The sequence below is a fragment of the Ranitomeya variabilis genome, chromosome 2, assembly GCF_051348905.1.
Source record: "Ranitomeya variabilis isolate aRanVar5 chromosome 2, aRanVar5.hap1, whole genome shotgun sequence".
Classification (NCBI taxonomy): domain Eukaryota; kingdom Metazoa; phylum Chordata; class Amphibia; order Anura; family Dendrobatidae; genus Ranitomeya; species Ranitomeya variabilis.
The window spans coordinates 275,403,461-275,464,408 of NC_135233.1; the positions used below are offsets into that span (position 1 = coordinate 275,403,461).

The following is a 60,948-nucleotide window of genomic DNA, read 5'->3' on the forward strand; positions in this document are numbered from 1 at the left end:
GCATCAAGTCTGACGTGAAGCAGTAACCTGAGAGCCCGGGTCATGATAGAGACCCTATAAACAGGCTCACACTGCCTATCGTACAGACATCTGTGTTAGGACAGGAGAGAGCGGACTTTGCAACCAAGCTTCAAGCGGCAGGGACCTCGCCAACTAAAGTAGCGCAGGTAGGAAAGACTTACGGACCTCATCTGCTAGAGGGATCCCCTATTGTCTCCAAGCCGGCTGGACCACGGCTACCCTGCACTTGGTACCCTGGACTGATATCAGTAAACCAGGTAAAGACTGCAAGCCTTTGTCCTCGTTCTTTGCCATACCATCCACCACACCATTGGTGCCCTACACCTGGGAAGCACTGGGGACCCCACTTCACCTGTGGGAAGCATCACCATCTTGCTGCATAGCATCACTCCAGAGGACCCCTTTAAGCAGCGTCGGTCCCCACTGACCGAACACCACAAGTGGCGTCAAACAATAAACTTTATTTATAAAACCCCTAAAAGACATTCCCCTTATATTGGGCGCCAAGGGCCACGGACCAGGTTGCAGCCACCGTGACATCCCCTTTAAGTACCGGACCCGGTACTGAGTACCCCACAGCCCTCGCGGGCAATTCATGAGTTCAAGTGAATATTATAATTTAATTTATGCACCGAGCAGAGAGATGCAGCCTTGACCCCAGGGAAGAGGAGCGGGACTCTCAATCCAGAACAGTTGGGAGCTAGGAGTCAATGTGATCTTATGTTGGCAAAGAAAGCTCAGGGCAGTACCATTATATCTTTTTACTATTGATGCTGCATAGCCAGCATCAATAGTAAAAAAGTTGGTCCGGGATGGGGAGTAGGGAGGGGCCAATACGCGGCCGGACTTCCGTTACAGACAGAAAGACAGACAAACAGACGGAAGTACCCCTTAGATGATTATATAGATAGATGGATAATCTATCTATAGATAACTTTATAGATAGATATATCGATAGATACATAGATATACTAAAGATCGGTCTTGGGATTATCTATCGTATCTATTATCTATCATCTAACTATTATCTATCTATCGATATATCTATCTAGCTATCTATAGATATATCTATCGATAAATATATTTATAGACAGATAATGGATGTATCTATCGCATCTATTATCTATCTATCATCTATCTGTCTGTGTGTGTAAACATTATTCTTCAATGGAGTATGTAAATGAAGAGATTGGACAAGAAATGACATCACCCTTTTTTCTTGTATATCTTTATTGAGCTTACAAAAACACACACAAATCCGCATGAAAAAAAAAACGCGTCAAAAAAAGCATGAAAAACGCAGGTGACCTGCCAGTGACCTCAGGTGCAGATTTGGTGCAGATTTTACCTGCATAAAATCCTGATGCAATCCTCAACGTGGACACATACCCTAAAGGTGTGTGGGTGCCACATGCAGAACCCTTCAAGGTGCTGGAAGAGTAGAAAACCCCCAAAGTGATATTATTTCAGAAATCAGACACCTAAGAGAATTCAACTAGGGTTGTAATGAGCAATCATAACAGAGAGCACTGTTGAGCTTGGGAACTCAAAATGGCCTGGATGTTCACTGAAGACAACATTGGTGGATGGTTGCAGAATCCTTCTCATGGTTAAGAAAACCCCCCTCAAACGTCCACTCAAGTGAAGAAGATTCTACGGAAAGTAGGTGTTTAAGTATCCAAGTCTGCCATAAAGAGAAGACTTCATGAGAACAAATAAAGATGTTTCACAACAAGGTGCAAACCATTAACCCTCTTAACGACCTATGACCTGTGTGTCCGTCTTAGGTTGCCTCCCTCTCTTTGGTGCAGTCTCCAGCGCACCCTTTTTGGCATATGACAGCTCATCTGATCAGCTGTCATGTGCCCCTATAACAGTGATGGGCAACCTTTTGAGCTCGGTGTGTCAAAATTCGCCAAAAAACCGAGCATAACTTGGGTGGTGTGTCACCTTGATAAAAAAACATAATTTTGCGACATGTATAGTTTAAATAACAAATATGTATAATTAGAATTAACTTACCTGCTTAGTGACTTCTTTGTTCATCTGTCAGTTGGTTTCTTTTGTTGGTCTTGCTATTATTTAACTTGTGTGGGGTGCCGTGAACTAAGATAAGTGAGGGGGAGGGGGAATTCTTCCAGTGATGGCGAACCTGTGGCACTCCAGCTGTTGCAAAACTACAATTCCCATCATGTCTTCATAGCCAAAGCCTTTGCTTTGAATGGCCAGCCATGATGGGAATTGTAGTTTTGCAACAGCTGGACTGCCACAGGTTCGCCATCACTGATGCCTCCCTCTCACTTATCTCAGTAATGGCCAATGACACCCCACAGTTCACTGGATGATGGTTGCTGTAGTAGTCACAGGGCCTCCAGACCGCAATCACAGGGTCTGAGTCCAGACAGCAATCACAGGGCCTGAGTCCAGACAGCAATCACAGGGCCTGAGTCCAGACAGCAATCACAGGGCCTGAGTCCAGACAGCAATCACAGGGCCTGAGTCCAGACAGCAATCACAGGGCCTGAGTCCAGACAGCAATCACAGGGCCTGAGTCCAGACAGCAATCACAGGGCCTGAGTCCAGACAGCAATCACAGGGCCTGAGTCCAGACAGCAATCACAGGGCCTGAGTCCAGACAGCAATCACAGGGCCTGAGTCCAGACAGCTATCACAGGGCCTCCAGACAGCTATCTCCTCAGGCCTCAGAAGTGCAGCCTGGGACTTCTGGTCGGTGCAGCCTGGGACTTCTGGTCGGCGCAGCAGGGAGCAGCGCAATGTCGCCCAAACAACACAGATCCGACGCAGAGGCCTGGGACTTCCGGGAGCTGCGCCTGGCCTACCGGAAGTCCCAGGCCTAGACGCTCTGCACCGGAGCTCTGTTGTTTGGACCCACAGACCTCCTGCATGGCATCCGATCCGATAAAAAATCGGATCGGATGCCATTGTTTAGCATTCCGATACCGCGGGTATCGGCCGATATTTGCTGTATCGGAATTCCGATACCGAGATCCGATACTTTTGTGGTATCGGGTATCGGTATCGAAACAACATTAATGTGTGTAAAATAAAGAATTAAAATAAAAAATATTGCTATACTCACCTCTCCGACGCAGCCTGGACGTCCGCGAGGGAACCGGCAGCGGCGTTTGCTTAAAAATCGCGGTTTTCCTTCCTTACTTGAAGTCCCGGCTTGTGATTGGTTGCGTGCCGCCCATGTGACCGAGACGCGACCAATCACAGCAAGCCGTGACGTAATTTTAGGTCCTTCAGGATTTTAAAATTACGTTCCGGCGTTGTGATTGGTTGCGTGCGGTCACATGGGCGACGCAACCAATCACAACGCCGGAACGTAATTTTAAAATCCTGAAGGACCTAAAATTACGTCACGGCTTGCTGTGATTGGTCGCGTCTCGGTCACATGGGCGGCACGCAACCAATCACAAGCCGGGACTTCAAGTAAGGAAGGAAAACCGCGATTTTTAAGCAAACAACGCTGCCGGTTCCCTCGCGGACGTCCAGGCTGCGTCGGAGAGGTGAGTATAGCAATATTTTTTATTTTAATTCTTTATTTTACATATTAATATGGTTCCCAGGGCCTGAAGGAGAGTTTCCTCTCCTTCAGACCCTGGGAAAGAAGCAATTTCTATGGGGCCGCGGCCGGCGTGTCACTGAAAATGACTACGCGTGTCAGCACTGACACGCGTGTCATAGGTTCGCCATCACTGCCCTATAAGCTGCGGGTGTACGTGTAACACAAGTGATCAGACGATCACAGTTTCTAGTCTCCCATTGAGACTTCTGATGCAAGTAAAAAGTAAAAACTTTTTAAAATCGAAACGTTCAAATCATCTCCCGTTTGCCCCATTCAAAATAAAACAATTATAAAAAATACACATGTGACACTCTCCTTGACAAAGCACATCTGCGAAACGCGAGTCGGGGCGTCTGTGGTGTTATGGATGGGCGGCTTACAGCAATATGGGTAAAGATACATTTTGCATCTTTTTTTTTTATTAGGTCAGACTAGTTGGCCTGTGTGAAATTTTCGCACATTGGTTGTCGGGGGCGCAGGCAATTTCAAGAAAATCAAGCTCTGGTATGCATCTCACTGACATTATATATGCTTGGACACATGGTTGGGGCTAAGAAAGGACAGAGCGCTATTTGCCTGTGATAGATTGTGAATGCCATGTTGCATTTGAAGAGCCCCTGACATGTGAAAACAGCAGAAACCCCACATAAGTGACCCCATTTTGGAAACTAGACCCCTCAGGGAATTCATCTAGGGGTGTAGTGAGTATTTTGAACCATAGATGCCTCATAGAATTTTATAACATTGAGATGTGGAAATATGACATTTTAGCGGTAAAAATGTAATTTTTGTATTTGATGCAAGTTTTTCAGGTACACATGGGTTAATACGTGATATTGGACCCTCACAATTTGTTGCGCTGCGCAATTTCTCGCGAATGCGGTGCTGCTCCATATGTTGCCAGAAATTACTGTTAGGCCACACGTCAGGGCTGAGAAGGAAAGAGCGCTATTTGGAGTACAGATTTTGCTGGAACAGTTTGCGGGCGACATTTGTGGAGCCAGTGGGTGCCAGAACAGCAGAAAACCCCCAAAAGTGACCCCATTGTAGAAACTGCAATTCTCAATGAACTCATAAACTGATGCAATGACTATTTTGTAAGATCCACCCCAGGCTTTTTTTTCTGGAGAATTGCAAATATGTCAGTTTCATCTCCATACATTGTGTTTCCATACAGTGTATAGCCCCCTATAATGTAGTGCCCCCATACATTGTGCCCAGCTTGTGCTTCTGGCGTTACGCACCCTGTAAATTAAGTGCTCTCTCCCCGCTACAATAACGTCAAACATGTGGCTGCTTACTGTGGTTCAGGACAGAGAGGCTCAGAAGGACGGGGGCATATGGAGATTTGTGAGCTGCAGAATTCAATGGATTTTATTTGAGGGGGCGGGAGCCATGTCTCTTTTCCAGAAATTTTGTTCTACCAGTAACGTGGAAATCCCCATAAATTAGGGCTTTTATTGGTAACATTTTGAGGTACATAATATTATTCGACCACTTCCAGAAAAAGACTGGATCACATTCTTGTGTTCTACGCTGAGCACTTATGTGGGGGTTTCCGTGTAAATCCTACAAAAATGTGATTCAGATGAAAGCCCCAATGGAACCACCCACCATGAGGTAGATGGAGACACTTTGTACTCCATTTGATGTCTGCTCTGGTGGTATTCACCTTTTTAGGCGTGCACAGATCTGTGATCGTCCACACTTATGCTCTAAAAAGACACCTAAATTGATGAGAAAACTGGTGGAAAAGAGACCAGTCCAAAGTGACTCCATCTGTCACATAAGTGAGAGGTTCCTTCTGGGGTTTTGCCTGAATTGCGGTTTTGGGGAATTTACCGTACACGGAATCACCGATGTAAGCGCTCAGCGGAGAGCGCAGGATAAATGTTAGCCGAGCCTTATTCTGGTTTTTGGGAGGGAGAATGAAGAAATAGATAGCAGTGCAAGAGTAGTGTTCCCCGTGCAATATAAGTGATAAGGTGGATTTATTCTTGGGTCGGTGTGATTACAGCGTTACCAGATTTATATTTTTTTTTAACAGGTTTTGCTAATACACAGTAAAAATGCTTTTTTATAAAGTGTTTTTTTTTTTTTTTGTCGCCATATTCTGAGAGCTGTAATTTTATTTTTTCCGGGACTAGATGCAGATTTTTTTGTTACCAGGTTGGGGCACATAAGATTTTTTTTTATCGCTTTTTATTCAGATTTTTCAGACTCAGAATTAACAACCCAGCAATTCAGTTAGTTTTTAATTTTATTTTTTTTGCACCTGATATATATATATATATATATATATATATATATATATATATATATATATATATATTATATATTATATATTATATATATATATATATATATATATATATATATATATATATATATATATTTGTCTAAGGGGTACTTCCATCTTTCTGTCGGCAACTTCCGTCACGGAAATCCCGCGTCGCTGATTGGTCTCACCAGCTGCCTGTCATGGCTGCTGCGACCAATCAGCGACGGGCACAGTCCGATTAGTCCCTCCCTACTCCCCTGCAGTCAGTGCCCGGCGCCCGCTCCATAATCCAGTCACCGCTCACACACGGTTAATGCCAGTGGTAACAGGCCGCGTTATGCTGCGGTGTAATGCACTCCGTTACCGCTGCTATTAACCCTGTGTGTCCCCAACTTTTTACTATTGATGCTGCCTATGCAGCATCAATAGTAAAAAGATGTAATGTTAAAAATAATAAAAAACCAAAAAACCTGCTATTCTCACCTTCCGTCGTCTGATGATGCACTCGCGCCGGCCGCCATCTGCCGTTCCCAGAGATGCATTGCGAAATTACCCAGAAGACTTAGCGGTCTCGCGAGACTGCTAAGTCATCTGGGTAATTTCGCAATGCATCCAGGGAACGGAAGATGGTGGCAGACGCGTGCGCATCGCCAGAGCTTCGCTGGATCCCGGTGGGTGAGTATATAACTATTTTTTATTTTAATTGTTTTTCTCTGACACCCATGATGGCACCACGGAGAGAGGGGATCCGCCCACCAAGGACAGGAAACCTACAGATAAAAAGGCGGTACCACTCTCCCGCATCAGTTGGTTTCCTGTCCTTTATGGGAGACCTACAGACTTACCAGAAGAAGATCGTCGTGGGATTGCGGGCCCAATCAGTCCGACTCAGGCAGCCGGGGTCCCCCTGCCTCAGCTGGTGTGGTGACCCGAGGCGCCACAGCTGGAGCTAGTGGGCCTCTAGGGTGTGCGGGGGAGGTGACATGGAGTTTGCGGTCACCTCCCCAGGTAAGATGCAGCAGCGGCAACATCCAGGGGGGTCCCTCTGTGGTTGCGGGAGGAGCGGCGCGGCTCTCCCTTTGAAAGCGTCAGCCTGCACACTGCATAGCCGCCCGGCGTGCAGGGACCGCGCGTTAAGAGGGCTGCAGGCTGCAAGAGAACGGGAGCTCCGGTGGGCGGCGTCTCATGCGCGCCATCTTGGGCCAACTGCGCGTGCGCGGGATTTGGGAGACGATAACGTCCCTCTGCGCATGTGCCGGTGTACAGCGCTTCTGCACAGGCGCCGGCGGACGGCGCTTCTGCGCGGGCGTGGGCAGGCGCTTCTGCGTGGGCGCCGGAAGAGGTGCTTCTGCGCAGGCGCAGATTCTAATTAAATTATTAAAAGCATTAAAAGCAAGCTGCTCCAGCCATCCGTGGGCAAAAAAGAGCCACAGCAGGACCCTCAGTGCGAGCCGCAGCACCAGCCGCAGCAATAACCGCAGCACAAGCCGCAGATCCAGCCGCAGCACAAGCCGCAGCGCCAGCCGCGGCACTAGCTGGCCGCAGTACAAGCTACAGCCTAACAGCAGCCTACGTAAGGCACAGCCTACAGTCAACCATGAGCGACCTGGCATCACCCTTACCAGAATCACCACCACCACCAGCATCGCCGCAGCAGCAGCTAAAACGGCGACAACAAAAGGGACACCAGGATACCACCGGTAAAGAGCGCCAAAGGCCCCAGCATAGCAAGGAGTCCAGTACGGCGTCGGGAAAAAAGACAGATGCAGAGCATCCCCAACCGGTATTTATGGGTCGTTGAGGTGGTAAGTGATCTTAGTGAAAGTTAGAGACAGTAAGTGTATTATTTTGTCTCTTTTTACTCTAGGGGAAGAAAATCTTAGGGAAAACTAAGCATAGGATTTGTGCCCTTTGTAGAGAAGACCTTCCAATTACCTGGGAGAAGACACTTTGTGATATATGTATACAGCAAACAGTTTCCGAGGGGCTTCCCGGGTTTGCAGCAGAACTTAAAACCCTGATTAAAAATCAGGTAGAAGACACCTTTAGATCTCTTAAGAGTGGAAAAAAACGGAGGAAGACTAGACACAGGTCCCCATCTCCGGTGTCTAATACAGACAGTGATGATGCGGACTCAGATTCGTCTGATTCCTCCTCTTCTTCTTCATCATCTTCTTCTTCCTCTGGGGGTCACAGCTGTTTCCCCTTGGAAGACACCGATGGCCTCACAAAAGCAGTCAGGAGCACTATGGGGTTAGTAGACTCTCACCCCAAAAGGTCGGTCCAGGACATTATGTTCGGGGGTCTTGAGCAAAAAAATAAGAGGACTTTTCCGCTTAATGAGACAATTTCCGCACTAATCAAAAAAGAGTGGAAAAAACCCGTAAGAAAGGCGTTAACACCAAAGAGAAAGTACCCTTTTGAGGATAAATCCTGCTCCTTTTGGGAAAAAGCCCCCAAACTAGATGTAGCTATATCTAAGGCATCTAAGAAATTTGCCCTCCCTTTTGAGGACATGGGGGTATTGAAGGACCCTATGGACAAAAAGGCGGATGCCTTTCTCAAAAGTTCCTGGGAATCAGCTGGGGGAGGTCTAAAACTGGCAGTCGCCGCCGCATGCACGTCCCGTTCGCTAATGATTTGGATAGACCAACTGGAGAGCAAGCTAAAGGGGAAAACATCCCGTGACTCCATACTGAGTACCTTGCCTGTATTAAGAGGGGCGGCCGCATTTTTAGCAGATGCTTCTGCTGATTCTATTAGATTAGCTGCTAGATCAGCAGTCTTCTCTAACGCAGCTAGGCGCGCCCTCTGGCTTAAGTGCTGGCCGGGGGACTTACAGACAAAATCTAAGTTATGTACCATTCCTTGTTAAGGGGAGTTTTTGTTTGGTCCCACCCTGGATGACATCCTGGAGAAGGCAGGAGATAAAAAGAAATCTTTTCCCTCCCTGGGCTTCCCCGCTTATAGACGGCCCTTTCGGAGCAAGAGGTTTTTCCGTAAAACAAGGGAGAAACCAGGGAAAATGGGAAGATAAGAAAAGCAGAAATAAAGGATACTTGTTTAACAAAAACCCCAGCGACAACAAGAAACCTTCCCAATGAAGGTTGGCCCCAGGTGGGGGGAAGATTGTCACTCTTTCTCCCGGCCTGGGAAAAGATTACCCGCAGCCAATGGATCCTGGGCATAATAAAATCAGGGCTGAAACTAACATTTCTAAAAAACCCTCGCCCCTCTTTTTCGATAACATCTTCAAGGTCTTCAGTGGAAGAGCAATTGGCATTGGAAAATGAGGTCATGGGACTAGTGGACAAGGGAGTTCTTCTGGAAGTTCCCCCACAAGAAAGAGGGCAAGGTTACTATTCCCCTCTATTTCTGAGAAAAAAACCAGATGGGTCATACAGGACTATCATAAACTTGAAAAGCCTAAACAAATACCTAGAGGTTCAACCGTTCAAAATGGAGACAATAAAGTAATCTATAAAAATGCTGTTTCCTCGGTGTTTCGTGGTAGTCCTGGACCTGAAGGATGCCTACTATCACGTCCCTATCCACATAGATCACCAGAGGTTTCTCAGGATAGCAGTTCATATCAGGGGGATATTATGTCACTTTCAATTTTCAGCCCTACCTTTCGGACTAGCAATAGCCCCGAGAATATTCACAAAACTAATTGCGGAGGTGATGGCTCACCTCAGAGAGCAAGACACCTTGATTGTACCATATCTGGACGACTTTTTGGTGATAGGCTCCTCTCCCCAACACTGCAGCAATCAGCTGGAAACAGTAACGAGGTCTCTAGAGGAACTGGGCTGGCTAATAAACTTAAAAAAGTCCAGATTGGTGCCTTCCCAGGTCCAGGAATACCTAGGTCTCACTCTAGACTCTATAAAGGAAGAATGCCGGCTTCCCGGGGAAAAAATACAGAGAATAATAAGGCTAGTGTCCAAAATACAAGTTCTCCCTTCTATAACTCTACGTCAGACTATGTCCCTCTTGGGATCCATGACTTCATGCATACCTGCGGTCCAATGGGCTCAGCTCCATTCGAGACACCTTCAATGGCAGATTTTGTCAGAGGAGATGTCTCTGGGAGGGCATTTAGAAAGTCGGTTGACACAACTCTGTCACTAATCTGGTGGGCATCGCAAAAGAATCTTTCCCAGGGAGTCCCGTGGGTAATCCCAATCTCAAAAATCCTGACAACAGATGCAAGCCCCAGCGGGTGGGGGGCTCATTTGGGCAACCTAGTAGCTCAAGGCACCTGGTCGCCATCTCTGGAAAAAGAATCTTCCAATATGAAAGAACTTCTAGTGGTCAAGTTCTCCCTGCTGGAATTCTTGGGGGCCCTTCACTCTCACCACGTCAGACTCATGTCAGACAACAGGGTTGTAGTGGCATACCTAAATCACCAAGGGAGTACTCGCTCCAAAAATCTGATGGAAGTAACCGAGGCAATCTTTCAAATAGCCGAAGGCAACCTTCTATCCCTGACAAGTCTGCATATAAGGGGAGTGGACAATTACAAAGCGGACTTTCTAAGCCGCTCCAGTCTAAAACAAGGAGAATGGGAGCTAAATCAGGCAGTATTTACCCGAATCACGGAAAAATGGGGGGTTCCCGACATAGACCTCTTTGCCAACAACACAAACAAAAAAGTAACCTCATTCTGCTCCATAACTCCTCGGAGGAATCCAGTAGCTCTGGATGCGTTCTTGATTCCACGGCTACATCAGCTGGCTTACGCATTTCCCCCCATTTGCTCTGATTCCGTCAGTGCTGAGGAAGATTCGGGAGGACGGGGCTCATGTGATCTTAATAGCCCTGTTCTGGCCGAAGAGACCTTGGTTCTCTTGGATGAGGAGCATGTCAATATCCGACCCGTGGGTACTCCCAGACCTTCCAGACTTACTCTCCCAAGGCCCGGTCAACCATCCACAAGTTACGAGCTTACACTTGACAGCCTGGCATTTGAGAGGATGCTACTAGAAGATAGAGGGTTTTCGCCAGGGCTGGTATCCACTCTTTTACAAAGTAGGAAACCGGTCACAACAAAGCAATATGGGAAGATATGGAAAAATTCCTGTCATCATCGGGCACCAAAATAGGGGAAGAGGTCCCCCTTAAAACCATATTAGAATTTTTACAAAACGGGTTGGAGATCGGTTTAGCCATGAGTACCCTGAAAGTCCATGTGGCAGCATTGGGAGCCCTGTTTAATTATGATTTGGCAGGTAATCGGTGGGTTTCAAGGTTCATCAGGGCAGCAGGTAGATCGAGACCACTTCCAATGAAAACTGCCCCTCAATGGGATTTAAATTTGGTCCTTAAAGCACTGACTAAACCACCCTTCGAACCCTTGGAGGATGTCCCGTTAAAACTCCTATCCCTCAAAACATCCCTGCTAGTCGCCCTCACATCTGCTCGTAGAATTAGCGACATACAGGCACTATCTGCTAACCCTCCATACACCCAGTTTTTAGAGGATAGAGTTATTCTCAAAATAGACCCAGCATACCTCCCGAAAGTGGCATCCCGGTTCCACAGAACTCAAGAGATATCTCTTCCCTCCTTTTGTCCTAACCCAAAAAATAAGGAGAAGGAATCGTTACATACACTAGATGTCAGGAGATGCCTCATGCAGTACATAGAAGCCACCAGAGAGAGTAGGGAGGATGCCTCTCTTTTTGTGTGCTTTCAGGGTCCCCGAAAGGGGAAAAAAGCCTCCAAAGCCACTCTGGCGAGATGGATCACGGACGCTATCAGCCTGTCATACTCATCAAGTGGAATGTCCGTTCCAGGGGAGGTCAAGGCTCACTCAATGAGGGCAGTGGCAGCTTCTTGGAGGAGAAGGCCGGAGCTTCTATTGACCAGATATGTAGAGCTGCTACTTGGTCATCACCTTCCACATTCTATAGGCACTATAGATTGGACCTTATCTCCTCTTCGGACCTTACCTTTGGTAAAAGGGTTCTTGGAAGCAGTGGTCCCTCCCTGAATGTACGATCTATGAAATCTCTCCGTGGTGCCGTCATGAGCGACAGAGAAAAATATAGTTCTTACCGATAACGGTATTTCTCTGAGCCCATGACGGCACCTGTACATTTCCTTCACTTTTGGGTGTGCACGTTAATATAGTGCCATAGGTTATTTTATGATAAGTCACTCGGTATCTCAATTAAGTTAAGTTAAGTAATCTTGAAACTAATAAGCTGTTTCATAGTCTCCCATCGTTCTCTAGTAAACAACTGATGCGGGAGAGTGGTACCGCCTTTTTATCTGTAGGTTTCCTGTCCTTGGTGGGCGGATCCCCTCTCTCCGTGGTGCCGTCATGGGCTCAGAGAAATACCGTTATCGGTAAGAACTATATTTTTTTTTAACAGGGATATGGTGCTCACACTGCTAAATACTGCATGGGTGTCACGCCGTTAATGGCGATAAAGGGGCAGGACGGCGTACTGGGACCCACACCTGTCCCTGCCACTATAAAGGGGCCCTGGCTTACCCTTATCTCAGGGGTACCTATAATGGTTAGGAGGCCTGAGCCGCCAGCGTATCCCTGTCTCCAGTGCAGGCCCTATCAGTGGCCCCCTCTCCCCCCCAGGGAGGAGGACTGCACCAGTGTATTAATATGACAAGTAAACAAGGTATGCAGACAAGGTAACTAAAATCACAAACTCACCAAATGCTCACAAAGCCACAGAGAAAACAGAGAAGGGAAGAGGGGGCAAAAACTAGGAAGGAAAACAGGTTTAACATGCAACCAAATCAGCAGCAACAATCTCTGTAGATAAACCTCCAAGCTCCTAAAGGTACCTTCACACTCAGCAACTTTACAACGAGAACGACAACGATCCGTGACGTTGCAGCGTCCTGGTTAGCGATCTCGTTGTGTTTGACATGCAGCAGCGATCTGGATCCCGCTGTGATATCGCTGGTCGGAGCTAGAAGTCCAGAACTTTATTTGGTCGTCAGGTCGGCATGTATCGTCGTGTTTGACAGCAAAAGCAACGACGATGCCAGCAATGTTTTACATGGAGCTAACGACCTGTGAGAACGATAAATGAGTCACCGTTACGTCACAGGATCGCTCCTGCATCATTGTGGAGCTGGTGTGTTTGACATCTCTACAGCGACCTAAACAGCGACGCTGCAGCGATCGGCTCGTTGTCTATATCGCTGCAGCGTCGCTGAGTGCGACGGTACCTTAACACCACGCTCCTTCCCACTTCAAGCCAGGCAGCAGAACTGATCACATAACAGTTGTAGTCAAAGCTGAGTCTATATAGGAGAGGAGATTACAAAAACCAATTCAGCCGAGAGGCCAAGCTCTCCGCAACTTCAGCAACAAGGTTTAACTCCTGCCCTGCTGGCACAAGACAGCCAGGTCAGAATTCAGAAGAGCTTCTGCTCACCGTGTGTGAACGAGGCCCAGAGCGCTGCGGTTCTCTGGAACCTCTCTGTCGCGGTAGCCCCGTGACAGTGGGCTGTGTTATATACCACGTGGCTGCTATATACTACATGGGCAGTGTTATATACTGCGTGGCCTGTGTTATATACTGCGTGGGCTGTGCTATATACTACGTGCCCTGTGTTATATACTGCGTGGCCTGTGTTATATACTGCGTGGGCTTTGTTATATAGAACGTGGGCTGTGTAATATACTGTTTGGGCTGTGTTATATACTGCGTGGCCTGTATTAACGCATCGGGTATTCTACAATATGTATGTATGTATATAGCAGCTACATAGTATATAGCACAGGCCACGTAGTATTTGTCTGCTATATACTACATGGCTCCTATATACTACGTGGCCTGTGCTATATACTATGTGGCTGCTATATACACACATACATATTCTAGAATACCCGATGTGTTAGAATCGGGCCACCATCTAGTATATATATATATATATATATATATATATATATATATATATATATACTGCTCAAAAAAGTAGAGGGGACACTTAAACAACAGAATATAACTCCAAGTAAATCAAACGTCTGTGAAATCAAACTGTCCACTTAGGAAGCAACACTGATTGACAATCAATTTCACATGCTGTTGTGCAAATGGAATAGACATCAGATGAAAATTATTAGCAATTATCAAGGTACCCTCAATAAAGGAGTGGTTCTGCAAATGGAGACCACAGGCCACATCTCAGTACCAATGCTTTCTGGCTGATGTTATGGTTACTTTTGAATGTTGGTTGTGCTTTCACACTCGTGGTAGCATGAGACGGACTCTACAACCCACACAAGTGGCTCAGGTAGTGCAGCTCATCCAGGATGGCACATCATTGCGAACTGTGGCAAGAAGGTTTGCTGTGTCTGTCAGCGTAGAGTCCAGAGGCTGGAGGTGCTACCAGGAGACAGGCCAGTACACCAAAAGACGTGGAGGGGGCCGTAGGAGGGCAACAACCCAGCAGCAGGACCACTACCTCAGCCTTTGTTCAAGTAGGAACAGGAGAAGCACTGCCAGAGCCCTGCAAAATGACCTCCAGCATGCCACAAATGTGCATGTGTCTGCACAAACGGTTAGAAACAGACTCCATGAGCATGGTCTGAGTGCCCGATGTCCACAGATGGGGGTTGTGCTCACAGCCCAACACCGTGCAGGACACTTGGCATTTGCTACAGAACACCAGGATTGGCATATACACCACTTGCGCCCTGTGCTCTTCACAGATTTAAGCAGGTTCACACTGAGCACATGTGACAGATATGACAGAGTCTGGAGATGCCGTGGAGAGCGATCTGCTGCCTGCAACATCCTTCAGCATGACCGGTTTGACAGTTGGTCAGTAATGGTGTGGGGTGGTATTTCTTTGGAGAGCTGCACAGCCCTGCATGTGCTCGCCAGAGGTAGCCTGACTGCCAATAGGTACCGAGATGCGATCCTCAGACCCATTGTGAGACCATATGCTGGTGCGGTTGGCCCTGGATTCCTGCTGATGCATGACAATGCCAGACCTCATGTGGCTGGAGTGTGTCAGCAGTTCCTTTATGATGAAGGTATTGATGCCATGGATTGGCCCGCCTGTTCCCCAGACCTGAATCCAATCGAGCACATCTGTGAGACCATATCTCATTCCATCCATCAATGCCACGTTGCACCACAGACTTGCCAAGAGTTCACTGATGTTTTAAACCAAGTCTTGAAGGAGATCCCTCAGGAGACATCTGGAGCATGCCCAGGTGTTGTAGGGAGGTCATACAGGCACGTGGAGGCCACACACTATACTGAGCATCCTTTCCTTGTCATGAGGCATTTCCACTGAAGTTGGATCAGCCTGTAATTTGATTTCTCACTTTGATTTTGAGTATCATTCCAAATCCAGACCTCCATGGGATATTTATTTTGATTTACATTGATCCTTTTTATGTTTTATTATTCTCAACGCATTATACTATGCAATGAATAAAGATTTACAACTGGAATATTTCATTCAGTGACATCTAGGATGTGGTATTTTAGTGTTCCCTTTATTTTTTTGAGCAGTGTGTGTCAGTAGCGTAGCTACCGGGGGGGGGGGGTATCGGCGCTCTGAGGGGGCCCACTAGGAGCTACGCTACTGTAACTGCATCAGCGAGCGCAGCGCGCCGATACAGTTACATTCCGCGGCAGAGCAGGGAGAATCGATCTCCCTGCTCTGCTGCTATTGGACCCCTGAGCAGGCGGGGGGCCCGGTGCCAGCAGTGGGCCCACCGCTCTTTATCGCAAGGTGAGCTATATCGGCATCTAGCCAATACAGCTCACCGCATTGATGAGAGAAGGAGTGCTGCGCTGCGCTTCTTCTCCCATCATCCCCCACACTGACAGCGGGAGTGAAGACGTCACCGCCCGCTGTCAGTAGATGAGCGGGAGAAGGGAGAGCCGCTGGAACAAGGAGGAAGGGAGGTGAGTAATGTTTATTTATAGGATCTGCCTATGGGGGTGCCTTATATACAGGATCTGCCTATTGGGGGGTGCTGCCTTATATAGAGGATCTGCCTATTGGGGGGTGCTGCCTTATATACAGGATCTGCCTATTGGGGGGTGCTGCTTTATATACAGGATCTGCTTATTGGGGGGGTGCTGCCTCATATACAGGATCAGGCTATGGGGGGTGCTGCCTTATACTACAGGATCTGCCTACTGGGGGGGTGCTGCCTTGCATACAGGATCTGCCTATTGGGAGGGTGCTGCCTTATATATAGGATCTGGCTATGGTGGGGTGCTGCCTTATACACAGGATCTGCCTATTGGGGGGGGTGCTGCCTTACATACAGGATCTGCCTATTGGGGGGGTGCTGCCTTATACACAGGATCTGGCTATGAGGGGGTGCTGCCTTATATATAGCATCTGCCTATTGGGGGGGTGCTGCCTTATATACAGGATCTGCCTATTTGGGGGGTGCTGCCTTATATACAGGATCTGCCTTTTTTGGGGGGTGCTGCCTTATATACAGGATCTGCCTATTGGGGGGGGTGCTGCCTTATATACAGGATCTGCCTATTGGGGGCGTGCTGCCTTATATACAGGATCTGCCTATTGGGGGTGTGCTGCCTTATATACAGGATCTGCCTATTGGGGAGGTGTTGCCTTATATACAGGATTAGGCTATGGGGGGTGCTGCCTTATACTACAGGATCTGCCTATTGGGGGGGGGGTGCTGCCTTGCATACACGATCTGCTTATTTCGAGGGTGCTGCCTTATATATAGGATCTGGCTATGGGGGGGTGCTGCCTTATACACAGGATCTGCCTATTGGGGGGGTGCTGCCTTACATACAGGATCTGCCTATTGGGGGGGTGCTGCCTTATACACAGGATCTGGCTATGAGGGGGTGCTGCCTTATATATAGCATCTGCCTATTGGGGGGGTGCTGCCTTATATACAGGATCTGCCTATTGGGGGGGTGCTGCCTTATATACAGGATCTGCCTATTAGGGGCGTGCTGCCTTATATACAGGATCTGCCTATTGGGGGCGTGCTGCCTTATATACAGGATCTGCCTATTGGGGGCGTGCTGCCTTATACACAGGATCTGCCTATGGGGGGCTGCCTTATACTACAGGATCTGCCTATGGGAGGGGCTGCCTTATACTACACAATCTGCCTATGGGGGTGCTGCTTAATACTGCAGGGTCTGCCTATGGGGGTACTGTCTTATACTACAGGGTCTGCCTATGGGGTGCTGCCTTATACTACAGGGTCTGCCTATGGGGTGCTGCCTTATGTTACAGGGTCTGCCTGTGGGGTACTGTCTTATACTACAGGGCCTGCCGATAGGGGTGCTGTCTTATACGACAGGGTCTGCCTATGGGGTGCTGCCTTATAATATAGGGTCTGCCTATGGGGTACTGTCTTATACTACAGGGTCTGCCTATAGGGGTACTGTCTTATACTACAGGGTCTGCCTATGGGGGTGCTGCCTTGTACTATATTGAGGACTATCTGGCACATTATACTATATGGAAGTTTGTGACGGGATATACGGCAGAGCAGGAAGGGACAACAGGCCAAGGGATGATTCAACAGATTTATTATCAAGAACGCTGGAACAACACATGCAGGTAGATCTACAGAGTCCACAATTAGTCCAACGGAACAGGTTCGGGGGCACCTCCCGATAATCCTTGTGCCAGCTAACAAAACAATAGTCCACACGAGTCCAAACGATCACAAAACAATCCCTCGAACGACGAGATATGTCCTCAGCTCAAGTCTCGCCCCGTTCGCTTCCACAGTCACAGATGTACGTGGGGTCTTGCCTCAGCTAAGAATCCCCACTCCTTCTCCTTCCAAAGTCAACTCACATCTGATCTCAAAATAAGAATGGATTGTCTGAGCTCCTGGGATCCGCCCATGAAGGGGGTAGGCGTCACACCTTCTATTCAATGGCTGAGTCCACCAGAAGATTCCAGACTAGTCGGCTCCATAGTATGTACATTTGACTAGCCACCTGCTGTGAGGAAGAATGGCTATTCCTTCCTAGTGATGTTGACAAAGCTTAATTACATTATAGCTTAGGGCTGCAAGTATTGGGGGAAGGAGACATTGTTACAGATTAACTCAAAGCACAAGAAAATACATATATTACATCTAATAGAAACCAGAGAACAGTTACATACATGAAATGGCATATTATTCAAATACAGGACAGGGCAAAAGTACAGATCATGACAATCCCTTCCCCTCCCAATTTGTGTACGTACTAGGGACCTCTACAGGTCGCTGGTTAAGTACACACAGGCAGAGCGTAACTTACATGTGGCTTCATGCAGCCACGAATTGGCATCGTAGCTCTCCCACATCATTGCCCAGGAGAACATCTGCAGGCAGACCACCCATCACCCCAACCACACATCGCCTGACCCCAAAACCAAAGTTCAGATCCACAGTGGCTGTGGGAATAGTCTTCTATTGTCCACCAGCCAGTTCAATGACAATCCCAGGTCCTCTATGGATTGCCTCAGTCCGAACCACTCGGGGATCAGCCAGTGTGAGGAAAGCCCCTGAGTCACAAAATCCAATAAGTCTCTGTCCATCCAGCACGACCTCCTGCAAGTGTTTACCTAGATGAGCAGAAGTCGTCGTAGCTGCAGGTCGCACACCATAAACTCCTAGTGGTGCAACATGGGTGGGTGAGGCACTAGGCCGGTCCTCACGTAGTGGTAACACGTCTTCCTCCATGGCACTTGGCTGTACATAATTAATAATATGACTGGGTACAGGATCAATCCTCATTGGAACAGCTGGGCAGGAGGCTTGCAGATGCCCCTGCTGCCCACATCGATAGCATCTGTGCTGGGTCTCACTCCATCCAAGGCGTCCTCTTGGGCGAGGGGTAAGGGAACCTGGAGGCCGGCTCCCACCTAAAGGTGCTGTAGGGGTTTGAGGACGACTCCTCCATGAGCTGGCTGGGCATGAGGCCTGCAGATGCCCCGGATGCCCACAGCCATAACACCTGCGCTCTGCTACTTCCTCTCCTCGTCGTATTCCAGAAAACGCAGTAGAAGCAACTGGAGGGACATTTACACGGGTATCAGCATGAGGTGGTGGCTTAGAGGAACGGGGAACAATGGGGACAGAAGAACTGGGGGCCACCGGGGTTGTGGAGCTGGTAGGCCTCTCTCGATCCTCTAACAGAACCCTCCACTGAGGCTTGATGGTGAGAACCTCATCAGCTAGAGCTGCAGCTTCCTCCACAGTGACTGGTCTCCTCTCACGCACCCATTCCCGGATCTCAGCAGGGCACTTGAAGTAAAACTGCTCTTTTAGGATAACCTGGAGAAAGGTCTCCCAGGTTAAGGCCTCCTCTGCTTCCAGCCAGCGATTACATATTTGTTTGAGTCTGTGGGCATACATCTTGAAAGACACTTCCTCATCGCAGGCTAAAGTACGGAACTGAGTCCTGTAAGTGTCTGGTGTCACAGCATAATGTTCTAGAATAGTCAGTTTAATCTCCGCATACTCACAGTTCTCTCGAGGGCCCATAGCTCTATAGGCTGCGGCAGCTCCACCCTCTAAGAGCCCCACCAGATGTCGGACTCGCTCCCTGTCCGGGACTTCCATTAATCGACACTGATGCTCAAAGTCCTGGAAGAAATCCTCAATGTCGCCTGAAGCCTCATTAAATGGCTTGAAGTCTTTGCGGGACACTCTGGGGAGTTCCCTCATGGTGGGTGCTGGGGTTACAGTCTGTCTGGAGCTTCTAGCTGCTTCCAAAGCGATCTGCCTCTCCAGCAATGCCATCTCCTGAGCTCTGTCCTCGGCTCTGTGAATGGCCTCCCTCTCCCTCTCCTCGGCTCTGTGAATGGCCTCCCTCTCCCTCTCCTCGGCTCTGTGAATGGCCTCCCTCTCCTGAGCTCTGTGAATGGCCTCCTTCTTATCGGCTATGGTGGCCTCCTCTCCCAGCAATGCCAACTCCTCCTCGTACCATACAACCCACTGACTTTTTGGGGTATTTACCTCCGGCTGCAGTCTTTCCTCCATTTGCTGTGAGGATCCCTCCTCAGCGTCATCTTGCAGGCGAACTCCTTCCAAAGCCTCAATTAGCTGCTCCTTGGAGAGCCCCTTGTAGCTGACTCCCAGTTCACGGGCCTTTGTTTGTAAGTTCACCACAGTCCAGTTCTTGTACTCTGCAGTGCTGGTTCCCGATGTTGGGCCGTTGTCCTCCATTCCTTCTGCTCTGATCCCGCTGCTTGCCACCAGTTTGTGACGGGGTGTACGGCAGAGCAGGAAGGGACAACAGGCCAAGGGATGATTCAACAGATTTATTATCAAGAACGCTGGAACAACACATGCAGGTAGATCTACAGAGTCCACAATTAGTCCAACGGAACAGGTTCAGGGGCACCTCCTGATAATCCTTGTGCCAGCTAACAAAACAATAGTCCACACGAGTCCAAACGATCACAAAACAATCCCTCGAACGACGAGATATGTCCTCAGCTCAAGTCTCGCCCCGTTCGCTTCCACAGTCACAGATGTACGTGGGGTCTTGCCTCAGCTAAGAATCCCCACTCCTTCTCCTTCCAAAGTCAACTCACATCTGATCTCAAAATAAGAATGGATTGTCTGAGCTCCTGGGATCCGCCCATGAAGGGGGTAGGCGTCACACCTTCTATTCAATGGCTGAGTCCACCAGAAGATTCCAGACTAGTCGGCTCCGTAGTATGTACATTTGACTAGCCACCTGCTGTGAGGAAGAATGGCTATTCCTTCCTAGTGATGTTGACAAAGCTTAATTACATTATAGCTTAGGGCTGCAAGTATTGGGGGAAGGAGACATTGTTACAGATTAACTCAAAGCACAAGAAAATACATATATTACATCTAATAGAAACCAGAGAACAGTTACATACATGAAATGGCATATTATTCAAATACAGGACAGGGCAAAAGTACAGATCATGACAAAGTTATCTATGGGGCCATCATACAGTGTGGGGATTACAGTGAAGGGGCATCATACAGTGTGGGGATTACAGTGAGGGGGCCATCATACAGTGATGGACCCATCAAACAGTTTGGAGGCTAATAACTGGTCAGTATACTGTGTGGGTGGTACTATACAGTTAGGGGACATTATACTGTGTATAGGGGAAATGTACAGGGGGGAGACTCAAGACATTATTAAATGTAAAGTGGACACTTATTGTTATAAGGGAACTCAGGTTACTGTGACTATCAAAGGGGCACACAGGGCAATATTACTTGCAAGGGGGCAAAATATGGGCACTGTTTTCTAGGGCACTTGCACCGGGCATTACTTTAGAGGGTACAGAGAACCACACAGCAGGTGCAGTAATAGGGACACATACGGCAGCAGAGGCTCAGTATTGGGGTATCAGGTGCAGTAATAGGGACACATATGGCAGCAGCGGCTCAGAATTGGGGTATCAGGTGCAGTAATAGGGACACATACGGCAGGAGAGGCTCAGTATTGGGGTATCAGGGGCAGTAATAGAGACACATATGGCAGCAGAGGCTCAGTATTGGAGTATCAGGCGCAGTAATAGGGACACATACGGCAGCAGCAGCTCAGTATTGGGGTATCAGGTGCAGTAATAGGGACACATATGGCAGCAGCGGCTCAGTATTGGAGTATCAGGCGCAGTAATAGGGACACATACGGCAGCAGCGGCTCAGTATTGGGGTATCAGGTGCAGTAATAGGGACACATACGGCAGCAGCGGCTCAGTATCGGGGTATCAGGTGCAGTAATAGGGACACATACGGCAGCAGCAGCTCAGTATTGGGGTATCAGGTGCAGTAATAGGGACACATATGGCAGCAGCGGCTCAGTATTGGAGTATCAGGCGCAGTAATAGGGACACATACGGCAGCAGCGGCTCAGTATTGGGGTATCAGGTGCAGTAATAGGGACACATACGGCAGCAGTGGCTCAGTATCGGGGTATCAGGTGCAGTAATAGGGACACATACGGCAGCAGCAGCTCAGTATTGGGGTATCAGGTGCAGTAGTAGGGACACATACGGCAGCAGCAGCTCAGTATTGGGGTATCAGGTGCAGTAGTAGGGACACATATGGCAGCAGCGGCTCAGTATTGGGGTATCAGGGGCAGTAATAGGGACACATATGGCAGCAGAGGCTCAGTATTGGGATATCACCGGCAGTAGTAGGGTCACATACGGCAGCAGCGGCTGAGTATTGGAGTATTAGCAGGATAAGAAGTTTGTGCAGGTTGGGAATAGATGGTGATGGTGCTAGAATATTAGAAGTGAAACATGTCTTTGTTGTAATCTCTGCAGACGAGTCCTGGCTGGAAGAAGTTGTCATGTTGGTCTGGGCCGGATGGAAAAGATGTGAAAAGTGAACAATTCTATCATAAAGGACATCAGCGGTAAGTCATTATCTGTAACTGTTCTGTGACCTCTTATATATTCTGCAGGGCTGGTATCTACCACTGACCATATGGCGGTAATATCCATGTTGGTCGTTATATAGAGATTATCTTCAATAATAGCGCGGTCATCTGCTGAGGTTCTCCTCCAGTATTAGAGCGCGTCACCCAGTTATAATCAAGGTTACCCGCTCAGAAGCTTTGCCCCCCCTGAACCAAAACCCTAGCTACGCCGCTGTTGTTGCCTAATGGCATCCTGTGATAATCTAATGACTTTTGCATCAGGGGACTCATGTGCTTGACGCCTACGCTTATATGCATTGCTTTTGTCCCAGCAATGCTGTTGCTCTTCAAGAGTCTCAATTACCCTTTCTTGTCTTCGACGTTGTGTCTTTGCTGCTTTCCTTTCATTGTCATTGGCATACTTTTTATGAGGAGCCATGTTGGCATTGGTATTTGCTTTTTAAAGGGGTTTTTCCATGAACAAAAGTTCATTTTAAAAATTGTCTGTGTCTGACCGTGTACCGAACATACCACAGGTCCTGGGCAGGGGAGGAAGCAAAAGACAATACTGACATTACAGCAGGAGATGGCGGAGGATACATTTTGTGAGGTAAAATATTTTTTTAAAAACAGTCAGTGAAATATTTTACCTCACAAAATTAATCCTCTGTGATCCCCTGCGGTAATGTCAGTATTGTCTTTGGCTTCCTCCCCTGCCCAGGAGATGTGGTATGCTCCATACACGCAGTGACGTCGCTACCATGAGGCGAGTTGAGCTCTCTGGCTCAGGCGGCAGTGCCGCCCCTAAAGAGAGGGGGCGGCAGATTCTGTCGGTGTAGTAACTGGATTTGCGTCGGAGACGCATGTTCAGTTACTACACTACGCTATTGAGTCTAATCAGGGCTCCGTCCTGGATCTCCTCTTCCAGCCCTCCCCAACTCACGTGACATCATCACAGGTCCTGACGTTGAAGTCGCTCTTCTCTATGCATCTCCTCGGGTTGCTGATGGATGGCTGCTCTGTGCACACAGGACCTGTGATGAGGTCACAGGAGGGGAGAAGTCAGCGGTCACATGGTCCTCGTGTTTGCAGGACTCTGCTGTGTTGATTGTCATGGTGCTGGATGAGGGGAAGTTGATGTGTGGGGTCAGGAGGGGTTCGCAGGGTGGATGTAGCAGAGCCATGAGTGTACAAGGTATACGGAGCGGAGCCGTGTGTGTACGAGGTGTGCGGAGTGGAGCCGTGTGTGTACAAGGTGTACGGAGCGGAGCCTTGTGTGTATGATTTGTGCAAAGTAGAGATGCGTGTGTGCAAGGTATATGGAGCAGAGCCGTGTGTATACTTGGTGTATGGAGCGGAGCCATGTGTGTACTTGTTGTACGGAGTGGTGCCATGTGTGTGCGGAGCAGCATGAGTACGAGGTGTATGGATCAGAGGCGCATGTGTACAAGGTTTACGGAGTGGAGCCATGTGTGTAGGAGGTGTACGTAGCGTGGCCGCGTGTGTACAATGTGTACAGAGCAGAGCTGCATGTGTACAAGGCTTACGGAGTGGAGCCATGTGTGTACTGAGTGGAGCTGTGTGAGTGCGCAAGGTGTACGGAGCGGAGCTGTGTGTGTAAGAGGCATACAAAGCGGAGCCGTGTGTGTACGAGGTGTACGGAGCGGAGCCGTGTGTCTACTTGGCGTACAGAGCGGAGCCGTGTGTGTACGAGGTGTTTGGGTAGAGCCGTGTGTGTACTTGGCGTATGGAGCGGAGCCGTGTGTGTATGAGGTGTACGGAGCGGAGCCGTGTGTGTACGAGGTGTATGGAGCGGAGCCATTTGTGTACGAGGTGTGCGGAGCAGTGTGTGTGTACGAGGTGTACGGAGCGGAGGCGTGTGTGTACTTGTTGTATGAAGCGGAGCCGTGTGTGTACTTGGTGTACAGAGTGGAGCCGTGTGTGTACGAGGTGTGCGGAGTGGAGCCGTGTGTGTACGAGGTGTGCGGAGTGGAGCCGTGTGTGTATGTGGTGTACGGAGTGGAGCCGTGTGTGTACAAGGTGTACGGAGCGGAGCCTTGTGTGTATGATTTGTGCAAAGTAGAGATGCGTGTGTGCAAGGTATATGGAGCAGAGCCGTGTGTATACTTGGTGTATGGAGCGGAGCCATGTGTGTACTTGTTGTACGGAGTGGTGCCATGTGTGTACGGAGCGGAGCAGCATGAGTACGAGGTGTATGGATCAGAGGCGCATGTGTACAAGGTTTACAGAGTGGAGCCATGTGTGTAGGAGGTGTACGTAGCGTGGCCGCGTGTGTACAAGGTGTACAGAGCAGAGCTGCATGTGTACAAGGCTTACGGAGTGGAGCCGTGTGTGTGCGCAAGGTGTACGGAGCGGAGCTGTGTGTGTAAGAGGCATTCAAAGTGGATCCGTGTGTGTATGAGGTGTGTGGAGCCATGCATGTATGATGTCGGTGTATGGTGGGGAGCAAATTTCATACCTCCCAACCGTGCCGGATCCAGCGGGACAGTCCCGGCCGGGAGCTTACTTTTCCTGTGGACACAGGAGTATACGGCGGAGCCCCGAGGAGCACTTAAAACTCGCAACTGTCGTTCCACCAGAAGTGCTGGAAGCTGACCGGAAATTATGTAATTTCAGGAGGAGATTGTGACGGAACCATGGAGGCATTCAGGGAATGCTTCAGATCCATCACCATGTCCTCCTCCGACAGTGCGGATAGCGGGATCGCCTTGGAATCGGGGATGCCGGCCATGTGAGCGGATCATGATATGTCCTGCAGCGGGATGCTCAGGTGGGCATTACAATGGGAGCCGGGCCGCTATGGTATCTTTATAGAATCTTTCTCTCTTTCTTTCTCTCTCTCTCTGTTCATTCTTTCCCTCTCTAATCTTTCTCTCTCTCTCTGTTCTTTCTTTCTGTGTTCTTTATTTCCCTCTCTAATCTTTTTTTCTCTCTCCTTTCTTTTTTCTGTTCTTTCTTTCTCTCTGTTCTTTCTTTCTTTCTCTCGCTGTTCTTTCTTTCTTTACCCTTTCTTTCTTTCTCTCTCCTTTCTTTCTCCTCTTTCTTTCATTCCCCTCTTTCTTTCCCTTTCTCTTTCTGTTCGTTCTTTCTTTCTTTTTCTCTCTCTCTGTTCTTACTTTCCCTTCTTTCTTTTTCTTTCTCTTTCTTTCTCTCTGTTCTTTCTTTCTCTGTTTTCTTTCCCCTCCTTATTTCTCTCTCTGTTCTTTCTTTTTTTCTTTCTTTCTCTCTCTCTCTGTTCTTCCTTTCCCTATAACCAACGAACAAAAAAAGGGGGAGGGGGTGTTAAAAAGGTACTACTGGCCTCTCAGATCCTCAATATTAATCTGACCTGATAGCAAAATGACTATAGTTGCCCATAGGATATCAGGTCAGATTAATATTGAGGATCTGAGAGGCCAGTAGTACCTTTTTAAAGGGCATCTGTCACCCCAAAAATCATATATGAGCTGCGGCCACCGGCATCAGGGGCTTATCTACAGCATTCTGTAATGCATTCTGTAATGCTGTAGATAAACCCCCCGATGTAACCTGAAAGATGAGAAAAAGAGGTTAGATTATACTCACCCAGGGGCGGTCCCAGTACATTACGGGTCAGATAGGCGTCGCTGTCCGCTCCAGCTGTTTGCGGGAAGTCAGAACTATCAGAAACACGCTATCAGGCCACGTTCACATGTTCAGTATGTTACCTCAGTATTTGTAAGCCAAAACCAGGAGAGTAACAATCAGAGGAAAAGTATAAAGAAACACATCACCACTTCTGGATCTCTCACCCACTCCCGATTTGGCTTACAAATACTGAGGTAAAATTCTGACCAAATACTGAATGTGTGAATGTGGTTTTAGGCTGGTTTCACACATCCTGATATTTCCGGTACCGGAAAAAACGGTACTGGAGATATCCGTGTCCGTGTGTGTAATACGTGTGGCAACTGTGTGCCGCATCTGTACGACACGGACGCCTGCCAGGGAAGAAGCGCTACAGTAAGCACTGTTCCCCAGCCAAGAGCTCACTTAAAATGAAGCAAGTTGATCACTTCACCTCAGGCGGCATTTAGTCCCTGAAGAAGTGTAAAGATCGATGTTTCAAATATATTCCTATTTAAAAGTGTATGTATTTTCCATGTGCGTCAGGTTAGGCTAGTAAAGAGTAAACCAGATTTATTTGTACTGATTTTATTAAGGGGGGGGGGGCGCCATTTTTCTGTTCGCCTCAGGCAGCAGAGAGGCTAGGTTCACCCCTGGTCGCGATTGACCGCGGTATTTAAGCAGTTAACTGGCCCCGATTGGTCACAAAACTGGCGAGTGTTGATACAGCATGGTGTCAGCTGTCATGTACAGCTGACACCACGCAGGAATCACCACCGGGTGGCGCTATTCCCGTATTCCCCATCGCCGTCTTAATGTGTATCTGCGGTCATTAAGGGCATAAAAATTAAAAGTTTGAAAATTGCTACATTTTCCTTTTTTTTGTCAATTTTTTTTCATATTTTCATAAATAAATGCAAATAATAACAACCAAACTTTACCACTGTCATGAAGTACAATATGTCATGAAAACAACAGTCTCGGAATCAGTGCGCTGCGCGGTCACCTTTCTGTCACATGCTGGCATTGTGCACATAGCAGCACTCACTAGCCTGGAGGGGCCATCCCATAGGCACTACCTGGACCTCCCCCCATTATCACCATGACAACCGTGTCACACTCTGAACTTCGGAGAGAAGGGGAAGAAAAGCCGGTTACGTACCGACCAATCAGCGCCGGGCGCCTGCACTGGGCGTGGTCAGCAGCTGCCAGGGCGGTGACTCCGCAGCCTGACACCTGTTATTACCTGTATTGTCCCAGCAGCCGGTGGACGGAGCGCAGCGCGGACCCTGGGAGTGCGGCGACCGATCGTGCATCAGCAGCTGTTCATGTGACGCGGTCTCCGGGCGGCTGCAGCGGGCACAGGACCCGCCGTCCTCACAGCTGGAGAAGACGCTTCCGTTCAGTACTAGTCACGCCATGGCCCGGGAGGTGCCCGAGGTGCCCGATGACTCCCTGTTCCTGTCCTTCCAGGCACAATGCGAGTCCAGCGAGGGCTGGAGCAGTTACTACAGCAAGCCGGGCATCGGGGTGTGGATGAAGCCCCCCAGCGGGAAGGGCTGCCTGGTGCACACAGTGAAGGTGAGCGGAGGGTGATGAGTGGTGGTGGTGGGCTCTGACCTGGGTGACGGGTGGTGGTGGGCGGCTCTGACCTGGGTGACGGGTGGTGGTGGGCGGCTCTGACCTGGGTGACGGGTGGTGGTGGGCGGCTCTGACCTGGGTGACGGGTGGTGGTGGGCGGCTCTGACCTGGGTGACGGGTGGTGGTGGGCGGCTCTGACCTGGGTGACGGGTGGTGGTGGGCGGCTCTGACCTGGGTGACGGATGCTGGTGGGGGGCTCTGACGTGGGTGACGGATGCTGGTGGTGGGCTCTGACGTGGGTGACGGATGCTGGTGGTGGGCTCTGACGTGGGTGACGGATGCTGGTGGTGGGCGGTTCTGACCTGGGTGACGGATGCTGGTGGTGGGCGGTTCTGACCTGGGTGACGGATGCTGGTGGTGGGCGGTTCTGACGTGGGTGACTGTTGCTGGTGGTGGGCTCTGACGTGGGTGACGGATGCTGGTGGTGGGCGGTTCTGACGTGGGTGACGGATGCTGGTGGTGGGCTCTGACGTGGGTGACGGATGCTGGTGGTGGGCTCTGACGTGGGTGACGGATGCTGGTGGTGGGCTCTGACGTGGGTGACGGATGCTGGTGGTGGGCTCTGACGTGGGTGACGGATGCTGGTGGTGGGCTCTGACGTGGGCGACGGTTGCTGGTGGTGGGCTCTGACGTGGGTGACGGATGCTGGTGGTGGGCTCTGACGTGGGTGACGGATGCTGGTGGTGGGCTCTGACGTGGGTGACGGATGCTGGTGGTGGGCTCTGACGTGGGTGACGGATGCTGGTGGTGGGCTCTGACGTGGGTGACGGATGCTGGTGGTGGGCTCTGACGTGGGTGACGGATGCTGGTGGTGGTGGGCTCTGACGTGGGTGACGGATGCTGGTGGTGGTGGGCTCTGACGTGGGTGACGGATGCTGGTGGTGGTGGGCTCTGACGTGGGTGACGGGCGGCTCTGACCTGGGTGCTCAGTGCTGTGTGGTGGTGGGCTCTTAGGTGATGGGTGTTGCCTCTAGAACACGTGGCTCAGCCGCTGTGGTCTCTGTCCCTTTTCTGACTGTGGCACTGTCAGAGACCAGCAGGAGGCGCTCCTACACATGGAGGCATCAGTGCCACAAGACGGCTGCAGAATGCCCTCTGAGGAGCGGGTCCTCCCCATACCCAGGCGGCTACAGACTGTGTACAGTGACATGAACAGGAGACCACTGTGCCGGTGTCATGTACATGACCTGTATACGCCCGGATACCAGTCCGCTGTCCTTCCTCTCCCCGTGCTCCCAGTATCAGGCACTGATCGGCCTCTGACTCATTCACGTCCATAGTTCACATCTATAGACACTAATTGCCTTCCATGGAGCCGTCACCTGGATGCGAAGCCGATCTGCCCCCAGATTGCACAGTTCAGTCCTGCACATGAATTGTCACAATGGTTGTGTAATCTTCTCTAAAGGGACTCTGTGAAGCCCCCAACTCTTGTAAACTCCTTTAAAACAAACCCGCCAACTGCTTATGACCCTTTGCTCCTATATTCCTGGTTCCCACCTCCGCTCTGTTTAATATGACGGCATATAGTTGAGTAAACTGAACGGATCCACATCGATGAGAAGCTTGTCTGCTCATGACCACAAGGGTTAAAATCACATACTTGTGATCACAACTGCTCAGATCGGCGAGCAGAGCTAAATCCTAACAGTGGGTATGGTACACATTTGTTAGTATTCCGTATCCGGCACTGTTTGCTGAAAGTTTGCCCTGGGGTGGAAAATCCCTTTAATTATGCATGCAGTTTTGTGAACAATGATGACAGATGCTCTTTAGCTCAGTGCCAGGATATGGAAATGTAGTGAGAGCTGAATGGTTTCAGGCACTTGGGTCTCCTGACCTCACTATAGGTAGAAGCTTAGAAAAGAGCATGGCATTTTTCATTCCTTGACCCTGCAGCGCTGTTATTCTGCTACTTCAAGGTAGAAAATCACTGTGATCAATGCTTCCTCCATGTCACAGATCTGTGGTCTCTGCCATCTGTGCCCAGGTCAGTAGGGTGAAACAGGATTTTGTCTCTCTGGCACTTAGAATCAGTTTGTTGCCCGGCTGATGGCGTGCCATCACTGCTGTGTATGAACAGGGCTGACGGACTTATTTCAGTTTTCCAGGCCAGGATGGTGGGTTTTGGGGGAAAAAAACCCCAAAACCTGACTGACTGAAAAAGAAAAGCTTTGTGTGGAGTCTGCCTTATACTTTTCAGAGGAAGTTGTTGAAATGCAGTAAAATAAATTCATTTTCTGTGACTGTACAGGAAGTTCGACACAAAAATAGAGGAAGTCGTGATGTTTGCGCTCCCGGCACCGAGCCCCCTGTGCTGTATAATGTACGTCCCCAGCTTCTGATGATACAGGGCGACTGTCACAGACGGCACCTAGCGAAAAACCGGCCCAATAGGGCTGATCAGAGAGAAGTGCAAAACTGCCAAAAATCTCCATAGAGTTGTACTTTATGGCGTGCTGGCCTTATCTTTATGGCATCTTCTGTGCCTCCTGCACTACTGCACATTGGGTTTATTGTACCTTGCTAGCAGGGAACTGTTTTCTGCACTTGCTAACAACACTTCTGCTATGGCCGGCTCTTTGTTTTTTAACCATTTCAACTTCAGCATCTTGAAAGCCCTAATATTCAGGTGCGCCCACGTGGGTTGGATACTCATCAGATTTTCAATCCAGCGTTGTGGATACATTTTTCTAAAATCTCATACCCAAACTCCATTAAAAAAAAAAAGTCAATTTATGCCGCTGCTTTTCACAGCACATTTCACTCTTTGCAATGCAGAGACAGAAATCTGCGGTGAATCAGCAGCATTTCTGTAGCAAAATTACACCGTTGCGATTCTTAGCTATGTAAATTTTGTAGCTGAAACGGCCCGTGTGGTGTCACCTCCAAGCTGTAGTGGTGTACTGAAAGACTCTTTGATTCAAGGCTGTAACCTGATCTGCACAGCAGATGCTAAAATGCATGGGAATACTACTTTACATGTGCACTGCCTGTCTTAAAAAATATCACTGTCTGCCTTTGACTCTGCAAGCAAGTTATAGGATATGTGCACACGTTCAGGATTTGCAGCAGAAAATTCTGCTAAAAGTCCTGATGTGTTGGTAGGAAAAACGCTGCTTAAAATGTGCACTTTTTTATGCGTCTTTTTTTTTACTTGATTTTTTTTGCGGTTTTTACATGCATTTTGTTTTCCTCACTCATTAGCGTGGGTGAAATCTGCAGCAAAAATGCTGAAAGAGTTGACATGTTATTGCTTTGTGCCGGAGGGAGCAGTAGCTGTTGGCCTCAGCAGACCCAGATCTGCTCTGCAGTTCATGCAATTACTGGGGAAGTCGGCGACAATTAAAATAAATGTATTTTTATGTTAAAATGCCATCCAAAGGTCTTTGTGCCTCCCCATATGGTCATAAATGTGTGAACTTGATTAAAAAATACCAAGGAAGCCACTGTCAGTACTCCAGATTTTTTTATTTTAGCCCTACTTTTATTAAAAAAAAACCAAAAAAAACCCATTAAATATAAATGTAACGGATAGGGAAACAGAGTTTAAAATGTATGTCAGTGACTGAGGTCTTAAAATAATTCTGAAAGAAATGTAAAAGACAGAACTATATTGGGCTTCCCTTTTGTTTTCCTTACATTTTCCTCTGATATTAGAAAAAAGTATAGCAATATGAAAAAGATATTTAATTTAGGCTCTATGCATCATGTAAAAAAAGGCAAACGTTATAAGAACATTTTCAGCTCTTAAAGGGAACCTGTCATCAGGTTTTTGCTATATAATTTGAAGACAGCATGAGATAAGGGCTGAGACACAGAGTTGAATGATGTGTCCTTTATTACCCTGTGTGCTGGTGTTTTACTTTTAGTGAAGGTTTTATCACTTGTGCTTAGCGTTGCCTGCACTACACCAATCGGCCACGCCCCCTCCCACGTATGATAAGCAGCTTACTATCTATGGACATTGTATATACTGAGCCTGCTGTGGGCGGGGCTAGCTTTCTCAGCTTTGCTGCATTGCTAAATCTAAAAACTGGTTAGTGTCAGAATCGCTGCACCCAGTAATCTAAGTGATACCTCGTTGGAATCGCAGTCTCTTCGTCTACATTATGCTTCTCTCAGATGAGGTAGCATAAACCTGCTGACAGAATCCCTTTAAAACCGCACATTCCAGAAAAAAAAAAAAACTTTTTATTAACTCCTTAAGCCCCGAGGGTGGTTTGCACGTTAATGACCGGGCCAATTTTTACAATTCTGACCACTGTCCCTTTATGAGGTTATAACTCTGGAACGCTTCAACGGATCTTGGCGATTCTGACATTGTTTTCTCGTGACATATTGTACTTCATGTTAGTGGTAAAATTTATTTGATATAACTTGCGTTTATTTGTGAAAAAAACGAATATTTGGCGAAAATTTTGAAAATTTCGCAATTTTCCAACTTTGAATTATTATGCCCTTAAATCACAGACATATGTCATGCAAAATACTTAATAAGTAACATTTCCCACATGTCTACTTTACATCAGCACAATTTTGGAACCAAAATTTTTTTTTGTGACGGAGTTATAAGGGTTAAAAGTTGACCAGCAATTTCTCATTTTTACAACACCATTTTTTTTTAGGGACCACATCTCATTTGAAGTCACTTTGAGGTGTCTATATGATAGAAAATACCCAAGTGTGACACCATTCTAAAAACTGCACCCCTCAAAGTACTCAAAACCACTCTGAAGAAGTTTATTAACCCTTCAGGTGTTTCACAGGAATTTTTGGAATGTTTAAATAAAAATTAACATTTAACTTTTTTTCACACAAAATTTATTTCAGATCCAATTTGTTTTATTTTACCAAGGGTAACAGGAGAAAATAGACCCCAAAAGTTGTTGTACAATTTGTCCTGAGTACGCTGATACCCCATATGTGGGGGTAACCCACTGTTTGGGCACATGGCAGAGCTCGGAAGGAAAGGAGCGCCATTTGACTTTTCAATGCAAAATTGACTGGAATTGAGATGGGACGCATGTTGCATTTGGAGAGCCCCTAATGTGCCTAAACATTGAAACCCCCCACAAGTGACACCATTTTGGAAAGTAGACCCCCTAAGGAACTTATCTAGATGTGTGGTGAGCACTTTGACCCAACAAGTGCTTCACAGAAGTTTATAATGCGGAGCCGTAAAAATAAAAAATCATATTTTTTCACAAAAATGATCTTTTCGCCCCCAATTTTTTATTTTCCCAAGGGTAGGAGAAGAAATTGGACCCCAAAAATTGTTGTGCAATTTGTCCTGAGTACGCTGATACCCCATATGTGGGTGTAAACCATTGTTTGGGCGCAGGGCAGAGCTCGGAAAAGAAGGAGCGCCATTTGACTTTTCAATGCAAAATTGACTGGAATTGAGATGGGACGCCATGTTGCGTTTGGAGAGCCCCTGATGTGCCTAAACATTGAAACCCCCCACAAGTGACACCATTTTGGAAAGTAGACCCCCTAAGGAACTTATCTAGATGTGTGTTGAGCACTTTGACCCAACAAGGGCTTCACAGAAGTTTATAATGCAGAGCCGAAAAAATAAAAAAATCATATTTTTTCACAAAAATGATCTTTTCGCCCCCATTTTTTTATTTCCCCAAGGGTAAGATTAGAAATTAGACCACAAAAGTTGTTGTGCAATTTGTCCTGAGTACGACGATGCCCCATATGTGGGGGTAAACCACTGTTTGGGCGCATAGCAGAGCTCGGACGGGAAGGAGCGCTATTTTACTTTTCAATGCAAAATTGACTGGAATTAAGATGGGATGCCATGTTGCGTTTGGAGAGCCCCTGATGTGCCTAAACATTAAAAACCCCCACAAGTGACACCATTTTGGAAAGTAGACGCCATAAGGAACTTATCTAGATGTGTTTTTAGAGCTTTGAACCCCCAAGTGTTTCACTACAGTTTATAATGCAGAGCCGTGAAAATAAAAATTCTTTTTTTTTTCACAAAAATGATTTTTTAGCCCCCAGTTTTGTATTTTCACAAGGGTATCAGGATAAATTGGACCCCAAAAGTTGTTGTCCAATTTATCCTGAGTACGCTGATACCCAATATGTGGGGGGGAACCACTGTTTGGGCGCATGACAGAGCTCGGAAGGGAAGGAGCGCCATTTGGAATGCAGACTTAAATGGATTGGTCTGCAGGCGTCACGTTGCATTTGCAGAGCCCCTGATGTACCCAAACAGTACAAACCCCCCACAAGTGACCCCATATTGGAAACTAGACCCCCCAAGGAACTTATCTAGATGTGTTGTGAGAACTTTGAACCCCCAAGTGTTTCACTACAGTTCATAACGCAGAGCCGTGAAAATAAAAATTCTTTTTTTTTTTCACAAAAATGATTTTTTAGCCCCCAGTTTTGTATTTTCACAAGGGTATCAGGATAAATTGGACCCCAAAAGTTGTTGTCCAATTTGTCCTGAGTACGCTGATACCCAATATGTGGGGGGGAACCACTGTTTGGGCGCATGACAGAGCTCGGAAGGGAAGGAGCGCCATTTGGAATGCAGACTTAAATGGATTGGTCTGCAGGCGTCACGTTGCATTTGCAGAGCCCCTGATGTACCCAAACAGTACAAACCCCCCACAAGTGACCCCATATTGGAAACTAGACCCCCCAAGGAACTTATCTAGATGTGTTGTGAGAACTTTGAACCCCCAAGTGTTTCACTACAGTTTATAACGCAGAGCCGTGAAAATAAAAATTCTTTTTTTTTCACAAAAATGATTTTTTAGCCCCCAGTTTTGTATTTTCACAAGGGTAGCAGGAGAAATTGGACCCCAAAAGTTGTTGTCCAGTTTGTCCTGAGTACGCTGATATCCCATATGTTGGGGTAAACCCCTGTTTGGGCACACGGGAGAGCTCTGAAGGGAAGGAGCACTGTTTTCCTTTTTCAACGCAGAATTGGCTGGAATTGAGATCGGATGCCATGTCCCGTTTGGAGAGCCCCTGATGTGCCTAAACAGTGGAAACCCCCCAATTATAACTGATACCCTAATCCAAACACACCCCTTACTCTAATCCCAACAGTAACCCTAACCACACCCCTAACCCAGACACACCCCTAACCCTAATCCCAACCCTATTCCCAACCGTAAATGTAATCCAAACCCTAACCCTAGCCCCAACCCTAACCCTAATGGGAAAATGGAAATAAATACATTTTTTTTAATTTTTTTATTTTTCCCTAACTAAGGGGGTGATAAAGGGGGGTTTGATTTACTTTTATAGAGGGTTTTTTAGCGGATTTTTATGATTGGCAGCCGTCACACACTGAAAGACGCTTTTTATTGCAAAAAATATTTTTTGCGTTACCACATTTTGAGAGCTATAATTTTTCCATATTTAAGTACACAGAGTCACATGAGGTCTTGTTTTTTGCGGGACGAGTTGACGTTTTTGTTGGTAACATTTTCAGACACGTGACATTTTTTGATCGCTTTTTATTCCGATTTTTGTGAGGCAGAGTGATCAAAAACCAGCTATTCATGAATTTCTTTTGGGGGAGGCGTTTATACCGTTCCACGTTTGGTAAAATTGATAAAGCAGTTTTATTCGTCGGGTCAGTACGATTACAGCGATATATCATTTTTTTATGTTTTGGCGCTTTTATACGATAAAAACTATTTTATAGAAAAAATTATTATTTTGGTATCGCTTTATTCTCAGGACTATAACTTTTTTATTTTTTTGCTGATGATGCTGTATGGCGGCTTGTTTTTTGCGGGACAAGATGACGTTTGCAGCGGTACCATGGTTATTTATATCTGTCTTTTTGATCGCGTGTTGTTCCACTTTTTTGTTCGGCGGTATGGTAATAAAGCGTTGTTTTTTGCCTCGTTTTTTTTTTTTTTTTCTTACGGTGTTTACTGAAGGGCTTAACTAGTGGGCCAGTTTTATAGGTCGGGTCGTTACGGACGCGGCAATACTAAATATGTGTACTTTTATTGTTTTTTTTATTTTATTTAGATAAAGAAATGTATTTATGGGAATAATATATATATTTTTTTTTCATTATTTTGGAATATTTTTTTTTTTATTTTTTTTTACACATTCGGAAATTTTTTTTTTTACTTTTTTTACTTTGCCCCAGGGGGGGACAATACAGATCGGTAATCTGTCAGTTTGCATAGCACTCTGACAGATCACCGATCTGCGAGAAGTGCAGGCTGCTTCACAGTGCCTGCTCTGAGCAGGCTTCTGTGAAGCCACCTCCCTCCCTGCAGGACCCGGATCCGCGGCCATCTTGGATCCGGGTCTGGGGCCTGCAGGGAGGGAGGTAAGACCCTCGCAGCAACGCGATCACATCGCGTTGCTGCGGGGGGCTCAGGGAAGCCCGCAGGGAGCCCCCTCCCTGCGCGATGCTTCCCTGCACCGCCGGCACATCGCGATCATGTTTGATCGCGGTGTGCCGGGGGTTAATGTGCCGGGGGCGGTCCGTGACCGCTCCTGGCACATAGTGCCGGATGTCAGCTGCGATAGGCAGCTGACACCCGGCCGCGATCGGCCGCGCTCCCCCCGTGAGTGCGGCCGATCGCGTATGACGTACTATCCCGTCACCAGGAATTAAGTCCCAGGTCACCTTGACGGGATAGTACGTCAAACGGGATTAAGGGGTTAAAGGTTTTGTAAAAAAAAAAAAAAAAAACTATTCATATGAAAACGGACAAGCGCAGGCTAAGTAAATGTAGTAGGCAACATTAGGCTGTCAGATCCCTGGCACAAGCAGAGTGCTAATACCTACAGAAATGTACGTATCGCTGCTTCACGTAAATGTTTGGTGCCAGATGGGCTGATCAAATAATGGAAAGAAGAACAGGTACAATCAGGAGTCAGTGGGGGAAGAGCAATAGAGGAAGCCAATAAGAGCAGTCCTTGCAGATCCTGGTCAGCGTGGCAGATGTGGACCCACATGATATGGCCATATGATGATCAGACATCACAGAAGTGCTATGCCATCAATGAGTCAACCATTTCTTTGATAGGCTGTAGTGAGACCTCGGTGAGCCCTGGCAGCTGGCAACCACCTGGGATGGTGTTTGCGTGATCTAAAATTTTTGCTCAGTGAACATCTCTCACAGTCGAAACCCGTAATAGATAAAAATGTTTGTTTCTTATTATCCATCTGACCTTGTGTCTACCAGATAAGCCATGTCATCTGCCAGCAGTTTATCTCCCCCTATAGAAATAATGTGGCCGTTGGTGAGCTGTCGTGTCTGTGGATGGCTGTAGACACTTACTGTATGTGTGACTGTATGCCTACATACAGTATATGATGCCCTCACACATTACAATACTAGATTTAGTGCAATGCCGAGATGTTACAATGTGGAAATGAGGAAACTGTTGACGTGTCAAGTTTTGATGCTGGCGACCTAATGATAAGTGAAATGAAGGTGCAGAGCTGTGGTGGATAGTCTGTACTCCGCAGTTTTTGGAGAGCGGATTACAACCAAAGGGTCACATGTCTGTGTTTTAATAATCTGTGAAGTCCGCAGCACAGGACCTATGCACCAAGCGTTAATGCGCCTCTTTATAAGGAGGTCATCAGAAAATGACCTATTGTTCAAATTAGGCTTGGGTGATGTATGTACTTATTGATCTTTCAATTGGCATTGTTTTTTTTTTTCATACCATGATCATTTATTAAAAAGAAGCAAAATTTGTAATCTTGCAATGTTCACACTGGCCACTGAGACTTTTTAGACCCGTTCATCCTGTCCTTTCGATAAAGAGTTTTCAGCAAGGCTTTGATATCATCAGAGGCAGGATACAATGACAGGTAACATCTCTATAAGGCCCCCTTCACACATCCTAATATTTCCGGTACTGGTGCTATCCGTGTTCATGTGCCGCATCAGTGTGACACGTACCGGCGCGTGGGAAAAGCAGTACAGTTAGCACTGTTCCCAGGCGCCGACTGCTGAATGCAGCTCTCGTCATTGGTGCCTGGTCTTGCTGATTGCAGGGAGACCAGCGACACTGATGAGACTTGTAGCCAGCACCTCTGTCAGTGTATTGTACGTATAAAATAATTAAATAAAAAAAACTGTGGTGTCCCCCTTAATTTTCCTAATTAACTAAGGGAAAACTGACAACTGAGGGCTGGTGTTAATATTCTGGGAATGGGCCAATAGTCATGAAGCTTCCCAGACTATTAATAACAGCTCACAGCTGTTTGCTTAGCTTTTACTGGCTATTATAGGGGGACCCCCTCCCCCCTCAAAAAAAAAAGTGTGGAACACCCCCCCCCCCTATATTTACAAACCAGCAAAGGCTTAAGGCAATGTGCACACGTTGCAGATTCCATTGCGGAATTTTCCTCAGCGGTTTTGATAAATCCGCAGTGCAAAACCGCTGCGGTTTTTACTGCGGATTTATCGCAGTTTTTATTGCGGTTTCCGCTGCGGTTTTTCCCCTGCAGTTTCCCATTGGAGCAGGTGAAAAACCGCTGCGGATTCCGCACAAAGAATTGACATGCTGCGGAAAATAAACCGCTGCGTTTCCGCGCTGTTTTTTCCACAGCATGTGCACTGCGGATTTCATTTCCCATAGCTTGACATGGTACTGTAAATGCATGGGAAACCGCTGCGGATCCGCAGCAAAATCCGCAGCGTGTGCACATACCCTTAGTCGCGGGCTGATAGTAATAGGCTGGCATGGGGCCATGGATATTTTCCTCCATCCAGACTAAGAACATCAGCTTTCAGCTGCCCAAGAAATGGTGTATCCATTAGATGCGTTAAGTCTGACACTTAGGCCGGCGTCACACGGCCGTAATACGAAGAAATGTTCCCAAAATAGTGATCCGTATGTCATCCGTAGGCAGGGTGTGTCAGCGTATTTTGCACATGGCATCCTCCATATGTAATCCGTATGGCATCCGTACTGCGATATTTTCTCGCAGGCTTGCAAAACCGACATCTAATGGATTTATGGGCTCAAATGTTCGGTAAAACATATATATATATATTCTGTATTTATATTTAATTCAGCGCGATATATGTGAAAAGCCGGTAATTCAATTGCCGGCTTTTCATTTCTCCTTCCCAAACCCGACAGGATATGAGACATGGTTTACATGCAGTAAACCATCTCATATCCCCCTTTTTTTTTTTTTTTGCATATTCCACACTACTAATGTTAGTAGTGTGTATGTGCAAAATTTGGGCGCTGTAGCTGCTAAAATAAAGGGTTAAGTGGCGGAAAAAATTGGCGTGGGCTCCCGCACAATTTTCTCCGCCAGAGTGGTAAAGCCAGTGACTGAGGGCAGATATTAATAGCCTAGAGAGGGTCCATGGTTATTGGCCCCCCCTGGCTACAAACATCTGCCCCCAGCCACCCCAGAAAAGGCACATCTGGAAGATGCGCCTATTCTGGCACTTGGCCACTCTCTTCCCACTCCCCTGTAGCGGTGGGATATGGGGTAATGAAGGGTTAATGTCACCTTGCTATTGTAAGGTGACATTAAGCCAGATTAATAATGGAGAGGCGTCAATTATGACACCTATCCATTATTACCGTATATACTCGAGTATAAGCCGACCCGAGTATAAGCCGACCCCCCTAATTTTGCCACAAAAAACTGGGAAAACCTATTGACTCGAGTATAAGCCTAGGGTGGAAAATGCAGCAGCTACCGGTGAATTTCAAAAATAAAAAGATGCTCCATACCGTTCATTATTGTCCCATAGCTGTGCCATATAGTGCTCTGCACCATTCATTATTGCCCCATAGCTGTGCCATATAGTGCTCTGCACCATTATTGTCCCATAGCTGTGCCATACAGCGCTCTGCACCATTCATTATTGCCCCATAGCTGTGCCATATAGTGCTCTGCACCATTATTGCCCCATAGCTGTGCCATATAGTGCTCTGCACCATTATTGCCCCATAGCTGTGCCATATAGTGCTCTGCACCGTTCATAATTGCCCCATAGCTGTGCCATATAGTGCTCTGCACCATTATTGCCCCATAGCTGTGCCATATAGTGCTCTGCACCATTATTGCCCCATAGCTGTGCCATATAGTGCTCTGCACCGTTGCCCCATAGCTGTGCCATATAGTGCTCTGCACCGTCCATTATTGCCCCATAGCTGTGCCATATAGTGCTCTGCACCGTCCATTATTGCCCCATAGCTGTGCTGCTGCTGCTGCAATAAAATAATAAAACACATACTCACCTGTCTTGCTTGCAGCTCCTCGGCGCCATCTTCCCGGCGTCTCTCCGCACTGACTGATCAGGCAGAGGGCGGCGCGCACACTATATGCGTCATCGCGCCCTCTGCCTGAACAGTCAGAGCGGAGAGACGCCGGGAAGATGGAGACAGCGCCCGGCGTGTGGAACGAGGAGAGGTGAATATGACATACTTACCTGCTCCCGGCGTCCCGCTCCTTCCCCCGGACAGCTGGTCTTCGGTGCCGCAGCCTCTTCCTCTATCAGCGGTCACCGGCACCGCTTCATTAGAGAAATGAATTATGCGGCTCCGCCCCTATGGGAGTGGAGTCCATATTCATTTCTCTAATGAGCGGTCCCACGTGACCGCTCAGGGGAAGAGGCTGCGGCACCCGGAGACCGTGGGACGGGCAGGGGGAGCGTCAGGAACGCCGGGACTAGGTAAGTATGCCTCAGCGCCCTCTCCCCCTCACCCGCCGACCCCACCGCCGATCGTGACTCGAGTATAAGCCGAGGGGGCACTTTCAGCCCAAAAATTTGGGCTGAAAATCTCGGCTTATACTCGAGTATATACGGTAATCAAATTGTATGAAATGGTTAAAAAAAAACACACACACACATTATTAAACTCGAGCGTGGGAACTTTTCCAAGGCTCCAGTTCATGAGTTCATCCAGCAGAGGGCGCATCACCGCAACTCAAGGTAAGTACAGATCATCCTGCTTTCCTTTCAGAACCCGGGGTTTACGGGAGTGCTTTAGCACAGCTCCTGGCTGTAAAATGATTTAACCCCTTCAGATGGATTTACTTCGTGGGACGTGACAGACCATCTGAAGGTATGTATATTGTTGGTTTATTATTTTTCAGAGCGAGGGTCTTCAGGTGGATTGAGAGAGCAATAAAATATTAAAACAACCTGTGTGTTTATTTCATTAAAATACTTTTTAATAATGTGTGTTTTTTTTTTTTTTTTTTTTTTTTTTTTACCATTTCATACAATTTGATTAATAATGGATAGGTGTCATAATTGACGCCTCTCCATTATTAATCTGGCTTAATGTCACCTTACAATAGCAAGGTGACATTAACCCTTCATTACCCCATATCCCACCGCTACACGGGAGTGGGAAGAGTGTGGCCAAGTGCCAGAATAGGCGCATCTTCCAGATGTGCCTTTTCTGGGGTGGCTGGGGGCAGATGTTTGTAGCCAGGGGGGCCAATAACCATGGACCCTCTCTAGGCTATTAATATCTGCCCTCAGTCACTGGCTTTACCACTCTGGCGGAGAAAATTGCGCGGGAGCCCACGCCAATTTTTTCTGCCATTTAACCCTTTATTTTAGCAGCTACAGTGCCCAAATTTTGCACATACACACTACTAACAGTAGTGTGGAATATGCAAAAAAAAGGGGATATGAGATGGTTTACTGTATGTAAACCATGTCTCATATCGTGTCGGGTTTGGGAAAGAGAAATGAAAAGCCGGCAATTGAATTACCGGCTTTTCACTAACACCGGTGTGTATTTCTCGCAAGTCACACTGCTGGTCCGTGTGGAATCCGTATTTTTCTCGCCCCCATAGACTTTCATTGGCGATTTTTTTTTTTTTTTTTTTTTTTTTTTTTCTTCCCCCCCCCCTCCTGCGCAATACGGTGACAAACGCAGCATGCTGCGATTTTGTACGGCCGTACAAGACCGTATAATACGGATCAGTAAAATACGGCTGATAGGAGCTGGGACATAGGGAATCATTGGGCCGTGTGTAATGCTTATTTTACGGACGTAGTTTATGCGCTCATACGTCCGTAAAACTCGCTAGTGTGACGCCGACCTTAGCCTCCGATCTCCCCACTTGCTCTGGTGCGGTGGCAAGTGGTGTAATAGTTGTGGGGTTGAAGTCAGCTATTTTTTTTTGTTCGCTTACATCAAGTCCAGAGGTTAGTAATGGAGAGGTTAGTAATGGAGAGGTGTCTATTTGACACCTCCATTGCTAACACCATACAGAAAGAGTAAAATCCTTTAATTGAAATAAACACTCCCCGACCCTCTTTTACCCATTTATTAACCAAAAATTTAAAATAAAAAAGCAAAGCAATACTCACCTTTCCACCGATAGTTCATAATACTCATGCCCCATGTCTATCCCCAATTCGGCTACATCCAGATGGTGTGGTGAGTGGTAACATCAGTGATACGACCGTTCACTACGCCAGCAGTGACAACGCGGCTGCATGTAGACGGCTGTGACGTCATTAAGGTTACCGCTGGTCATAGGCAGTGGTTATCACGCTCAGCTCAGTGTGTTCCAGCTGGCGTAGAGAACAGTCGTATCACTGATGACATCGCTCACCACAGCATCTAGATGTAGCTGAGTTGGGGATCATCGTGGAACAGGAGCATTATGGATTATCGGTGGAAAGGTGACTATAACTTTTTGCTTTTTAATTTTTTTTTTTTTTTTTTGTGTTAATGGGTAAAAGGGGGTCGGCGAGTGTTTCTTTTGATTAAAATACTTTACTCTGTGTCTCTATTAAATTTTACTATGCAGTTAATAATGGAGGTGTCTAATAGACACCTCTCCATTACTAACCCCTGGGCTTTATGTAAGTGATCCAAAAATAGCTGACATCAACCCCACAACTATTACCCCACTTGCTTCCGCACCAGGGCAAGTACGAAGAACGAAGGATAAGTTCCAAAATTGACTCATCTAATGGATGTACCACTTTTGGGGTGACTGAGATCTGATGTTTTTAGTCTGGGATGGAGCCAATATCCATGTTCCTGTCCCGGCCTATTAAGATCAACCCCCAGATGTCTGTTTCGTCTTTTCTGCTAAGTAAATATAGGGGGGAAACCACATCATTTTTTTGGAAAGGGGGGGTCCCCTATAATAACCAATAAAGGTTAAGCAAACAGCTGTGAGCTTATTTTAATAGCCTGGGAAACTTCATGGCTATTGGCTCCTTCCCAGAATATTAACAGCAGCTGTTGGCTTTCCCTCAGCTGGTTAGGAAAATTAAGGGTATGTGCACACGCTGCGGATCCGCAGCGGATTTGACGCTGCGGATCCGCAGCAGTTTTCCCTAAGTTTACAGTACCATGTAAACCTATGGGGAAAAAAACGCTGTGCACATGCTGCGGAAAATTCCACGCGGAAACAAAAGTAGCATGTCACTTCTTTCTGCGGATTCCGCAGCGGTTTTCAACCTGCACCAATAGGAAAGTGCAGTTGAAAACCCGCAGAAGAAACCGCGTGAAAATCTGCAGTGAAAACCGCAGTGGTTTTGCACTGCGGATTTTCCAAGTACGCTGCGGAAAAATCCGCAGCAAATTCCGCAACGTGTGCACATACCCTAAGGGTGACCTCACAGTTTTAATTTTTATTTATTTTTTTAAATCTATTTTATAAGCGCAATACAGAGCCGGTGGTGCTGACCACAAGTGTCATCTGCATCACTGATCGCAGGGAGACCAGGCGACAATGATGAGCTGCATTCAAGACCCGGGAACAGTGCTAACTGTACTACTTTTCCCAGGTGCCGGTATGTGTCACACTGATGACACATGGCTGTCATCAATGTGCACATGTGTGAGATGTTTTGCGGACTGTGCTGCCGACAAAAACCAGATATGTCAATGTGTTTTGCACACGTTCCATCGAAAAACACTGACAGGTGCGCAGACCATACATTTGAATGGGTCTACATGTGTAAGTGTCTCCAGTACATGTGAAAACTGTCACCACACGTGCTGGAGACACTGACATGTGAAGGAGGCCTAATACAGGATCCACCAATCAGAATAGGTGATGTCATATGCTCATTAGATGCATTCATAGAAAACGTAGGGTGTGGGTCTGACTATTTTGGCCATGTCCATGTGCTGTTTCCTGAAACAGGAAATTAGTTAAAACAAAAAAACCACTGGCCAGTGGGAAATTTGCAAGATTTATTTATTTTTTTAATTTTTATTACAGATAGATCAAGCATTCGCACGACACGCAGAAATAGTACATTTAGCTTTAATTTTTTAGCATACCGAGGTGTGTACTAATGGCTACCTGAGAAATGTTCTGCCACGCTGAATGTACTTTGACAAATCATCAAGATCCACTTTTGGCAACCTCCTTTGCAATTTCTGACCAATGACGTCCCAGATTTGCGCAATGGGTGACAAGTCCAAAGATGCTGCAGGAAAATTCTATTTCCACTTTTTCATAATTTGCAATTTATGTTTTGTTTTGGTGTGGCTATATGTGTGTATACATTATCAGAGAATGAAACGTGTGTGTGTGTGTGTGTGTGTGTGTGTATATTCACCAGTAAATATACGGAAAACAGAAATTTATACCAACAGACAGTTGTCACACTTCTGCTTCATTTGACCTCTCTTTTACTCCTTCAAGACCTTGCCCTTTTCCGTTTTTGCGTTCTTGTTTTTCGCTCCCCTCCTTCCCAGAGCCATAACTTTTTTTTATTTTTCCGTCAATATGGCCATGTGAGGGCTTATTTTTTGCGGGACAAGTTGCACTTTTGAACGACATCATTGGTTTTAGCATGTCGTGTACTAGAAAACAGGAAAAAATTCCAAATGCGGTGAAATTGCCAAAAAAGTGCAATCCCACACTTGTTTTTTGTTTGGCTTTTTTGCTAGGTTCACAAAATGCTAAAACTGATATTATGATTCTCCAGGTCATTACGAGTTCAAAGACACCAAGCATGTCTAGGTTCCGTTTTATCTAAGTGGTAGAAAAAAATAACTTTGCTAAAAAATAAAAAAATAAACAATTGTGCAATTTTCCGATACCCGTAACGTCTCCATTTTTCGTGATCTGGTGTTGGGTGAGAGCTTATTTTTTGCGTGCCGAGCTGTTGTTTTTAATGATACCATTTTGGTGCAGATACGTTCTTTTGATCGCCAGTTATTGCATTTTAATGCAATGTCGCGGCGACCCAAAAAACGTAATTCTGGCGTTTCAAATTTTTTTTCTTGCTACACTGTTTAGCGATCAGGTTAATGTTTTGTTTTTTTTAATTGATAGATCAGGCGATTCTGAACGCGGCGATACCAAATATGTGCAGGTTTGATTTTTTTTTTTTATTGTTTTATTTTGAATGGGGCGAAAGGGGGGTGATTTAAACGTTTATATTTAAAAAAAAAAAAAACAAAAAAAAAATTTTTTTTAAACTTTTTTTTTTTTTTTTTTTACTTTTGCCATGCTTCACTAGCCTCCATGGGAGGTTAGAAGCTGGCATAGCCTGACCGGCTCTGCTACATAGCAGCGATCATCAGATCGCTCCTATGTAGCTGAATTGCAGGCTTGCTATGAGCGCCGACCACAGGGTGGCGCTCACAGCAATCCGGCATCAGTAACCATAGATGCCTCAAGGAGACCTCTGGTTACTATGCCTACGCATCGCTGACCCCCGATCATGTGACCGGAGCCCACATCAAAGCAGGGGACCCGACCTCTGCAGTAATAGTACGGCGGAGGTCGGTAAAGGGCATCTTCTTCTCTTCCAGGCTGCTCTGTCAATAGTTGATCACTGAAGATATCGTACTGATTGACAGCCGGATTCCCACAAGCAGCGGGGAGCCGGCTGTCAATCAGAATTAGGTCGACAGGGATGTCCTTGTCAACAGAGCAACCTGGAAGAGAAGAAACTGATCGAGATCTTATGGCTCTTCGTTGAGGGGTGGAAATGATGTGCATAAATATAAAATGCCTGGTTGGGAAGGGGTTATAGCTCACATCATATGTGGCTGGTTAATTTTGTAACTTTTTTCAGCAGCTTTCTATTGATTAGTAAGACAACCTTTTTCTTCTCTGAGCTGTTCTGGGCACCTATGAGTAGGGTTGAGCGACTTTTTTACTTTTTGGGGGTCGAGTCGGGTTTTGCGAAACCCGCCTATCTCAAAAGTCGAGTCGATTGCAATCGGCCGATTATCGCGAAAAGTCGGGGATCGACCGAAACACGAAACCCAATGCAAGTCAATGGGGAAGCATAGTCGGCAGTGAGTGGGGGCCAGGAAAACACCTACAGTGCCCATTTTAATGGCAAAAACATCCATTCTTGTTTCTGAAGCTTGTCAATCTTAATTAACTTTATAATAATAGTTGGGCATTGGAAATTGGGGGTCATTTGGCTAAAGTTGTGGGGGGTAGGGCTGGTTCAAGTTTATAGTGGGCCCAGGAAACGTGGACTACGTCACGGCGGTGGAGCAGTGAGAGGTAAGTATTTCAACTTTGCAAGTGCTGTGATCCTGAGCAAGCAGGGGGGGCCCACTCGTTCGCATTGGCACTGGCACAGGGCCCCTCAAAGTACGGCGGTGTGTTTGCACGGCGGGGGCGCCTCCCACCGGCAGCGACACTTCTGCGTACTCTGAGGGGCCCTGTGCCTGTGACGTCGTCAACGAGTATGCCCCCCCACCTGATGAAGGAACCTGCACTTTCATCTGCACCTTCCTCTTTGTCCCTGTGTAAGGTGGTATAGTATGCGGGAAGGGGAGCCTGACTTTCAGCAGGGTCAGATTGTGGCTGTGTAGCGTGCAAGGGGAATGTAGTGGTCTGGGTCAATGTACCACAAGACTCATCTAGCACTGGCTGGGCAATGGGCAGGATGAGGAGGAAACACAGATATAGGCCCAAATAATAAAGTGGGCTAAATGCAGTTCAAAATTGGTAACAGGACTAACCAGGCGGCATTGGTTTGTTCAGTGGAGTAGACAACCCAGGAGCGGCAGACACCGTTTTAAGGGCCCAACCACACTAGTAGGCCCAATGCAGTTTAATATTACAAATCTAGCCCGAAAGCCTGAAGATTGAAGCTCTGGAAAATAACACAGGACAACACCAAGGTGAGGCAGACACCGTTACTAGGCCCAACCAAAATAGTAGGCCAACTGCAGTGTTATATAAACAACAACTTAATGAGAGCCTGAAGATTGAACCTCAGCTCTGTTCAGTGGAGAACAGAAGACAGCGGCAGACACCGTTAGCAGGCCCCCAACCACACTAGTAGGCCAACTGCAGTGTTATATTAACAACAACTACTTAATGAGAGCCTGAAGATTGAAGCTCAGGCAAGTAAACTTGGAGAACACCGTTAGTAGGCCCCAAACAAAATAGTAGGCCAACTGTACTGTTATCTTAACAACAAATACTTAATGAGAGCCTGAAGATTAAAGCTCAGCTTTGTACAGTGGAGAACAACACCAGGGAGCGGCAGACACCGTTAGTAGGCCCCAACCACACATATTAACAACAACTACTTAATGAGAGCCTTAAGATTGAAGCTCAGCTTTGTACAGTGAAGGACAACACAAGGGAGCGGCAGACACTGTTAGTAGGCCCCAAACAAAATAGTAGGCCAACTGCACTGTTATCTTAACAACAAATACTTAACGAGAGCCTGAAGATTAAAGCTCAGCTTTGTACAGTGGAGAACAACACCAGGGAGCGGCAGACACCGCTAGTAGGCCCCAACCACACATATTAACAACAACTACTTAATGAGAGCCTGAGGATTGAAGCTCAGCTTTGTACAGTGAAGGACAACACAAGGGAGCGGCAGACACCGTTAGTAGGCCCCAACCACACATATTAACAACAACTACTTAATGAGAGCCTGAAGATTGAAGCTCAGCTTTGTACAGTGGAGGACAACTGTAATGGGAGACAGACACAATAAGTAGGCCTAAATAAGTAATTAGGCAAAATGCAGTTCAAAATTGGTAAGTGGAGTACACGGGTGGCATAGCGTGGTTCAGCGGAGGAGGGCATGTGTAATTAGTTGCTCTGACACAGGAAGTAGGCCTAAAATAAAAATGAAGGCTATATTAAGTTCAAAATTGGTAAAAGGAGTACACAAGTGGCATAGCTGGGTTCTGTGGTGGAGGACAACTGTTATGACAGGCTTACACAGTTACTAGGCACAAATAAGTAAGGATAAATGCAGTTCACAATTGGTCACAGGAGTACACAGGCGGCATAGCTTTGTTCAGTGGAGGACAACTGCAAGGATTGGACTGTCCGAGACACACAGGTAGTAGGCTTACAATAGAAAGTAGGCTCTATGCAGTTTAAAGTAGGCTACAGGCAGCATTGTTGTGGTCAGCGGAGGACGATTTCAAGGAGGGACCGCAGACAGACTTCCTAGGCATAAAATAATAAAGCAGGCTCGATGCGGTTTAAATTAGGCTACAGGGGTACACAGGCAGCATTGGTGTGCTCAGCGGAGGACAATTGGAAGGAGGGACCGCAGACAGACTTAGTAGGCCTAAAATAATAAAATAGGCTCTATGCAGCTTCCATTATGTGGCAGGGGTACACAGGCAGCATTGGTGTGCTCGGCGGAGGACAATTGGAAGGAGGGACCTCAGACAGTAAGTACTCCAAAAAACTAAATAGATGTTAATGTCTCGCAAAAAAAAAAAAAAGGTGCCATACTTAGGTACAGGGGTGGGCTCCTATGCTGACTTTCAGACATTGTAATTTGGCGCAAAGTATTTACTGGTGTAAAAGTAGGACAGGGCCCCTGCCTATTTTAACTAGCATCATACATGTCAACATATTGTTATTGTCAGTGCCAGGCATTGAAGGATTTCAGCGCATAGACTAAACAGTGGTGGAGCAGCGAGAGATAATTTTGCAAGTGGTAGAGCACTGTTTGAGCTGGGGGGGACACTCTCTCGTGGCCTGCGGTACAGGCCCAGGGCCCCTCATGTTACAACGGTGTGTCTGACGTTGGGTGCGTGCCACCACCGCCAGAGACACTTCATTGTACTATGAGGGACCCAGTGGCAGTGCAGTCGACCAAAAGTGGGCACACCCACCTCTTCAGACAAACGGCACTCTGACGGGTGCTTGCGACAAGTGGCGAGACCACGGCCCCGTGGGGGGAGTTAGGCCATTTAGGGAGGTGTAAACATGTCGTATGCTGTACAAACATCAGCTGCAAATTTAGAGATTGGAACAGTCAGTAACACCAGTCCCAAAGCAAGACCTTTTTTCAGGAAAGCTAGGTGTCAGCCGGGAAAGGTGGGGCAAAATAATTAGAAATCCATGAGTGGTTCATTTTAATGAAGGTTAGATCATCAACATTTTGGCTCGCCAGACGAGTCCTTTTTTCGGTCAGTATTGAACCAGCAGCACTGAATACTCTTTCTGATAGCACACTAGCTGCTGGGCAAGCTCCTGCAATGCATATTCGGCCAATTCAGGCCAGGTGTCTATTTTGGATGCCCAGTAATCAAAGGGGAATGACGGTTGAGGGAGAACATCGATAATGGAGGAAAATTAGTTAGTAACCATACTGGACAAATGTTGTCTCCTGTCACTTGGAATGGATGCTGCAGTACCTGTCGTGTCTGCGTTCATTGCGAAATCACTCCACAACCTGGTCAGAAAACCACTCTGTCCAACGCCACTTCTGATTTGTGCACCTCTAACACCTCTGCCCTGTTGCCCCCTGCAGCTCGTGTGAGCACCATCACCGGTGCTGGGAATGCCTGAATCAAACGGTCTACAAGAGTAGCTTGTTTGGTTGTCAATATTTGTTCGAGGTTCTCATGTGGCATGATATTTTGCAATTTGCCTTTATAGCGAGGATCAAGGAGGCAGGCCAACCAGTAATTGTCATCGGTCATCATTTTTATAATGCGTGGGTCCCTTTTGAGGATACGCAAGGCATAATCCGCCATGTGGGCCAATGTTCCAGTTGTCAAATCAGTGCATGTGCTGGGTTGAGGAGCACTTTCGGGCAAATCAACGTCACTTGTCTCCCTCAAAAAACCTGAACCCGGCCTTGCAACGCCAGCAGTTTCTGTTGCCCCCTGAGAAGCTTCCTCATCCAAAAAATACTCATCCCCATCATCCTCCTCTTCCTCCTCCTCTTCGCCCCCCACCTCGTCCTGTAGACTTCCCTGAGCAGACAATGGCTGACTGTCATCTAGGCTTCCCTCGTCCTCGGCTGCAGACGCCTGCTCCTTTATGTGCGTCAAACTTTGCATCAGCAGGCGCATTAGGGGGATGCTCATGCTTATTATGGCGTTGTCTGCACTAACCAGCCGTGTGCATTCCTCAAAACACTGAAGGACTTGACACAGGTCTTGTAGCTTCGACCACTGCACACCTGACAACTCCATGTCTGCCATCCAACTGCCTACCCGTGTATGTGTATCCTCCCACAAATACATAACAGCATGCGAACGCACAGTCTCTGAAGCATGTGCAGTGTGGAGTTCCACCTTGTTGCAACGTCAATGATTAGGCGATGCTGGGGAAGTTTCAAAGACCGCTGATGGTTCTGCATACGGCTGCAGTGTACGGGCGAACGGCGGATGTGCGAGCAAAGTCTGCGCACTTTCAGGAGCAGGTCGTGTAACCCCTGATAACTTTTCAGAAAGCACTGCACCACCAGGTTGAAGGTGTGAGCCAGGCAAGGAATGTGTTTCAGTTGTGAAAGGGCTATGGCAGCCATAATATTCCTTCCATTATCACTCACTACCTTGCCTGCCTCAAGATGTACAGTGCCCAGCCATGACTGAGTTTCTTGCTGCAAGAACTCGGACAGAACTTCCGCGGTGTGTCTGTTGTCGCCCAAACACTTCATTGCCAATACAGCCTGCTGACGCTTGCCACTAGCTGTTCCATAATGGGACACCTCGTGTGCAACAGTGCCAGCTGCGGATGGAGTGGTCGTGCGACTGCGGTCTGTGGGCGAGCTCTCGCTTCTGCTGGAGGACGAGGAGGAGGAGGGACGAACGCCTACAGCCAACTGTTTCCTAGACCGTGGGCTAGGAAGAACTGTCCCAATATTGCTGTCCCCTGTGGACCCTGCATCCACCACATTAACCCAGTGTGCCGTGATGGAGACGTAACGCCCCTGGCCATGCCTACTGGTCCATGCATCTGTTGTCAGGTGCACCTTTCTACTCACAGATCGCATTGTCCATGCACTCAGGCAGTCTTTTACATGCTGGTGGAGGGCTGGGATGGCTTTTCTCGAAAAGAAGTGTTGACTGGGTAGCTCGTAGCGTGGTACAGCGTAGTCCATCAGGGCTTTGAAAGCTTCGGTTTCAACTAACCGGTAGGGCATCATCTCTAACGAGATTAGTCTAGCAATGTGGGCGATCAAACCCTGTGTACGCGGATGCGAGGATGAGTACTTCCTTTTCCTAACGAGAGTCTCATGTAGGGTGAGCTGCATAGGGTGGAACTAGCGGGGGTGCCGGTGGACAAGGCAGACTGAGAGAGGGTTGGTGATGGTATTCTTGCTGTTGCCCTACATACAGTGTTTCCTACCACGAACCTGGTGATTCCCTGACTGTTTTGGCCTTGCGACGAAACCGCCACATTTACTGCAGGTGGTGTGGTAAACGGTGGGCTTACAGTGAGGGAAGGGATGTAGCATTGCTGACTAGCTTCATTGTGAGAGGGTGCTACAATGTTAAGGGATGTTTGGTAGTTAGTCCAGGCTTGCAAGTGCATGGTGGTTAAAAGTCTACGCATGCAACTTGTATTTAGATTTTTAACATTCTGACCTCTGCTGAAGGTCCTTGAGCATTTCTTACAGATGACTTTGCACTTTGATCATTTGGATCTTGGTTAAAAAAATGCCAGACTGCACTCTTCCTACTATCTGATACCTTTTCAGGCATTGCACACTGAGCTACTTTAACCAGATTGCCACGCTGTCCTACAACTGGTTTTGTTTTTGCCACACGTTTTTGACCAGATACGGGCCTGCCAGATGGAACCTGTTGCGATGTTGATGCCTGCTGCGGCTCCTCCTCCTCCTCTGCTTCAGAGCTACTGCCGCCTGCACCCTGTTCGCCCAATGGCTGCCAATCGGGGTCAACAACTGTCATCTATGACCTCCTCTTCTATGTCCTGGGCACCTTCCTCTGGGTCACCGTGTAAGCCGGTGCTATAGCGTTCATGACGGGGCTTAATAGTCTCATCAGGGTCAGATTCTGGATCAGTACACTGCGAGGGCAATGTTCTGATCTGAGTCAAAGGAACTGCATAATAATATGGCTGTGCATCTGTGCACTCCATGTCCAATTCATCTTGTAATGGGCATGGCCTGTTAACAATTTCCCTTTCTAACCCAGGAACGGTATGTGTAAAGAGCTCCATGGAGTAACCTGTTGTGTCGCCTGACGCATCCTTCTCTGTTCTGGGTGAAGAACACAAGGAAGCGACTTGTCCCTGACCGGGAACATCCACTGACGACGCGCTGCTTTTACATTTTGCACTTTCCGAGGAGGAGGCGAAAGAGCTAGAGGCAGAGTCAGCAAGGAAAGACAAAACTTGTTCCTGCTGCTCCGGCTTTAAAAGCGGTTTTCCTACTCCCAGAAAAGGGAGCGTTCGAGGCCTTGTGTAGCCAGACGATGACGCTGGCTCAACAACTCGAGACTTAGGGTCTATATTGCTTTTCCCACGACCACCTGATGCTCCACGACCACCACCACTACCATCATTACCAGCTGGCAATGACCGCCCACGGCCACGACCTCTTCCACCAGACTTCCTCATTCTTGGAAAAATGAAACCAAGCTAACAACCGTTATGTGGTCCTGTACAACCAGGTAGAAGGTGTACGTAATCTTGTTGTGAATTTAAATCTCCCTTTTTTAGGTGTGGGAGAATGCAGGAAAAAATCAGGCCCACTGTATTACACTATACAGTTTGATTGGCAGAAAGAGGCTGGCAGATATGCCACTAACAGGAGTGACGCAGATGCACACACTGGCAATAGAAATCTCCCTCTTTATGTGTGGGAGAATGCAGGGAAAAATCAGGCCCACTATATCACAGTATAGTTTCTGTGGCACAAAATGACTGACAGATACCACAGACAGCACTGGCACAGATGCACAGATTTGGCAATATTATTCTCCCTTTATTTAATTTTTTTTTTATATGGGAGACAAGTGATTTAATCAGGCCCACTATATCACAGTATAGTTTCTGTGGCACAACATGAATGACAGATACCACAGACAGCACTGGCACAGATGCACTGATTTGGCAATATAAATCTCCCTTCTTAGGTGTGGGACAGTGCAGAACAATACAGGCCCTCTGTTTTACACTACATAGTTTCAGGGGCTGAAAGTGGCTGGAAGATAATTAAAAAAAAAAAAAAAGGGACTGTACTACACTTACTATCTCCCTACAATAATCTCTGAAAAGTATGGCAGGCAGCAATAAAAAAGACTGCTGCACACAAAAAATGAGGACAAACAAACAAGATAGCTGTGCAGAAAGGAAGGAGCAACAGGATTTTTGCTTTTAAAAAAGCAGTTGGTTTGCACAGCGGCGTACACACAGCAACGCAGCGATCAGGGAGCCTTATAAGCTACAGAGCTGTTGCACAGAAATCTTGCCTCCACTGTCCCTGCAAAAAAAAGGTGGTGTTGGACAGTGGAAATCGCTACAGCACAAGCGGTTTGGGGGTTAATTTACCCTGCCTAACGCTATCCCTGCTTCTGACGAAGCGGCAGCATCCTCTCCCTATGCTCAGATCAGCAGCAGTAAGATGGCGGTCGGCGGGAACGCCCCTTTATAGCCCCTGTGACGCTGCAGAAAGCAAGCCAATCACTGCCATGCCCTTCTCTAAGATGGTGGGGACCAGGACCTATGTCATCACGCTGCCCACACTCTGTGTGCACCTTCATTGGCTGAGAAATGGCGCTTTAAGCGTCATATGAAAAGCGACTTTGGCGCAAAGATCGTGTACCGCATGGCTGATCCCACGCTGGGATCGGGTCGGGTTTCATGAAAACCCGAGTCGGCGACTTATGAAAATGACCGATCCGTTTCACTCAACCCTACCTATGAGTATTGATTGGAATAGCGCCTGATTCTCACTATATGTAGGAAGTAGCACCAATTCTTCTCCATCTGTCCCCACCACAACTTCTGCTTCAACATTCAGATAAAGGTTGCTGACTTGTATAACTCCTTTGTGCTCATAATATGTTATAGGGAGACTATACACAATTTCATATCCCACTACTCAATACCATCCTCGAGAAAGTAAGCCACCAAATATAATCTCCTGATCCATCTGTCCCATTCACGCTCACCAGGTTTACCACCTGCATCTGCCCGCAAATAATGAAGGAAACCAAGTGCACACATGGTGGTACACTGGAGTGGGGAAGTGATGGACAGTCTCCACATTATAGTCCTCAGCGGTGCTTCCTTTGCTGTGAAGGTCGTTGTTCTTCGCTCTGGTTGGATGAGGCAATAACTACATAATGGGCAAATACAGGGCACATTGTAGGAAATACAAGCATGCCTCATCAAATGGATCCTCCATGATCAAATATTTAGGCCCAATTCATCAAGACCGGCATTTTTCATGCTGATTTTGATGATGAGGTGTGCTGGGATCTGACGTTCCTGATTCATGAAGAGGTGGGCACTTCTGTTGGTCCAAAGAAAACAAGGGATCCAGCTCAAGGAACTGTGAAATTACTGCTTTTATTCACACGCTTGGTGGAGGATAGAACAAGACTTCAGTGGTACAGCTTACATGGCATGCAACATCTACGCATTTCAGGTAATCTGGAACCGTTCTGTTAGTGCCTCACCACAAATCCTACTCCAGTCCTTACCGGGGTAAGACTTGTAGTGATGGATCGTGAACGAGCTGTTATAAAGAGCTGGCTCCCTACTGTAAATGGTTATAGCTGGCACCCCAGTGAGTCATTTATAGTCCCTGAATGGTGCTCATGGGTGTAAAATGATGTTCAGCAGATGAAACCCTGCCCACCCATTTATTTAATTGGCATGGTGTAGGTGGGAGGGGATTCGGCTGTGGTAATTTTTATTTTAAATATTCGTTTACTTGGGTTAACAAATAGATTAGGTATCCGTTTGGGATCCAAGAGAGCCTTCTCGTTTTGGTGAGCAGAGCCAAATGATCTAGATGGCCAAAAAGCCAGACTGCACATTACTAATTTGTGGCGTAGGGAATGCATGAATTTGACGAGTGGTGGTCACTACGCCCCAACTTTGCCAGAACTGGATGAAAATGGCGCGAGTGTCGAAAATCGCATTATGTTAGCACCACCTCCAGCTGTTCCAAAATTAAGCTTTGATGAATCTGGCTACGTGTCAGACGTTTTCTGAAATGTTAGGTACTGGATCCAGGCTGTAATGGATCTTGTCCTTGTTATAAACAGTTCTTTTTTTTTTTTTTTCTATTTTCAGGGGTCCATGAAATTCCCAGATGTCCCAGCCGAAATTGTATATGATGTTTTACATGATACAGACTATCGCAAGAAGTGGGACGTAAACATGATAGAAACCCTGGACATTGCTCGGCTCTCGGTGAACGCAGATGTGGGATATTACTCCTGTGAGTCCAAAGCAGTAATAGATGTATAGAAAACCACGTCATATCTAGACGACAGTCCAGCCCCTCCACTGTTGTCCTTCTGTTCCTCTTCTATTGTGAACGTTTTCATTCTTCCTAGGGAAGTGCCCCAAGCCTGTGAAGAATCGGGACGTGGTGACATTACGCTCCTGGCTGGTATTGCCGGATTGCTATATGATCATCAATTTCTCTGTGAAGCATAGCGTAAGTCTGAGAGCCATTATTAGATTAAAAATCAGATCAGTTAAGTGGATTGTCCAAAATCATCCAAAAAGTTTTTATATTCTTAAATAAAATCCCTCCTTTGGGTGTTTCCAGATATTGAAATATGCTGAACATTTACATAAAAACATATCACACTAGATGGTAGCTGGATGATTGTGAAATAACTTGTGAACTAATCTCTGGATGTCTGTCGCAGATGTATCCCCCGAGACGAGACTTGATCCGGGCAGTGTCCTTCCTTGCGGGATACCTTATTAAAATCAATGGTCCTACAAGCTGTACTCTCACCTACCTGGCACAGGTAGATCCTAGAGGTAAGATTGAGGTTCACTACAAGCAGTAGGCACAACAGCATGTAATTCAGATCAGAATTCACATTTAATCTACATGCCTAATTTACACACATTTATTGCTAAAGTCCCTGTCCATTTATTCTTCATACAGTAACCAAGGGATAGAGCCAGACTATCCAGTTATCACCTATCAACAGGATGGGTGATAATGTGCAGATTGGTAGATGCCCGATCGCTGGGACCTGTCACGATCAGCAGATCAAAGAATTTCAATCCCTGAAGATGATGCAGTAGGTCTGACAGCTGACTGTCCCTCCATTCATTCTCTATGGGGCTTCTGGAGAAAAACAGAGAGCAGCTCTATAGCGAATGAATGGAGCGGGGGTCCGGCATGCCTACTGATGCCTCATTCTAATAGGGATAAAAGTTCCCCATTCTGCCACTTGGTGGTGGTCCCACTGGTCGGACACCACTGTTTACTAAGTTATCACCTATCCTGTGGATAACTTGTTTTAACTGGACAGTCGCTTATAAGAGTCTTTTTCAGAAGAACACAGAAATCAAAATGAACCTGTGAAAACATCAGACTTTATAAAAAAAAAACTGAATAGGTGTCCGATTGTAGGGGGTTCACTGGAGAGCCCACCACTCACAAGGCTTCCAAGTTCCACATTTCAAAGTGTTGATTGAGCATGTGCATGGCTGCTCCATTGACAGCCCGTGGACCTGACGGAGATAGCCGTGTGCTTTACTTGCTCATCTCTTAGTCCTACATCCTTTGAATACAGCGCCAGCGCACATGCTAAGCCACCACTCTGATGAAAGGGGGGACACAAGACCCCCATGGTTCTAGCGACTGGTGAGGGGTCATTGTATCAGGTAACTTGTTAGAACCTCTATACGCAGTAAACGTTGAGTAGTCACTACCCATGTGCAGTCAGTCAGCTTGTTTACTTCTTTTTGCCTTTTAGGTTCCTTACCAAAATGGGTTGTTAATAAATCCTCCCAGTATTTGGCACCAAAGGTGAGAGCACTTGGGTCCTGTAATTTGTATATTACTAGGCTGCTATTAGCTGTAACACAGGTACATTGTAGCGTCTCGATTGTGGCTCTGATATCAGACCTTGCTTAGGTTAATGCAGCAAGGGACATAACCTAATACAGGATCGGTTCACATGTTGCTTTTTTTTTAATGGAAAGTTTAAGCTGCTTATAAATGCAGGATTTGTTTAGTTTTTGGTTCTTTTTTGCTTAGTTTCTGTTGTTGCATTAACATCAGGGTACATTTGTCTCTTGCGCATGCTGATAAAGTTTAGTGCATAAAATAAATAAAAACAGACAGGAAAAAAACAAGATGTGTGCATGAGATTTCTGAAATCTCATTGATTTTGCTGGTAGTGTGAAACGCATCAGAAAATTTGCATTAAAAAATGCTGGAAAAAATGCAACATGTGAACATAGCCTTACAGCTGTTTAAAAGCAAAGCAGCATCCTTCATTCACATTTAAAAAAAAATTAAGACTTTTTCAAAATGCTTTTCATTGGGGTTTGCAACAGATTTGTTTGTCTTTTTCCCCTCTGGTTTTATTTTTCTCAGCCTATGGGAAAAGTGCTGTAAGAAATAAACAAAAAGCATGTTGCATTTAAAAAAAATAACATACAATGCTCAAAAAAAAATAAAGGGAACACTTAAACAACAGAATATAACTCCAAGTAAATCAAAACTTCAGTGAAATCAAACTGTCCACTTAGGAAGCAACACTGTTTGACAATCAATTTCACATGCTGTTGTGCAAATGGAATAGACAACAGGTGGAAATTATTGGAAATGATCAAGACACACTCAATAACGGAGTGGTTCTGCAGGTGGGGACCACAGACCACATCTCAGTACCAATGCTTTCTGGCTGATGTTTTGGTCACATTTGAATGTTGGTTGTGCTTTCACACTCGTGGTAGCATGAGACGGACTCTGCAACCCACACAAGTGGCTCAGGTAGTGCAGCTCATCCAGGATGGCACATCAATGCGAGCTGTGGCAAGAATGTTTGCTGTGTCTGTCAGCGTAGTGTCCTGAGTCTGGAGGCGTTAACAGGAGACAGGCCAGTACACCAGGACATGTGGAGGGGGCCGTAGGTTGGCAACAACCCAGCAGCAGGACCGCTACCTCAGCCTTTGTGCAAGCACTGCCAGAGCCCTGCAAAATGACCTTCAACAGGACAAATGTGCATGTGTCTGCACAAACCGTTAGAACCCGACTTCATGAGGATGGTCTGAGTGCCGGACATCCACAGATGGGAGTTGTGCTTACAGCCCAACACCGTGCAGGATGCTTGGCATTTGCCACAGAACACCAGGATTGGCAAATACACCACTGGCGCCCTGTGCTCTTCACAGATGAAAACAGGTTCACACTGAGCACATGACAGACGTGAGAGTCTGGAGATGCCGTGGAAAGCGATCTGCTGCCTGCAACATCCTTCAGCATGACCGGTTTGGCAGTGGGTCAGTAATGGTGTGGGGTGGCATTTCTTTGGAGGGCCGCACAGCCCTCCATGTGCTCGCCAGAGGTAGCCCGACTGCCTTTAGGTACCGAGATGAGATCCTCAGACCCCTTGCGAGACCATATGCTGGTGCGGTTGGCTCTGGGTTCCTCCTAATGCAGGACACTGCCAGAGCTCATGTGCCTGGAGTGTGGCAGCAGTTCCTGCATGATGAAGACATTGAAGCTATGGACTGGCCCGCCCATTCCCCAGACCCGAATCCAATTGAACACATCTGGGACATGTCTTGCACCATCCACCGTCACGTTGCACCACAAACTGTCCAGGAGTTGATGGATGCTTTAGTCCAGGTCTGGGAGGAGATCCCTCAGGAGACCATCCGTCGCCTCATCAGGAGCATGCCCAGGCATTGTAGGGAGGTCATACAGGCACGTGGAGGCCACACACATTACTGAGCATCATTTCCTTGTCTTGAGGCATTTCCACTGAAGTTGGATCAGTCTGTAACTTCATTTTCCACTTTGATTATCATTCCAACTCCAGACCGCCGTGGGATATTAGTTGTGATTTTCGCTGATAATTTTTAGGTTTTATTGTTCTCAACACATTTTACTGTGCAATCAATAAAGAGTTACAACTGGAATACTTCATTCAGTGATATCTAGGATGTGGGATTTTAGTGTTCCCTTTATTTTTTTGAGCAGTGTATATTATGCAAAACAACAAATATAGCAATAATGTTTGTTTATATTGGTGTATGAATTGCACGTTTTTCACTGTGCGGTGTTGATGTGGCAGTCTTATGTTACCCCCACATTTAAGTGCACTTGACATTTCTGAATACTAGTTTAGGTGGCCTGTCCTCTTAGGTCTCCTATGGTCTGATCCCTGTCTGTGTTCTCTCTTCCTGTTGACCCTTGTTAATCCAGGTTCTGCGGAAACTGCACAAGGCTTGCTTACAATACCCAGCCTGGAAGAAAAAGAATAACCCAGAGTTTAAGCCCTGGCTGAACCCAGAACAGAACACGTTACCCCGCATATCCCTTGACGAGCTCTCCCTGCAGAGAGCAGAGTCCCTAGAACATGTGGATGAGAGTCAGGTGTGCGAGGATAAAGACGACCGAGGAGACAGCGACGACGAGGAGGGGAAGAAGGCTAAGCGATGATCAACAAGCAAAGGGCAACGCAGCTGAATACACGGTTTACAGATCGCTTCCTTTTCCTGAAATGAAGCTCATGGCACCCAACTACTGCTTTATTGATCTAAAGGAAAGCCTTACATCGGACTCTTAAAGCTACTCAGAACGGTAGAGGATTTTGACGTCTATCTTGGTTTACAGTCCATTTTTACTAGATCGGGGGTTATGGTTTTGGACTAGAGACTAGTGGAAAGCACCAAAATATGTGACTGATGATCTGACAACTTGGCAGAAATTAACTAAAAAGTGATTCAATACTATAATAGAATGAGCTGAATGCAGACCGTTGTCTTCCAAATTGTCAAGGAACCAGACTATTCATACTACAAACCAGTCAGGAGCCTGAATGCCTGATGCTGTTTATTATCACTTGAATTTTTATATTTAGTTTTAACAGGTTTCTCCTTGGCAACAGATTAATCATTAATGAAAACCATTGTCAATCTGTAGGTTTGGTGCAGTGAGGTTTTTCTGCAACTTATTAACACGGCAGAAGATTGCCTTAGAGTATAGATTTAAAGCATTCCCATGAATATTTTTTTTTTTTTTTATTAAATGTGGGTATATAAAGTAGTGTGATGTATTAAAGGGAACCTGTCACCCCGTTTTTTCCGTATGAGATAAAAATACTGTTAAATAGGGCCTGAGCTGTGCATTACAATAGTGTATTTTGTGTACCCCGATTCCCCACCTATGCTGCCGAAATACGTTACCAAAGTAGCCGTTTTCGCCTGTCAATCAGGCTGGTCTGGTCAGATGGGCGTGGTGTCTTCCCCAGATCTTGCTTATTTTTCCGTTGGTGGCGTAGTGGTTTGCGCATGCCCAAGTCCAGAATCCACTGCACAGGGGAGGGAAAAGAGCGCGATCTGCGCTATTCCCCTGGTGATCGGTGGGGGCCATTTTCCTGAAGCAGAGTTCGCATCTCTGCTTCAGGAAAATGGCCGCCGCGATCTCCATCTGCACACATGCGGCATCCCGCGGCCATTTTCCTGAAGCCCCGGGCAGCAGAGCGCTCCATCTGCGCACGCGCGGCCACAGGAAGATGGCCGCCCCCACCGATCACCAGGGTAATAGCGCAGATCGCGCTCTTTTCCCTCCCCTGTGCAGTGGATTCTGGACTTGGGCATGCGCAAACCACTACGCCACCAACGGAAAAATAAGCAAGATCTGGGGGAAGACACCACGCCCATCTGACCAGACTGATTGACAGGCGAAAACGGCTACTTTGGTAACGTATTTCGGCAGCATAGGTGGGGAATCGGGGTCCACAAAATACACTATTGTAATGCACAGCTCAGGCCCTATTTAACAGTATTTTTATCTCATACGGAAAAAACGGGGTGACAGGTTCCCTTTAATATACTCACAAACCACCACTCTCCAGCGCTAGTCTTGGTGACGTGGCCGCTCTCCAGCGCTGGTCTTCTCGGTGACCTCACCGGTTTCTAGCGCTGGTCTTCTTGATGACGTCACTGCTCTGCAGACTGGCTGAGTCATCCTGTGTGACCCGGAAGTGGCTTTTACATTGCAAATCTATGGTGTGTCAGAATGAGGTCCCCATAGGCTTACATCGCAAGGCCACATTCACACGTCTGACTT

General features: G+C 47.0%; 1 protein-coding gene across 1 annotated transcript; it reads left to right on the forward strand.

Moving 5' to 3' along the window:
- The first annotated feature begins 27,044 nt into the window (after nt 1-27,044).
- Nucleotides 27,045-60,064, forward strand: LOC143805509 (START domain-containing protein 10-like). Its single transcript, XM_077284956.1, has 6 exons — nt 27,045-27,448; nt 54,963-55,110; nt 55,229-55,332; nt 55,550-55,667; nt 56,618-56,670; nt 59,080-60,064. The coding sequence occupies exons 1-6, from the start codon at nt 27,287-27,289 to the stop codon at nt 59,314-59,316; spliced, it is 822 nt and encodes a 273-aa protein (XP_077141071.1). The 5' UTR covers nt 27,045-27,286; the 3' UTR covers nt 59,317-60,064.
- The last annotated feature ends 884 nt before the right edge of the window (nt 60,065-60,948 follow it).

Coding starts and splice junctions, on each gene's coding strand:
- LOC143805509 (XM_077284956.1), top strand. CDS start 27,287: ATGGCCCGGGAGGTGCCCGAGGTGCCCGATGACTCCCTGTTCCTGTCC. Junction 55,111..55,228: donor AGATGTGGGATATTACTCCT/GTGAGTCCAAAG, acceptor CATTCTTCCTAG/GGAAGTGCCCCAAGCCTGTG. Junction 56,671..59,079: donor CCCAGTATTTGGCACCAAAG/GTGAGAGCACTT, acceptor TTGTTAATCCAG/GTTCTGCGGAAACTGCACAA.